This window comes from Rhamphochromis longiceps, linkage group LG2, assembly GCF_057381845.1.
Source record: "Rhamphochromis longiceps isolate RC_006_pf linkage group LG2, R_longiceps_female_GT1.1, whole genome shotgun sequence".
NCBI lineage: Eukaryota > Metazoa > Chordata > Actinopteri > Cichliformes > Cichlidae > Rhamphochromis > Rhamphochromis longiceps.
Window position 1 is genome coordinate 37,754,364 of NC_140558.1, and position 60,948 is coordinate 37,815,311.

At 41.2% G+C, this 60,948-nt stretch overlaps 4 protein-coding genes across 6 annotated transcripts; 1 reads left to right on the forward strand and 3 right to left on the reverse strand.

Moving 5' to 3' along the window:
* Nucleotides 1-24,420: 24,420 nt before the first annotated feature.
* Nucleotides 24,421-28,014, forward strand: prss23 (serine protease 23). Its single transcript, XM_085427135.1, has 2 exons — nucleotides 24,421-24,668; nucleotides 26,367-28,014. Exon 2 carries the CDS (start codon nucleotides 26,384-26,386, stop codon nucleotides 27,485-27,487), a length of 1,104 nt encoding a protein of 367 aa, XP_085283261.1. The 5' UTR covers nucleotides 24,421-24,668; nucleotides 26,367-26,383; the 3' UTR covers nucleotides 27,488-28,014.
* Nucleotides 28,015-30,050: 2,036 nt separating this feature from the next.
* On the reverse strand, nucleotides 30,051-36,867 carry cfl1 (cofilin 1). Its single transcript, XM_085427158.1, has 4 exons — nucleotides 36,709-36,867; nucleotides 32,771-33,081; nucleotides 32,608-32,684; nucleotides 30,051-31,088 (listed from the first exon to the last, which is right to left on the reverse strand). The coding sequence occupies exons 1-4, from the start codon at nucleotides 36,709-36,711 to the stop codon at nucleotides 30,976-30,978; spliced, it is 504 nt and encodes a 167-aa protein (XP_085283284.1). The 5' UTR covers nucleotides 36,712-36,867; the 3' UTR covers nucleotides 30,051-30,975.
* A 4,376-nt stretch (nucleotides 36,868-41,243) lies between these two features.
* LOC146677863 (atlastin-3-like) lies at nucleotides 41,244-53,393 on the reverse strand. The gene is made up of 14 exons (XM_085427145.1): nucleotides 53,242-53,393; nucleotides 50,681-50,904; nucleotides 49,981-50,115; nucleotides 48,666-48,770; nucleotides 48,531-48,581; nucleotides 48,131-48,187; nucleotides 47,956-48,048; nucleotides 47,662-47,800; nucleotides 47,430-47,557; nucleotides 46,443-46,499; nucleotides 46,272-46,343; nucleotides 45,908-46,099; nucleotides 45,535-45,774; nucleotides 41,244-42,075 (listed from the first exon to the last, which is right to left on the reverse strand). The coding sequence occupies exons 2-14, from the start codon at nucleotides 50,882-50,884 to the stop codon at nucleotides 42,013-42,015; spliced, it is 1,536 nt and encodes a 511-aa protein (XP_085283271.1). The 5' UTR covers nucleotides 50,885-50,904; nucleotides 53,242-53,393; the 3' UTR covers nucleotides 41,244-42,012.
* A 1,083-nt stretch (nucleotides 53,394-54,476) lies between these two features.
* Nucleotides 54,477-59,917, reverse strand: LOC146677864 (uncharacterized). 3 transcript variants are annotated; one of them, XM_085382811.1, is made up of 5 exons: nucleotides 59,758-59,917; nucleotides 58,470-59,092; nucleotides 58,182-58,303; nucleotides 57,099-57,154; nucleotides 54,477-56,743 (listed from the first exon to the last, which is right to left on the reverse strand). In XM_085382811.1, exons 2-5 carry the CDS (start codon nucleotides 59,055-59,057, stop codon nucleotides 56,412-56,414), a joined length of 1,098 nt encoding a protein of 365 aa, XP_085238937.1. In that variant the 5' UTR covers nucleotides 59,058-59,092; nucleotides 59,758-59,917; the 3' UTR covers nucleotides 54,477-56,411. The 3 variants fall into 3 exon arrangements, with proteins under 3 accessions (XP_085238937.1, XP_085238921.1, XP_085238929.1); XM_085382795.1 differs by having other exon boundaries at nucleotides 57,075-57,154; XM_085382803.1 differs by lacking the exon at nucleotides 59,758-59,917 and adding an exon at nucleotides 59,189-59,688 and having other exon boundaries at nucleotides 57,075-57,154.
* Nucleotides 59,918-60,948: the final 1,031 nt, after the last annotated feature.

Genomic DNA, 60,948 nt, shown 5'->3' on the forward strand with positions numbered 1-60,948 from the left:
GTGTCTGTCTGCAGTCAGTTTTGTATTTAATAACTGAAAAGCTGCTCTACTAGGCTGGGATCAGGTGACTGACTTGACCATTGAAAAATAAACATTTTATTTGCCTTGAGAAGCTCTTGGGTTGCTTTTGCGGTTTGCTGTGGCTCATTATCCACATGCACTACTAAGTGCTGTTTCTCTCCACGTCCATACTTTTCTCTTCCCATCATTCTGGCTCCAGTTAATTGTGGTTTCATCTGTCCGAAGATCTATTTTTTTCCAGAACTGTGCTCGCTCTTTTAGATATTTCCTGGCAAAGTCCAACCTGTCCTTCCTTTTTTGTTTTCTTGTCTTGTTTGCACCTTGTTGTGTCCAACCCTCTGTTTCCATTCATGAAGGAGTCTCGTGCTTGTAGACCCCGACAATGACATGTTTACCTCCTTGAGTGTGTTCTTGACTTGTTTAGAAGTTTCACCATGGAAATAATTCTGCCATCATGCACTTCTTCTGTGGTCTTTTTGGTGTTGCTTAAGAATGCACCAGATTCTAATTTTTTCTGTCTCTCTGCTGAAGAAGGCCATGAGATGTGATAAGAAGCTATGAAACAGCTGCTGGACCATATTTTCTGCTGATGTTTGATAATATTAAACACTTTGCCAAACTTCAGGGTAATTTTGCAGACTTTTGTGGGCGTGTAACCTCAAATCCATTCATTCATCTTTGCATCTTTGTCGTTTCTTTTTATTTAACAAATTTAGAGGCGGTGGCACAGGGGAGGTTCGTGGATGTAGCAAAGGAGGAGAGTTTCTTTTCGTCCCATGCAGAGGGTCACTGTGACAGATGACGATGCCAGGGACAGGGTGAGATGGAGGCAAAAAGGTCCTTACTGTACTGACCTTGAGGTGAAATTGTTCTTTTACAATTAGAAGCTGTTGCCAAGCTCCAGAGTAAAGTTTTAAGGTTGAAAAGAAAAGAAAACTTTGGTAGTTTTAAGAAATGATCATATTTGCTCATTAATGTCCCTCTCATCTCTGAGTGTAATGCAGGACAACTGAAGAACAGGAAATGCAGCTTCACATGAAGACTGAAAAATAAAAGCTCACTTTAGTTTGTTAGACTCATAACTGTTCAGAACTTCTGCTTTCTGTGAAAATGCACATAGTAGCTGGACTGGATGGAGAGAAAAGAGCTGAATGCCTGAATCCACAGGCGACTCTGATATATGTGTTATTTTCTTTGATGGTATTTTGAGCTCCAAATCCCCCGTTCCCTTCATTGTAACTCATTTTCTAATCTGCCAGTTCCTTCTGTATTAAAACCAGCTGTGACCAGCTGTTAACACACACACACACAAAAGCAAGCACATACCGCAAGCGACTGATACACTAAAGTTAACCGTTTGGAGGCTGAGTTTATGTTTTGACACCTTTCATACTGCATAGTATCATTTTTAGAGTGCAAATTCAGCTACAAAAACATTATTAAAAAATTAGAAACATGCCTAAAATTTGACAAATGTTTTATTGTAATTAGTCAAAATGTTTCAGGGTTATAGAGACTTAATTTCCTCTCTATGCTTTGTTTCCTTTTATATTTAATTTTGCCATTTTTTTAACCAAAATTTCACCTTTTACAGCAAACACGCGCTTATACATATTAACAAGCCACTTTATTAGGTACATGTTGCTTGTTCTGTGTTTGACTGATGGCGTGAATCTTCTGTTCCACCTCATCCAAAAGGTGCTCTATTGGATTGAGACCTGATTATGTGGAGAACATTGGAGTACAGTGAACTCGCAGTCATGTTCAAGAAACCAGTTTGAGATTATTTGAGCTCTGTGACATTGAATCAGACTGTGGTCATAGAAGGGCCGACATGGTCAACAACGATACTCAGGCAGGCTGTGGCGTTGCAGCAACGCTCACTTTGTACAAAGAGCCACAAAGAGTGCCTGGAAAATATTCCCCACAGTGTTAAATCACCAACAGCCTGAACCACTACTAGAAGGCAGGATGGATCCATGTTTTCAGTTTTTATTACGATAAATTATCGCCCTACCATCCAGATATCTTAGCAGAAATCGAGACTCATCACACCAGGCAACATTTTTCAAATGATCTATTGTCCAATGTTAGTGAATCTACGCGAGTTGTAGCCCCCGCTCTTCTGTTCTTTGCTGGCAGCAGTGTACCAGGTGTGGTCTTCTGCTGCTGTAGCCATTCTGGAATCAGAGATGCTCTTCTGCATAGCTTACTTTGGTTCCAACGAGGGGTTATTTGAGTTAATGTTGCCTTCTTATCAGCTCAAAGCAGTCTGGCCATTTTCAATCAGAATCAGAATCAGAATACTTTATTGATCCCTGGGGGAAATTATTTTTTGTTGTTTGTTGTTTTATTTTCTTCTGACCTCTGATATTAACAAGACACCCAGAGAATTTTTGCTCTTTTTCGCACCTTCTCTGTAAATCCTAGAGACAGTTATGATGGAAAATCCCAGTAGATCAGCGGCTGCTGAAATAGTCAGACAGGCCGGTCTGCCACCAACAGCCACGCCAAATTGAAAGCCACGTAAATCAAAGTCAAGCACTTTGTTTTCTTATTCGTCATATTTTTGTCACATGTGAGACGCTGGCAGCTCTACGTGTCCATTATCAACTTTTCCCTGCTTTGAGTCTATTTGTCCACACCAGAGGTCCTCTGATGGCATGAAATGAAAGAGTTCAGTAGGCCAGTGTGAAAACATACACACTCATGCAGGGGTTGAATTAACCCAGCAGGGTGTTAGCAAATGAGCAGCTTTCATGCTGCTTCCAGAAGCTGCTGCTGTCTCTCTTCATCTCCAGCCCTCCTTTCTTCTCCTAATTGGGAAAACGACACTGGTTCCTGGTTTCTGAATGAAGGGAATGTAACCAGTACTCTGAACCAGGTGTGTGTTTTACCTTTGATGTTTCCATAACCGAGCTGCAGCAGAAGCGTGACTGAAGGATGGGTCGGTTTATTAACCGTTTATTTTCCCAGATGGTCCCCAGTTTCTTGTAATGTGCTGCTGTGAGGGAGCCATGGCTTTAGCAGGAAGGTCAACTCTGTGCATGGGAGAGAGAGAAGGAAACCTCCAGGGATCATATACAAGATGGAAATCTAAACACTTCTCTGCAGTACTTTGGTACAGAAACCTCTAAAGGTGCAATAAAAAAGAAAAAAAAAAACAGACTTTTGCTGACTCCTTCAGGAAAAAAATGGCCAAACGTCATGGCTGATATGCTTGTATATAATTTATAGTCTGAAAAATAATTTTATCATTATTCTACAAATAGTCTTTTCTGATTTGTGTGCTTGGGTAAAAGTTCCTTCAGTCCAAAACTGGGGTGAACTTTGACCTCTTTCACATTGTCCACAGGTTGCAAGTTTGCACTCCTTTAATTTTAATGCGGTTAGATCTACATTACTTATTAATGTACGTATTATATGTGTCACGGACCCGGATCTGGAGGACTCGGGGGTCCGTGAGCAGGATGGATTATTATTATTATTATTATTAGTGTTGTTGTTATTTGGGGATGTGTGTTTTTCTGCACTATGCTGTGTTCGGGTTTCCACTCATATGTAGAGGCAGGGTGTGTACATGTGTGGCTGGAGGATGGAGAACAGCCACATGCAGGCCTGATGGGTGTGGCCCTGCAGGAGGACTGGCCACACCTGAAGTTCCTGCCACACACCTGTTGGTGATCAGGGCTCGTCGGGGGAGCTACTTAGGAAAGTGTTGGAGCTCCCACGGTGCGGGATCATTAAGCTAAGACTCCAAGTCAGTGTGTAGCAGTAGGAAGTGTGGATCGTGTGCGCGCGCGGGTTCAGTGTTTAATGGCTGCTTCTGTATTGTCCTGCAGGTGGAACGAGGGACCAGAAGGGCAGCACGCACAGGGTGTGCAGAAACACTACTGCCGGGAGCACGAGCACGGACGTCGGAGGGGAACACACATATGGGAGTCTAGGGAGCAAAGGGGATTTATTGCGCATCTGTTACCTTCACTGTAAATAAAGTGCACTGTTTCCATCGCAGAGTCTGCGTTTTGGGTCCTCATTCCCCCCATAGCCCCACGGTCTGCCAGCCAGACCGTGACAATATGTGGCTCATGTGACAAATAATCCAGAAAATATTTACTGGTATGCTTTAAAGAATTAGAATTTCAAAATAAGAGCATTCTGTTTAGCTTTTTTAAACTTCTTATTGTCAAATATTTTGTCTCTTCAGCTTTTTTTAGCCACACCTGTTGAGTAGCAAACAACAAACTCAGCAGACAACAGTAAAAAGACCTCTGAATTTCTTCCAGGCTGTGTAAAGTCTTTCAGTTTATTAATGGAAGATAAATATGCTTTGAAAAATGCAAAATCTTACAACTTAAGCCTCACCAGACAATGCAAGAAGACAATAACTGGCAACAGCAACAATCATACTGCAATTTTCTCCAGAAGCTGCACAGTCTAATCTTTAAAACTAGCCTAATTTTCAAACATGTTTCCTGGTTTTTATATTTTTAACAAAGTGGGAAAATATCAGATTATAATAATAACGTTTAAAAAGTTTAAAACCTTCAGCACCAGTTATCAAAAGCTTTAAGTGTACAGTATATGTACATATATTTATGTATATTTGAGTCTGTATATATCTGTGTGGATTAGGGAAAAATCAAATAACCAACCAAAAATCCAAGATAAATTAAAACTTGCACCCAATTTTTGTTTTTTTAAAGTCATTAAAGAGGTGTGCTGTACAATCATTCCACCCTGTCAAAACAGACAGTTTAAAGAAATTATTAAAAGCCCCAAATTACCAAAACCTTCATGCCTTTGATGAGTGTAAGTAAACTTCAGGTCTTCACAGTGCAGTTTTCATGCTCTAGTGAACGTTTGCCAAAAAATTCAAAGTTTAGCTGGAGGCTAAAGGTGTCGGTGGCAGTAATAAGGTTTTAGAAACCAGTCGGCTCATTGAAACTTTATTTTATAAGCTGCAATATTACACATCAGAACCCGATAGTAAAACCAGAATTGTAATGGCTCGGATGATTCCAAACACTAGAAATCTTTCCCCCACAGGAACGCTTTTCTGTTCTTCTTGGCTCCAGAAATGGTGTCCTCATTGTTTTGTTAGGACAAGTGGTCACTGGAGGGTCTTGGCTTCTCACCAGAACTTTCTGCCTTTATTTCCCTTCGACTGAAAAGCACAAACTTTGAGGGGAAACATACTAAAGTGATTACACTCAGAGCCGAGGCCAAAATGTGGAAAATGGAGCCCAGAGTAATTCAGGCTTGCTCATTACCCATAATCTCCTGCTGATTACTGCTTTGTTTGTGTACCTGCGACTTGGATACCTGAATTATAGGTCTTCTAATGATCACTGAATTTATACGCGAGCCTTGCTCAGCTCTCCTCAGCACGTGATCGGCCTTTTTTCCCTTTCCCTCCTTTTTTACGTTGAGGATCAGGGTTGCGATTTGTGTTCAGGTGTCTCCGATTTCTTCACCTTCATGCTCCAACACCCGCTCTGATCACTCTCCAGACATCATTAAAGTGAATAAATTTCCTGATCTCCGGATCTAGTCCTTGAATTATTTCTCGTGTTCATATCGTGTGTGATTATTGCTCAGTGACACCAGATGCTGACCCAGAGCTATGTTACCCTTCTGTAGGTCTGAGAAGAATGTAGACAGCCCCCCCCCCCCCCCCCCCCCCCCCCCCCACTCCTCAGATTCTTTAATTTCACTTTAAAGATGATGACTTGTATTAAGACTCATGAAGATGCACTGAACTATAATCTCCACCAGTTTTAAAAACCGCCAAGCTGCATCTGTCCCAACTTCAGCTCTCAAAGTGTTTCTTACTGTTTAACATTTCCTGTCTTCGCTGTGAGCCGTCGCTTGTTTGAAGCGGTTTCTTTGCTGTCTGCAAACTCTGCTGCTCGTTTCAAATTTATAAGTGCGCCTTATTGGACTTGTTGCTGTGTGTGCATGTTGTTCATTAAGACATCAAAATGCTTTACAGTTCATTGCTCTTTTACACTGCCCGCTGGAGCCGGAGCTGTAATTCCAGTTAGTTAGGGATCAGATGGAGGTCACCGCTGGCCTGTTGGGGGGTTTGCAGTGCACCACACGTCCATCAGACCTCTCTGGACTACATTACAGCTTTTATCCTCACTAATGGGATCTCTTGGTGGGGAATCCCAAGGGTGGTGGGGATTAAGATACCTGGCCATGTGGGGCACAGCAAATATGTTGCACATGCTCAGACTTCTTCTCCTGCTGCTGCTCTAACCTAAACATCTTCTGGATACACAAAAGTGGAAGGGGAATTACGTGCTCACACCCAGATTGTTAGGGATCTATCTTACATGCAGCCTCTCCTTGCACATTTGCAGCATTTCTGCCTTTCCACACCTCTGACTCCTTGTGCAAGTCGCTGAGAGAGTATCAGATGATGGAACGCTGGGACACCATCTGAATGTTAATTTTCTACTCTGTTTGACTTGAGTGACATTGTTGTATGTGTTCTGGGGTTTCCCAGCAATCCAGGGAGGGAGGAAGAAAGAGGACAGAGTGAGAAAAACTTAACTTGGAGGACAAATAAAGTGTTGAGGCGAAAAAAGCTGTGAAGGAGGAGACCGGCTGAGAAAATCATCCCTTTTATCGAGATATTGCAACAGAGCAGGAATTGTTCCTCTCAGCTTGTCTCTGTCCTCTTTTGTGTATCTTAAACCTTCATCACGCTCAGTCGCTACAGTCTGTGTGAGTCACGACTTAACGCCCCATCTGTGGTTCACATGGGGTCTGGGCGACTCTTTAAAAGCAACAACACAGCTCAGTAATTCTCCACCTCCTCCTTCAGCGTGTTTGTTTCCATGTTGTTCATCAAATGGTTGATGAGAAGGTTGTGTGTCAATGACAGCAGCCAGTTATAATAAAGCATACTGTAGCACGTAGCTCGCGGTGCTTTCACACACTCCTTGTTTTGTGTTGAAACAGCGCGCTCATGCCCGTAACCCTGCTGGGCTGCACAGATCATCAGACTCACACCACCCTGCAGCAGCAGCAGCAGCAGAGGCGCTCTGGTGCTGAGAGCAACAACAAAGAAAGGTCAGGTGGAGTCCATTGTTACAGAGCAGCAGGTTCACACTATTTGCGGTGCCCTGACTCACCCACTATTTCCATATTTTTGTTTCATATACAGGAAGAGACAGATAAGATACAGACGGGAAACAGCGTGCAGACCCTGCAGAGCGATCGCTGCACAGTCTCACTTTTGAACTTTAATCATAGCAGCTTTAGAGCAGAGCTGGAACTACTATTTACTATCAGTCAATCTGCTGAGGCTGTACTTGAATTGCTGTTAAAGTGTAAACATGCAAAGCATGGAAATGGTGCATGACAGAATACTTGATCCACAGGTTGGCTGTGGATTAGTGAAGTCTAAGTAGCATCTAATAAATGTTTATGCTGCTTATGAATATTATTCAAAAGAGGGGTTAAGAGCTTATTACGCTGCTTTTATAAACATCTTTTTTGAAAGAAAGTGTATTTACATATAAACCGGCCACTTTGTTAGTTACAGCTTGTTAGTATCTAGTTGTCTTCAGAGCTGCTTTAATTGTCCGTGCTGCCATGTAATGATTAAAGATTTGTGTTAACGAGCAGTGGAACAGGCGTGCCTAATGAATGAAGATGTTTCAGATAAAAGCACAAGAACATCTTCTTTGTGTTGAAATCACTGTTGATTACAGTATTATATGCTCTTGTCCCTGAGCTTTTTTTGTTTTTACAGCTCTCTTCTGTTTCATTTCTCTGTTGTATGGAAGTGACACAATGTAAAACAAAAAGAGCGAGAGAGCGAGAGAAATAAAATGAAGCATATAATGCCCATTTATAACTATATTTACCATTCCGTCTGCAAGTTACTTCTTATATTGTCCAATTCAAACCTGAAAAATAATTGGGAAGTTGAAGGAAGAAATTTACACTTTATTCTGCTGAACAACTTTAAAAAAAACAATCTTCGAGTCGCATCTGTGAACGATCCAATTACCGCTATGTTGTATTTACAAGGTAGAAAGACTGGTTTGTGGTTTCAGTGTTGCTGATTCATAGCAGTAGGACAGGGAGTGACACATTGTTCGCTAGAGTCAACCTTAAACTACAAATGCAACAATCAGCTGTGAAACAGGGTGCTAAGAATACCACAAAGTCTAAATAAAGTTTTTATGAGCCGTTTTAAATATAATACTCGTAAAGTGTGCTTTTTTTCACCTAATGTTGGGGACCTAATGACGACACGGTTCAGGTTACATCCTTTGTGCTTTGTATGTGTCCCCGGGGGGAATGACAGGGTTGCTGTGGGTGACTTGGCGGCTGAATGGAGTTGCTTTGGTTTTACAGCAGAGTTGGTGAACTGCTGCTCTTTAAGTTGACAGTCATTCAACACGCTGCCAAGTCACAGACTCATGATTCAGAAACACCTTCTGGCTCCAGAGGCCCTGCATTAGAAGAGAGGGTAACGACAACACAAACCCTGTACCCAGCGCAGAGCGGAGCTTCAGAGAGACGTAATGCAGCCTTTACATAATGAGTAACAAGAAACAAAATATATACACTGATTAAATTAAAGGAGGAACCCAGAGGAACTTTATTGAAACCATAGTTTGTTTATTTATGTGGACTCTGTGTCATGACTTTTTCTGAAGATTAGGTTAGTTTACCCACAAACCCTGAGGCACATTTACACAATACAGGATAATAATGGGAAGCTAGAGAAAGCCAAAAAGCTTTAATCTCTTCTCAAATTTCTGTTTATGGTCAATGTTAAGGTTCAAACCTGCTTTTATAGGCTTTAGCCCTGTTGCACAGTAAATCAGTATCAGAGTGGTTTTTTTTTAATGCAAATGTATACCTGTTATAGGCTACATAACACAGACTGTATATAAAAGATGGTCATAGCTCCTAGGTCTGAAAAGTAAAGCCACCAAGGAAAAGCATGAAACCTGCAATTTTTCTAATGAACAGTAGGGGGCAACTGATCCACATGAGTAACGTAACCTCAGTAGCCATGTTACCAATAAGTTTGTGATCTCAGTTATTACTTTCAAATCCTAATGGATGTAACATGGTATGTATTTTAGTCAAAGAGGAGGGTATCCTTATGGCGTAGCTGTCTTGTGATTGGCAACTCGGCTGGGCGAAAATCCTCCACAGTCTATCTTGAGTTGGCTGCTTTCGCAAAAACTACTAGGGTCAAAATTATTAGCCCACCTGATACTAATAGTCAACTGTGTATCTTATTTCTTGATAACACCCGGAAGTTGTTTGTTGTAGTTTTCAGTAAGTCTCCCAGTGCCTCCTGAGCAATTCCAGTCTGTTCTTTATGGTGGCCCCTAGAGACAAAGCACATACAAACTCCAAAACATGTACAAACCCTGAAGCACGTACAAACTCCAAAACACCACTGAAGTCCTTCAGGACACTAGGGGCAGTGTTGAGCTTGATGTGCAAAATAAACGGCAAGTTTGTTGCAAACACATGGAGTTGGATAAAACACCTGCAAAGATAGAACAACCACGCTTTATAAGAAAGGATAATGTGCAAACTGTTGTTCGTTTAATGTTTTTTAATTACTATGAACGCTTGCTTTATGGTGGAGTGAAATCTGACGTCAGCTAACAGTCAGTGTGCTTTGCTCAGAGAGAAGCTCAACACTGCCCCTAGTGTCCTGGAGCACTTCGGTTGTGTCTTGGAGTTTGCACGTGCTTCAGAGTTTGTACGGTATGTGTTTTGTCTCTAGGGGCCACCGTAGTTCTTCAGTGAATCTCTCAAGCTGAACACATTTCAAATATGCTTCACATTTCTTGAGGTTGTCCTTAGGATACTCCAGTCTGGCTTAAAGGTGTTTCTTCTGCAGAACTGGAGTTTTTCTTGGTCTCTAACCTCGCAGTACGTTACTGTGCACGCTTCCAAAGATTTTCTTCTTTCAGACCACAGTCCCAGACTTGGCTAAGTCATTCACAAGTGTCTTGGCAGTTGTTCCGGGGTCTTTAGTACCATCTCTCAGTAGTTGTCTTCCCAGAATCTTCGTACCTCTGCCAGGCTTGTTCTTTACTGTTTGTCTCTCTTTGAATTTTTTAATGATACTTCTCACTCCAGTTCTTAATACGTGGAAATGCTGTGATAACTTTGGATATCCATCTCCTGCTTTGTAGCATCAACAGTTCTGTTTCTCAAGTCTAAACTGATTTATTTTGGTTTTGGCATGCTTATTTTTTTTGGAGTGACAGCTCAAACCCTTGAAGACCCTGGAAGATAACCCTCAATTCTAACTTGATTTCTACAAGCTTTGAGCATTGCAAGTCAAAGCACATCATTGCACAGCAGTAGTTTGTGCATTTGCTCAATAAAAAACTAAATTTTTGTTTTTTTCTGAAATAATTCTGCTGTTGTGTGTAATTAGAAATAGTTTATGTTTTCTATCTAAATGCTTTGAAAGAAAACACATGGGGAAAAATCTGACAAAAATGTGCATGGTGGTGGCTAATAATTTTGTCCTCATTGCGTGCATCAGCGAGCTGTCATCCTGCATTTCCATTGGTCTTATGAATGTACATCACATTGCACAAGTGCTCCCCAGCCAGTGCACTTACTCAACGCATCAGGAAACCATTATTGTGCGGCACAAACCATAGAAAAAAATTGGTTACAGAGGGCATGCCATTTTTTATGAGAAAGGGCCCTCAGTCAGAAACACTCATCATTCCTGCATCCAGTGCACTGTTCACAGCAACACTTTCACCCGCCAGTGGGTGATTAGGCCTGTGTTTTATAGACGGGCTGTGCACCCAATTCACATCGGTGTTGACCACACTGAACACACAAAGATGAAGAAAACAAAACAACAAATATTTTTTTTATTACTTTTTATTACTAATTTTGTGGCCAAGCAGTGAAGCCCTTCTTCTATCGTTTCTTCTTCCTGCCATTGGAGTCTATAACAGCTCATGAATCCTGATGTAACCATTGAAAGCTTGGCCCACTGACTGTGGATACTCCCTGACTCTTTTCACCGAGTTTCATGTCTGCACCTCTAGCACAAGCGTTTTGAAGTAAAACTATACCAAGTTTGATTCCTTGGATCAACCTGAGATCAGGGTTTTGTTTCTAATTTATGTAATTAAAAAAAAAATCTGAATATTTAGGTCACAAATTTGTTCTAGCATTGGACATCTACAAACCTTATTTTTTTTGCCTGCTAACTGGATGTCCTGAAACATCCTCAGCAGAAAAGTGATGGAGCTGGTTTTGGACGACCTCAGAAGAGGCTTTCCAAGTCATACACCAAGCTTTGGTGTCACTACATGCTGAGATATGACCTAGCTTTCTTCTTCATTTCGCTGTAACAGACAAACGGATTTGAAAATCTGAAATCCTGTTAGCGTTTGTGAGACTCTATGGCCTGTAAAAGTTTATAAAAATGTACTACATTTTATAAAACATTACAGACTTAAAACAAGACCATACAATATAAAGGTCTTTAAATGATAATATTCAGTTATGGGACAGCTGTTGCTTGGTGTCTCTCTTTTTTCCTCTTTTATAATTGCTTTAATATGTGGTATAGTACATTACAGCATCGTCAGCTGTCAGTATGCGTTAGAGTTCAGTATGGATTATGAGACAACGGTCCCCTGGGCACAGTCAGACTCAGCCTACAGAGGAACAAACAGGATGTGTGCATCCTGTAGTTGATCCTACTGGTCTTTTTTGGAGCTTTTTGTGTCTCTGCGGTTATTTTTGCTTCCTTTTACTGTCATTTATTCTTTTTGTTGTTGTGTGCATTGTTTCTGGTCTCATTTGTGTTGTTTTGCATTACTTTCTGTTATAATATCAGGCCCTGTGCCTCCTTGAGCCCAGGGCCTGTGCCAGGTAAAAATCCAGCTGAGTAATGTCTCAGTCTAGTGCATTAGACAGGTCTATTTATCATGCTAACAGTTTACATCTGCATCCTTGTCCGTGTAGTTAATGCAATAATGAAGCCATTTACAAATTGTGAACAGACCCATGCTGCAGACACATCAATAGAAAAATAAAGACCCCAGCTTTGTGTAAATGTATACCACAGTGCATTTAGGTCCAAGTGTCAGTGGGAGCAGGTCTTGGCTGAGTAACAGTGTTACTAATCTGGATCTAAAGGGGAGTTGAACATGAGGACACACAGCTGCAGCCCAGCCTTCTCTTAGCTGAGATCAGGCCTTGGCCACCTTGGCTGCCTCGTGCGTGTGTCTCTTTTTCAGTGCGATTTCAGACTGTTGTCACCCTTCCCACTGCCTGCTCCGTGCCTTCAGACATTCAGGCCTTGCATGCTTTTGGGAAAAACAGGAACAATTAGTGTGAGATGTCAGAGGAGTTTCATCAGTGGGAGTGGGGTGGTGGGAGGTATCAAAGTGATTATCATGGGTTGTAATTTTTCACAGGATTGCACAATAGTCACTTACATAACAATTAGAGAGTGAGATAATTGTGAACAGTGGAAACTAAAATGTTTCATGGGTTCAGAAGAGGAGAATAAAATAGAGGAACAGGTAGACACGACTGCAGGCAGCGCCGATTAACTGCACACACTGGTTTTGGTGATACAGGACATCCCCGCCAACTGGATCTCCGGTGTTTTCTCCAACTTTTCTTTGGCTCGGAGTGTTTTGGATCCCGTCACATTATTATAAACAGACACGGTTTAGGAAAAGCTTTTGTGATCGCCACAAATCAAAGGGCTCTGAGCTGTTTGTTCTTCTAGCTTCGTATAATCTTTAGATAAGTTTACAATTAAACAGTTGTCGCTGGAATGTTTTGCAATTGCACTGATGTCTCTTTGGAGCTGTAAATCTGTTGCACCTCCTGTCTGCTGGATTTATAGACCAGAGTCAGCTTTGGATTAAAAGTTGGTCAAAACCAAAAACAAAGCTCCAGCTGTGCACAAAGGAGAGATGTGCCCATGCTGGAATCTAATTATCAGCTGCATTTTCTTCATGAATCTGTCTGCAGCTGAAAGGAGTACAGGTTTGGGGGACAAAACACTGAGTCAAAGCTTTTGGCTGGTCTGCGCAGAGAGTATTATTCTCAGGAAAATGAGCTCCACTGTGTTCAGAGGTCTGTTACAGACACTTTGTTCATGTGTTTTATGCAGTGTTTAAGGATGAAACTGTGGGTGTGTAGTTGCCCTGAGCACTTGGACAGCTCTGAAGCCCAGTCTGCGGCTTCCCCATTCAAAGCTCACTGGGACAAGTAATGGACGGCCTTGTTATTCCCAGGCAAGCAGGAAAAGGCTCCAGTAAAAAAAAAAAAAATGAAATGCACAGCCAAACCTCAGTGAATTCCTGATGAAGGAAAGAATGCGGCAGAAGAAGCCACGTTCTTGTCCTTCTTAGACTGTTTTTCAGCGTTCTCACTTTTGGCTTGCACAGCTCTGCTCATTCACTTGCACAGCTCTGGCATAGTCATGACCATAAAAATCCTTTGGCGGTGGGAGGAGAGAGGTGAGCGGTGAAAAAAATGCTTTAATTTCAGTGAGAGCAAGCCCAACACATGCACTGGTAATTAAGTTCTTGTTAGGAACTTTAATTTGCTCGGTAGAGACAATGATTGGGGTTTGTCTGGCTCTTGAATCCAGCCCAGTGGGGTTTTTTTTTTCATTCACAGAGAAGTTGTTCAGTATTTTGTCAAGGAAGTGATCTTGACAGCCGTTACCATCATGAATTTGGAGTTGATTAAACAAAGCGAAATAACAGAATTATAGAAGAAACGTACAATAAAAGAACAGCAGCTTTTTCAGTGAAGAGGGGGAAATGCCAAGTGTATTAAAAGGCCAGAGGGCAACTTGCACCAGTGTGATGGAATAAAAATAAAAGATTTTTTAAAAAAAATGCTTGTGTGAATAATGCATGTTGTATAAAGTGCTTTGAGTGCTCAGAGACAATAGAAAAGCACTATGTAAGAACCGTTTACCACTAGCTTTCTGGGACGTTAGTTTATTTAAGTGAAAGAAATGTCTACATGCAGTAGGTACTTTCAGCTGTTCCCTTATTATCAGATGGATCTGCATATTTGATTTTACACCAAATGCCCCCCTACGCCAATGCATCCATCCCTCCCATTTATCTGGGCTTGGAAGCAACACTAGGAGAATCGCTGAGGTCAGGTCTGTGTCTTCTCCTGGAATAGAGCCAGGGCTCTTTCAGGTGTAAGATGAATGTGTTATTCATTATTATCTGCATTACGATAACAATCAGTGTTATCTGAGAGTAACTCCTCTGTGTGGATATAAATGCAGCAGTTATCTGTGTTTAAAACTGACTTGTAACTCAGTTTTAAGTAGATGATTGCTCTTGAATGAGGGATAGACATTCTTTCTAAAATTATTTATGCTTTTCTGAAGTTACTTTAAGATTTTCTGGTATGTGATTTAGTGAAGCAAACTCTGAAACTAGTTTAGCTGGTGACCTTCAGTCCTGACTGTTTTACAAGCATGAACTGCTTTATTTCTAAAAGGTGCTGTTGTGTGTTGTGTTTGGTGGGCTTGAGTAAACACACACACACACACACACACACACACACACACACACACACACACACACACACACACACACACACACACACTCCCTGGATTCCTCTCCTCAGTCAAAACTCCACACAGTGGTCGTTATCAGGGCTTCTTAGTTTCCCAGCAACCGCACAGTTCTCGTGGGTGGGCTCTTTGTGAGTTCTTCAGAGTGGAGAACTGTGGCGATAACATTCCAGAATGTCGCAGAACATTCCATTCAGGACTCAGGTACCCCTCCACCACCACCACCCAGCCTCAGGCTTGACTCAGTGGATGTAACTGTCCACTACATGATGCAAGACTGGAAAACATCACGTTATTGTTTCTGTTTTTTTAAGACATGTTACTGTGTGAGACATGTAAACCTTTTCTCTAGTCTCCAATAAAAGCTTCAGTAAAATAACACTGAATTAAAATTGAATCACAATCAACAGGCACTATGAAAAACACCAAAATTGTTTAGGAATTACAGCCATTTTTATACAGGACCACACTCAGCTACCTTGTTGTTTCGTGACAAATGAAGCAGACATAATATACAAAGTTTATTAATAGTGTTTAATTTCTGTTTTGTAGCTTTTGTAATTTTAAATATGAGGACAAAAGAGATATGAGTGTAAGTGGAGGAGGTCAAAGAGACAGCAAAAGTTTTAGCAAGTCATCAGTCTGGTGCATTCTTAGGAAGAACGAATGCTCTGGCCACCTCAGCTACAACAAAAGGCCCAAAGGACCACAGAAAACAACTAAAGTGCATGATGGCAGAATTATTTCCATGGTTAAGAAAAACAGCTTCACAACATCAAAGGTAAAAACAGTCTAGAGGAAGTTAGGTATCACTGTCAAGGTCTACAATCAAGAGTTGCGTTTACAAATACAAGGTGCAAACCACCGGTTACACTGAAGAACAGAAAAGGGCGGATTAGACTTCACCAGAAAACATCTAGAAGGGCCTGCACACCAAAATCCAATTTTTAGTCAGATGAAACCAAAGTATACTTGCACCAGAATTATGGGAATGATTCAAGACATATCACAAAGTGTACGACATCTTCTGTCAAACATGGTGGATAGAGTGTCATGCCATGGACATGTATGACTGCAGACAGAAGCAGAGGGATGTACTGACACCGATTCACGGTGCAAGTGGATAACGACCCAAAGGAAGCTGCAAAAGCAAGAAAACAAATGAGATATTCTTCAATGGTCAGTCACCTGATCTCAGCTCAACAGAGCAGCTTTTCAGTGAATGCAGAAAGAAGCACCAACAGCAACTAAAAACTGTCTTTTTCCAACAAATTAATGGCCTAACTGTATATGACATTTTCTATATTTACAACACATGCTTGTGTTTTCAAAACAGTCCACCAATTAGCACTGTTAGCATCTAAGAAGCTAAAGAAGTAGCGATGTCCATCTACTACTGGATACGCAAATTAGTTAGTTCTAACACTTTCCCACTGCAAAGCTTAAAAGTTGTTTTTTTTAGCTTGTTTCTATGTCCTTTATCAATCTATGCAGCCTTAATTAACATAATTAATCATGTTAGTGAATCAAAGGAGCCCATGCATGCTTTACTCTTTGTAAACTTACTCATAAACAGTGCATAAAAAAGATTATTTATCTATTATCCATAGGCCTGAAGCTTTTTACCAAGACTGATTATACACAAATTGGTGATACTTGTTAAAGAATATCAAATATAATAAATTAAACTCAAAGGAGCTCATTTGGTGCTCCTGGTTACAAGTTTAGTTTCATGGAAACTTAAGCCGGTTTTCAGGGCAGGTAGGCAGAGATCTGAAGGAATATCACGCTACTCAGAGGGTCAAGTGAGGACATGCAGGTGGATCAGAGGGTATTTTTAGCAGCAAACTCATCAGTGAAACTCTGCTGCGCCTGTGCCTGCACGAGAGATCCACACAGCCAGAGTGTCAGTGGGAATGTTCACCCCGAGCCTGTAAATATTTGAGTGTGTTTACAGAGTGCTTCACACCAGACTTGTTCCTGCGCTCGAATAGCTTGAATGCTTTTTGTCTCCATCACCTCCGCAGAAACAGCTTTAGCTTTAGTGTGATCCATCTTTTGTGGTCAGATGGTCTGCAGTCGCCTGCACTGTGTTCCTGTCACAGACTCTTTTGATGATCTCTGGATATCCAGACTTTATTGGTGCGATGAAAGCTCCGCACTCAGTCGCCCTACTTGAGACACATGTTTGCATTTTGCACAGCATATCCACGCCTGTCTTTTCCTCCAGATACTTTCGCTGTTGTTGACAATTGACAATTCTGCATTAAGTCTGGTCTCACCAAATACCTCCAAAGATTGCCAGCATTCCTTTGTCCTTCTGGTATAAATTACCCAGATATTCAGCTCTTTGGTGCCTGCCACTCTTGAGTTTTATCAAATATTCTAGGAGCGATCTTTTAATTTTGCTTGGAGATAGCTAAGCTGAAAGCACAACTTATTTACTTGTTTTTAGGGTCAGGGTTTGTTCAGGGTTAAGATAAAACAAAAACAAAAAAGTGTTTTCTCGTGACGCAGCAACAACTAATGCAGCAACAATCTGGGAGGCGATTTTATAATGATTAGTGGATTTATTTTCATCATTTTTGCTCCCACCATCACTTGTAACTTGATTAAACAAACAGATGCCCTTCTTCTTTCCATATATCCAGTTCAAAGGCTGTTAAAGGAGGCCTGAAATCGAGAGCCGGCTGTTTGGGATGACTTCCACACTCCCTTCCACACTCTCTGCCCAGAGTGGTTAGAGATATGAGGAGGCACACTTTCCTCGTCTCTCCTGACGGATTTCATCGCAGTCAGTTTGCATTCCTTACTTCTGTTTCTGCTAACTGTGTTTTTCCCCCTTTTTTTCTCCTTTCCTCTTACAGCTCGTGCAGCCAAAAAATGAAATGACATCATGCCGAGGGGAAGTCAGGCTGAATGCGTACCCACAAGGCCCTGCAGGAGAACCAGGGACTAATGGCAGGAAGGGTATCTGCTCAACAGGAGGATGAGGTAGTTATCAAAGAGGAAAATCTTACTTCTGAAAAGGTCATTGGTGGCACAGATGAAGCTTTTAGTGAAGTGGGAAGCGCAAGGACTGAAATATGGAAAATATCTGCTCTGTTTTGAACAGATGATGAGGAGAGACAGATGGGATGAAAAGGGAAGGAGTCAAGACGCAATAAATATATCTGGATGGAAAAAGGGGGCGGGGGGGATAAAACACTGAGGCACAGGCTGGAGGGGAGAAGTGGAGCACTCTTTCCTTTCACAGCCCTGCTCTGTAAACGAGCTGCTCTCTAATAAAGGCTCCAGTTTGTGTGTTTTCAAAGTGACAGGAGGGCCCAGCCGAGATCGTGTCAAGAGCATCAGGACTGTTATGAACAGTTCATTCTAAGGTTTTAAAGCTCGGGTAGTTTGTTTGAATTTGAAGCCAATTATCAGATTAAGGAGTGCAGAGAAAACCCTCTGATCCTGCTAATAAATCCCTCAATCTCTTAGACAGACTGTCGTGGGGCCCCCACAGCATGTCAGCTGAACGGTCACACATATCTTGATCTCTCGGCCCACCGTGCTGGCTCGATAATAGGAAAGGAGACTGCATGCTGGTTTATTTATTTCAGCCTGAAGTGCAGGTGAGGAGACATATGTTAGGAATGAACTCTGTTTGTACAGTATGGCGCTATTACAGGTTTTGACATGTGTTCAGTGCCACAGCACCACTCTCAAGAAAATTTAAAGTATGCATGCACACTGCTGTACTGAGCAATGAACTCTGCAGGCTGAATAAGCTCAGCTCGAACTGGTGGGAGTGACAAGATTTATTAGATAGCCCTATTCAAACACAGAATTATAGATAAAAGGAAAAAAAACTGACACTCATACTTTCATTTTCAGTGTCCTGTATTTGTTTTCTTCTCTTTCCTCTTCAGGCAGTGACAGACTAAGCACTGAATTCCCTTCACAGTGGTCAGGTGCAAAGAGGAGTGTAGAGTCAGGGCCTTTGTTTACTTAAATGAATCATCTTGGAAAGTGTGAGTGTGGGTCAGCGAGAGAGGTAGTTTTGAGAGCTCTGGGGTCAGCTGGGAGCTGAGCAGGGAGGTCACTGACCTTCAGGAGCCAAGCGTTAAAGACACAAACGTGAAGTTGAGGAAAAATACACCAGGAAACTATGTTAAACATCTGAGATATGTAATGTTTTGTGAATTTCCACAACTAGTCAACAAAAAATATTTTTTTTGTACTTTTTCTAAAATTAGCATTTAATGGATGGAGGAGAAAGTGCTCACTCATCTAAAAAGGACTTCATCCACACAGGTGAAATAGGTCTCATTTAAGGCGGACTCATCAATGCAACGGACCAATCAGAAAATAGTCAAGTTTTTCTAAGAAGTGGTTTCTGACTTTTTGAACTTTTTGACCAGTTACATCTTTTGTAATGAGTCCTTGTTTACTTGAGACCAGTTATCACAAGTAAATTAGAGTAAATCTTTCATGCCTGACTGTTTAATCTGAACAGCTTTTGGATGTGGCATTTGCAGTCTCCCAGTGTCTGTGTGGGTGCTCCACCTTCTTCCCACAGTCCACAGACATACATTTTAGGTTAATTTGTGATTGTATGTCTGTCTCTCTGTGTTAACACATCCACTAGACTGGTAATCTGTCCAGGTTGTACACACTCTATGACAGCTGGGCTACTAAATTCAATTTTATTTACATAGTACGAATTCACAACCACACTCACTTCAAGCTGCTTTATATTGTAAGGTAGACCCCAAAGTATTAGAGGGAAAACCCCAACAATCTGACCATTCCCTGTGAACTGCATTTGGTGAGAGTCTGAAGGAAAAATTCCTGTTAAACGGGAAGAAACCTCTGGCTGAACCATTTTCATTGAAGGAGCAGTCATCTGACACAACCGTTGAGGGTGACTCCTGGGGAAAGAGAAGAGCTGAAAAGAGAGCATAGAGAGAGGACAAAATTTAATGATATGTAGTAGTAAAACCTCCTCCCAAGGAGTCTGAGCCTATACCAGCATAACTAAGGGATGCTTCAGGGTTGCTTGATCCAGCCCTAACTATAATCTTTATCAAAAAGGAAAGTTTAAAGTTTGATCTTAAAAGTAGGAATTCAACTTGGGAGTTGGTTCCAATGGAAGGCCCCCCTGCCTTCCATTGGAACCAACTCCCAAGTACTTCTAGAAACAGTAGGAACTTCAAGTAAGCCTGCTGGGATAATATGAAACTATGAGCTCTTTAAGACTTTGTATCTGATGAGGTTTTATTATCAGAGAGACATGAAAGGTACCTACCGCCCTGTGACCCTAAATTGGTTAAGAGGTTAAGAAAATGGATGGGTGGATGGTTGCATGGTATAGTATATATGCTGTGTTGGTCAAATAGCTCTTACATCTGGTCTGTGAAGGACCTGGTGCTTAGACAAAGAATTTCCACTGAAGTGAGGGTCCCACCTGGTGTCCATGTATGACAAGCATAATCTGTAACGTGGCGTTTGAGGTCTGCAATGCAGTGGGAAAAAAATCTGTCTTCTAACAAAGGCAGCAGTGTGTCAGCATCATTTGAGTCTCAGTCCAGGAATTTTCTTTCATGTGGAGCTGACGTGTTTCCCCCAAATAGCAAAAACATGAAACTCGGGCACTTTTACAGTCTAAAATATGCAAACTAGTCTAGAAACGTGTTTATTTTCACTCACCAGCACCCAAAGCTGGCAGCTTGGTTTCCAGGCTTTAGCCCTTTGTGACCTTTGACCAGAATCGGCAGGTACAGCTTAAAGAATTGAACTAATGCTGGCAAGCATAACAAATGGTTTCAGAAAGGAAAGATATATCACCACCATCTGTTTTTTTTTAACAGCTTCTTCCTTTAACTGAATATAGCGGCTGTTCCTTTTCCTAAATACTGAACCATGGACAAACTTTGAAACATGTGCTTAACAACGATCTGCTAATCAACCACATTACCAACAGGAGACAGGTGGGACACTGGGAGGCTTTTTATACACACTGATTTATGCAGGATAACAAACTGAGTAAATTGTACCAGAGAGTTTCAGTCATGTGTAATAAATTTGAATACAGCTGAACAAATACAGGCTATAAAAGCTTTTGGGGGAAATCAGGTTTTCTACTTCCTCTGAAGGGCATATTACTCTACTGTAATTCTACTTTAGCTTTTGCTAACACACCTAGTAGCACACCTTTTTTCTTCAATTGAAGGATTTTTTTTTCATATTTTGAAAGGTAAAATCACACCTTTTATCTTAGTCCACACACAGCACCTCCAAAGTTCACTGCTTGTATCACATTTATTTAATTTGCTTTAAGTGTAGAAGGTGAAAAGTTATCTGTGGAACTTCTAAAGTGGTGTAAAAATACAAACTATGATTGTTATTATTATGCTTTAGCTTTTGCAGAGATTTTGGGTAGCTGTAGAGTCTGTTGGTAGATTTTATCACTTGTGGAAACGATGGCCATAGTGGAGATGATACAACCTACTGACACGACCTTTGACACTGCACTCACACATTGTTTGCACACAAATTACCACCGGCTGCAGCAATCATCAAGGAGAGAAATAAAATCGTTCTTATTGAATTGCAGGAAACTGCAGAGCCAACAGTTTATATTTGATTGTGCATTCAACGTTTCATAAAAAATGCCTGATAATGTTAAATGATTGTGTATTAATTACTGCACTTAATAACAAAATTATGTACAGCTGGGCTGCATAATTACTGGTGGTTTATCTTTCTAATCATGCATGTAAACATTTGGCATGCAACATGTGCAGTGATGGTTGAAAATATAGATTTACAACAATATTATGATGGTATTTACAAGTTTTGATAGTATTTTATAGTACTTGCCTGTAATTTGCATGAAGGCCACCAACTTGTCTGCAAACAGTCACCAGCTACTCACCAAGCAGTAGTTGTGTTATTGTAGGGTCATTGCCTTACAATATAAAGCACCTTGAGGCAGCTGTTGTTATGATTTGGTGCTATATGAATAAAACTGAACTGAAATTGAACGGAAATAGTGGATCTGTAAAAAATGCTATCCGAACTGGAAACTGAGAGCATTAAAACCTGTACTGCAGTGCTACAGCCAACACATTTGAAAAAGTGCAACTTTTACTTTGAAAGAAAATGGTCTCCGTTTCCAGTTTGCATCGCATTTTTCACAGTTTCACAACCACTTGGAGAGTACTTGGGGAATGTTTGCAGAAAAGTGGGTAACTTCCGTTTGCTAGTGCCCAAAGCAATCACAGTGAGGTTTTTAAACCATCTTTGCAACCAATTTCACCTTGAAACTCCCGACAACCACTTGCCAACCAGACTGGGAGTACAGATTTGTGGTTGCCAGGGGATCACTGACTGGTCTCTAGGCCTGTCTGACTGGGGCCTGATCACTTGATAGTGTCACACGTCCAAAACAGCAGTTATAGTTATTGTTGTGTGGTTAGCAGTCATGTGACTGAACAGAAATTACCCCTTTATTCCAGTCTTTGTAGTAAGCTAAGCTAACGGGTTGGTGTCTGGAAATCAGTACTTTGCAGAGGGGTGTTAATCTCCTCATCTCCGCGCTGGCAGGAAAGCAAACAGTATTTTACATAATGTTTCTGGTAACATGTGCATCTTCTGCCCTGTTTAATTTGAGCAGAATGTTTTGTGAGGAACATTGAAAAGAACAGGACGGAAAGAGAGAAATTCCAGAGAGAAACATAAGCCAAGCTGCTTGGTGCCAAACACACACATGCGAACACACAAAACTTCTTGTGCTCGCTGCCTGTAGCACAGAGACAGGCAGTGATACCATCTTGCTTACAGAAATTGCATCAACACTTCTCTAGCTTTTTGCATGCTATCTTTCTTACCATCCTTCATATCTCAGAGGGAATATACCTTACACTCAATCTGTCAGCACCATAGTTCTCCCTGAGCACCAGCTGAATGTCTAATTACAGAGATGAGGAGCGGGTTGGGTAGGTGTTCTTCTCGGGTGACATTTGCTCTGAGGACAGCAGCGACAGACAGACTTCTGTCTTTGGTGGGAGATTCTTTGGCTTCCCTGAAAGCACCGTCTCTGTGACTGGGAGCTCTGTTTTCTGCAACAAGTCGTCGAATAGTGTCACTCCAGGGCTTCCCAAATTCCACAGGTTGACAGATTCGAAAGACCTCTGGAAATCAAGGTCAGAGGACGCGGTGAACTCTGCAGCTAACATGCCCTAACAGTCGTCTGCCTGCCAGCTAGAGTGTCTGAGTGCGCTGAAGTTGGTCTTCAAATTTATCTATCTTTTGGCACGCATGAAAAGTGTGATGCCAGGAACAAGATTTTTCTTGCTATGGTGTAGCTGTGGGCTACAAAGCTCAACACCAGACACTTATTATGATATGAAAATGAACACTTATATTCTGTGACTAAGTCGGTAGAGGAGAAACAGTAATCAGGAATGGTGATTCATGGAAGTGAATGTTAAGTCTTCATGTCACAACAGAGCTACACTAAAGATATTACAGTGGGGAGAGTGTTATGGAAAGAAACAGAAAGAGTTTTTCTAATAAAGGGAATTTCCCATTCCCTCCAAAACGACATATATAAACTATATGTCCAGTGAGACTTATATAATTTCCCCCATGCAACAAACAGAATGCTCACATATTTAATACTAAGTCATATAATTACATGTATAACAAAAACTTAAAAAGTAGGCTGCTTTTATTGGCGATTTATATACAGTTATGCTTGGCAGCTCACGTGCACTCACCATGGGCATGAAGTTTGAAGACCAGACTTTAAAAAAGTGGTGACACATCAGAATAACTGGTACTGACATGTTATTTTTTAAACTGATGATCTTGAAATCTGCAGTTGTTTAGAAATGGCTCAGCGAGACCTTCCAAGCACGTGTAAATCTACAGCTCTCCTTCTTATGTCTTCACTGAGGTCCTTGGACTTTTCCATTGTTCTGAGTTTTGGTTGATACAATGAGTGCTGTCAAACAAATCCTTTTTCATGCTGGCAAAGAGAAGCTATCAGTTGTTTTCAATCATGATCACCAATGAGACTCTAACAGGACAAGTTTAGAGATATTGTAGAACCTTCTGCACCACTTAAAAGATTTAAATTATTGTATGTATGTGACCCTGTGTGAATGAGACACAATCTAAAATAAACGTAAACTTATGCACACATTGTTTTTTAGAGTCATTAAAGATGCATGCTGTAAAAAGCCCCAAATTACCATGACATTCACGCCCACAATGAGTGCATGCAAATGTCTGACCAGAACTGAAAGCCTTAGGAGATTTACAATATGTACTGTCGCCAATATACTGCTTGCTCAAAGGGAGTTGTTTGATTTTTGGGGTTTTTGCTCTATTATTGTATTACAATATGAAGCACCTTGAGGCAACTGTTGTTGTGATTTGGTGTTATTTAGCTAAAATTGAATGAAATTGAATTGAACGGAAACTTTCTTGCTTTAAATTGAAATTTGTGGGCAGCCTGAGGAACATTCAGTAGAAAGATGATTTGTGATTTGACATTTATCATGTAAAACTTTTCATGTATTTTTTAAAAGAAGGAAAACTTTATAAACCGTTTAAAACCAGTACCATTCAGCACCATTCAGTCAAAAAGTCCGTTTAACTTTGTCTTATGATTAAACCTGTAAAACTACAGCGCGTGCTGCCCCTCGGCACCCTGGCAGGCGGGAAGTTGAGGGGCACTAGGACCGCGAGGCCGGCCGGTGCATGAAGAGAAAACACTTGTTTTCAGGCTCGAGGTTTTATTTGTGGCGCTCAGGCTGAGCAGAGCAGGTTTCACGGCACGCCCCGAGACTCGCTCCACACCTGGAGCTGCATGTGCACGCGCTGTAAAAGAGCCTATGAGATTTACCTGTCGGAGGTGGGAGAAAGTAGCTAACCTGTCAGCGCAGAGGTGGAGGACAACCTGGGGAAATGATCCCGAAGGAGTCGTCTGATGGGGAGGAGAACTTGACTGGGATGTAAACACGGACTATCGATCTGTAATCAGGAGGTAATAATGGGAGGCTTGGCTGAGAACTGCTGCTGTGTCTCTACTGGGACACATAAAGCGCTAAACTCGAGTTACATTCACATTTACGAATTATTTTTGTACGTGAACAATTTCCTGAATGAGGTGGTTGAAAGATTTTCTAAGAAGTTTTTTAAGCAAACTTTGAGCTACGGTCCATCTCACTGCAGCATATGATCTATATGGACTAGATCAGATGCTGATCGGGAAGTTTTCTGCAGGGTTTTAGATACTTGCCTTGGATGATTGTAGATATTTAAACTGTTCTAAATGACTTGTTGACCTATAATCAGCTAAACAAGTCTCTCACGAATGATAACCAGACATTTCAGGAACAAGGTAAAAGCTGAAATCAGTTTTTGGCAAGGTGATTTTTATATATGCTTTAAAAAATCTCATTGAGATTAAAAATCTTCTTTTCTGGAAAGACCTGGGGTCAGCAGAAAGGGCAACAAATATGATATAACAGCTCTATAAATATATTTTAAGTGTAAAAAAAGGAAATGGATTGTTTGTAATGTAGGACACAGCCATTTCTTTATCTTATCCTAACTGCTTACCAAAATAAGTAAAAACAAATCCAAACATCAGGACTCACTTCCTGTAAGGGCTAGACTTTGATATGCGATACAAAAACTGTTTGCACTTGGTCTGCTCAAAGACACACCATGATCTCAGGTTACTGCAGTGGCCACAAAGCCACACCTTTCCCACCATCTTTCCTCCAGATTAATGTGTCTTTTCCCGTGTTTTCATCTTTATTTATTTTCTATCAAAATAGTTCTCTAAAACATTCAACATTAAACAAAAGGCTGTGAAAAGACAACTATTTCATTTATTTTACACCCTAAAACGTGGATTACACGTCTTCCCAGGCTGTTACCACTTTGAATGTCCTCACAGCTGCCATGGAAGGATATTTGTACTTTCCCAGCTTACAGGATCCCTTTGCTGCAGCTCTACCTCCGTTACAGTGCTTTATGGGGCAGCTCATAGGTGTGTGGACAGGCCCCACCCTGTCTTTAGTTAGGAGTAATGCTCTGTTCTGCTGCCCTGCCTGGACTTGTAGCCTTTTCACTTTTTTTACACACCTGCTCTCTTCGTGCCATGAGTGCCTGGGGATCCACAGTCTTTAAAGGGGATCAAGTGTCTGCTTATCCCTGCTAATCTGCCCTGAAAGCCCGAAAGCCTTGTGTACGCTGTAACATAGTTAATGTTTAATGAAAAATACCTCCTTACATCCGAGTGCCTTTAAAAACTCTCAAGTTTGTTAAAGAAGTTTAACAAACGTGAGTTTTTTAGAGCTTTTTTTTCTGACTCTTTCACTGACTTTTCTTTGTAATTTGTCATACATTAAACCACGTCTCTGCTTCCACTGGGCTGAAATCCCATTTTCCTGGTAATCTATATTGAAGGAACAAGAGGTTCATTGTTGCCTCTCCACACCACATGAAGTTCAGGCCTGCGTTGCAACATAAAACTTTCTAAGCTGACCTCACTTGTGGTGTGATTTACAATCAATAATCATCTGAAAACAAGTGCAGATTTATGAAGGGATTAGAGCTTGTGTATTTCTGGGGCATCTTGTTTGGGAATGTTTTCCACATTTGTCGTTCCTGTCAAACGTGCAGGAATCCATGCGATCTCAGAGATGCCTGATCATTTTCTGTGTCCTTTCAGTGTTTTCCATCACCACGATGACGCCGTCTGGGAGCTCCCTCCTGACTCACCTGTTTCTTCAGCTCCCCCTCACCTTCTCTCTCCTCCACCCTCCTCCAGCCCACGTCCCCACGCTGGTCCCTCACGCTCCGACGCCTCTCGCCCGCTCCCGCTTCAGTGCTTACGCTCAGCTGGATTTCACCACTCATTGCAACGCAAGTTGCTTCCACAGAGGAGAGCAGGAAGAGCAGCTCATGGAGAAACTGGCATTCGAGACCCTGTACGCCGACGGCTCGCGCACTCTCACCACGGTAGATGTGGAGGATGACGCAGAGTCAGGAGGAGCTCACCCTTCGCCCTGGAGAGTGAAGCCCAGGCGTGTGAGACGGCAGATCTATGGAGCGGATGGCCGCTTTAACATACAAGGTGACAACTTCCTGTTGGATTACCCCTTTTCCACAGCTGTGCGGATCTCCACCGGCTGCACCGGCGTTCTCGTGTCTCAGCGGCACGTCCTTACAGCTGCACACTGTGTGCATGATGGGAAGGATTATGTCAATGGGGCGCGAAGGCTCAGGGTGGGCTTCCTGATCCCTCCATCTATCAACGGCACAAAAACACACTTCACTTCTGCCAAGAAGCCTCTGGTCCACTGGGTGCGGGTGAGACGCACCCGTGTGCCAAAGGGCTGGATCCAGGGTCCTCAGGAGGTTAGCATGGAGTTCGATTATGCCCTGCTGGAGCTGCGTTGGCCTCACCGTCGTCCCTTCATGCGTCTCTCTGTGGCTCCGTCCTCTGACGATCTGGCAGGCCATCGTATCCACTTCTCCGGTTTCGACAGCGACAGGCCCGGGCAGCTCGTGTACAGGTTTTGTCCCGTGGAAGAAGAGTCCAATGACCTGATATATCAGCACTGCGATGCCCGACCTGGAGCCAGTGGCTCTGGAGTATACGGCCGAGTGTGGGACAACAACTTAGAGCGCTGGGAAAGGAAGGTCATCGGCATCTTCTCTGGACACCAGTGGCTGGAGATAGATGGCGAGAACCGGGATTACAATGTGGCCGTGCGCATCACTCCTTTAAAGTTCGCTCAGATCTGTTACTGGGTTCATGGAAACCGGCTAGACTGTGTCCAGGACTGAGAAAGACCAAAGGCAGGAGGTTTAAAGCAGAGCATGAAAAACACAATAAAGCTCAAAATGACTTTAAAAAAACACACACAGGGTCAAATATCTGATCCATTTCAACACTGAGTTATTTCTCTCCTGTCTTTAATTTGCTCCCTGTAACCTCTGGGCCTATTAAATAAACCAGCCTGTGAGATCATCAGAACGGCATCTTTTAATATGTTTTCACTCGCAGTCAGATTAATAAGTCAGTGTTTCCACAGCATTAACAGAAGCCACTTTTAACAAGAGGGGGAAAAAACACTGTAACTCATGTGTGTGTCAGTAGCTGCACATTATTTTCCTACTGTGGACAAATGTAATCCACCAAGGCTGTATTTGCATCTTTCCTGCTCTGGCTTTGGGGACTTGGTTTTTGGTATCTTGAGAGCAGAGACCGTTTGCTGTTCTTGGTCCGGACTGGAAACACAGAGTTTTGACTTTATTTTATTTTTAAAAAAATGCTTGGTATATTTTAATAAACAGAGATTTATAACTGTGTGTGTCCATAGTCTTGACTCTGGTTCAGGAGTGGTGCTGTGCTGCCCTCCTGTGGTCATAACACCTGCTGCCGCTGTGGAGGAGTGATGATCCAGTTAGAGGAGTCTGCAGAACTGCAGAACAGAAGAGGCCGTGCCTCAAGCGGAGGCTCAAACCTGTCTGACGGGCTTTGCAAAATGAAGGCGGTGTGCATTTTGGACGGTTCTCATACCAAAGCACTCTATACTACAAACCACATTCACTCACACATTTATTTGTTTTAGTCTATGCTTTTAAGCACTTTCTAACTATCATTCTTTTGCACTGGGTTCAGTTTCTTACCCAAAGCTGGAGATCGAGAAACTCAACATGTGATCGGTAGGGGACCGACTCTACTCCACTCTACAATGAACCATTAAAGACAGAAAATTGTGGTTTTTAAAGTCAATAATCCATAAAAAGTTGCTGTTTTTCTTTTTTTTTAATTGTGGGGCAGAGTTTAGGTAATGAGCTGCCAGTTATTATGGCAGCATTTCTTTGTAATGTGCAAAAACTGAGACGTCTTACTCTTATTAAGATATCTCAGGCTAGGTGGGTGTCAGTAGTTCACATTTAGATGTTCAGATGTGAACATTTTCAAAATCTACTTAAAATTTGTTACGCTTAAATAAAGACAAGCAATTTTTTTCATTTGTTTTTTTTTTTTAAGGGTTATTAAGAGATAGTTTCGCAGACTGATCCTGATTAAGACAATTTCGGCTATACGTGGCCCAGGAACTAAAAAAAGATCGGCACTCCTTGTTTTAGGCTGAGGAATCCAACACAGGAGTGTCAACATGTGACCTGGATGGCTATGCAAACTAAAGACATTAGTGTTAAATTACATGATTTCATTGTATTTATTTTATGATCCGGCTCATTTTAAGGTAAACTGAGCTGTCTACCTGGCTCAGAAACTGCAGTCCAAATTCCAGGTTAGGACACTGTAAAATGCAAATAAAAACAGAACGGTTAACAAATCTCATAAAGCCATATTTTATTTACAATAAAAAGGCTGGGCTAAATTGTGAAGATTTTTGAATATTTCATTATCTACAGTACATATTATCATCCACAGATTAAGAGAATCTGAAGATATCTGTGCGCACAAGGAACAAGGCTGAAAATGAATATTGCATGCCTGTGATGTTCGGGGACTGAGGCAGCGCTGCTTTAAAAACACCCACGATTCTGTCATGGAAATCACTGCACAGGCTCAGGAGCACTTCCAGAAATTATTGTTTGTTAAAAAAGTTCACTGTTTAGTCCACAAATTTAGCTTAAAGCTCCATCATGCAAAGATGAAGCAATGGAAGCATACATTGCTTCATCTTTGCATGATGGAGCTTCATTGAAAGCTTGCATATTTCAGCAAGACATTGCTAAATCACATACTGCTTCTATTACAACAGTATGGCTTCACAGCTGTAGAGTCCGGGTGCTGAACTGACCTGCAGCCCAGACTTGGGAGTGGCTGAAGCTCAGGAGGTAGAGCAGATCATCTGTTAATTGGCAGGTTGCCATTTTGATACCTGCTTTGAGTAGAAACGTGCTATGCAAGAACCAGTCATTCTACCGCCAACGGGAAACATTTGGAGACTCCATGAGACAAAATAAATGAGAGGCTGATGATCAGCTGGAATCTTTCCTGTGTTCTTTTGTGAATAAATTTTGTGTTTAGGATTTGGATCATTGCATTATGTGTTTGTTTTTTCATTTTGATTTTACAGCATGCCCTCAGTGGGTTTATTTTGGTATTCACCGACTGTCGTTTGCTGGCAATATGTCAGTAAAGATTTTCAACATGAATATTTCATCAAGAAATATTGTTCAGTACATTAACTGAACATAGGACACTTTCATGCAAAATGATATAGATTTTCTTGGACTGGACATGCAGGTTGTGCTTTAAATACTGGTCCCCCATGACCATGTAGCTACTAAAAATAATTCTGTGTCACACATCATCAAAAAGCCAAAACACTGTTGAGAGTAAACAAACTCAAGAGCAGCACGTGTCAGTAGTTTAGTGCTTTTTATTAGAGATAAGGAGACGATACAAAACATCCACCATTCAGTATTCAGTCTAAACTCTGACCACTGGTCTTTCATATACACATCGCTCCCCATCAGACCTTCATAACACCAAAGTTTTTAAGTTGAGGAAATCCTGGTTTTAACGAGTACAAGGAATGTCTGTTCACTACATCAAATGTCATGTTTTTTTCTCACCCGGAACTGGAAATATAAAGGAATTGCTCAAGTTTTGGAACCTTTCAAAAACAAAAAAAAGAACAATGGAATAACAAAACAAAGAAAAAAAATTATATATATTTAACCGTGTTCCCCCAGAGTGTTTTTATACAGCTCCTGCAATCAAATGAATTAGTTCATTACTACACCTACTCAACTATACACACTTACAAAACTTAACTAGAAGTTTGGCAAAAAAAACAAAAACAAAACAAAAAAAAAAAAAAAAAAAAAAAAAACGTAGTTGGAACAATTATCTGTCAGGATTCAGTGGTTGGGAAACTAGAAGGTTTGCTGACCGTCTCTTTCTCTGCAGTCAGTCAAATGGAACCTGGAAAGAATGAAACCCTGTCCTTAAACACGAACTGTGTGTATTTAAGTTTTAATCATCGTCATCATTTTCCTTCTTCAGTTGTATCTTAATGTTTTCCTTTGTGTTTTGTTCATAATCTTTACGTTGCATGAACTGGAATGACAGTCTGATTCGTTGTTGTTTTATTTTTGTTGTTGTCGTTTTTTAAAACTGTCACTTGACCCCAAAAACCCACCCATGATATCCCTCCCCGAGAGTCCCACGAATTGATGCTGGTTCTGCTTTTGCCCTTCTCCACACCACACTGGAATGAACAGCTAAACCCGACAGATGTGTCTGAAAGGCTTTAATCGAAGCCGGAGAAGAGGGGGAGGGATATTTATAAAGGAGCTCCTTCCAGACTGACTACCGATGAGCCACCGAGCTTTTCTGCCAGAGTGTGCCGGTCTTTAAGATCTTCAAAACCGTTCACCTGCCATTCGTGCTTAATACCTGCAAAATAGACAGGCAGAGTTATGCATCAAGGGGGGAAAAAACTCAGCAGGTGAGCTCATTTGATGAATGTACACTGACAAACAAGTTTAACAGGAGAAAATATTCACTCATCCTACAAACAATGCCTGACATTTGGAAGCGTTTCAAATCCACTTCATTTTAATACAAAATTACTTAAATAACAAACAAACAAACAAACAAAAACCTAAGGTGGACAGACACACAAAGTCCCAAATGAGCTCTTAAAGAACTCATGGTATCATATTATCCCAATACAGCAGTCCCCTCTCAGACTGCAGCCTTACTTGTGGTTCCTGAGTTTCTAAAAAGTAAAATGGGAGCCAGATTCTTCAGCTATTAGACTCCTCTCTCAGTTGGGTTCAGGGGACAAACACTCCTCTCTGCTCACAAGATCAAGCATTAAACTTTCCTTTTGATGGTTAGAGCTGTATCAGCGGACCCTGAACCACTCTCACTTACACTGCTATAGACTCAGACTGCTGATGAACTTCCCATGATGCACTGAGCCCTATTAGATGCCACTACAGCATGCCATTAATTCTTGTCTTTTCTCTCTCCTGTAGCTTGGCCCTGTTAGTTTCTCGTGTTTTCTGCTCCTCTTTTCATTTTCTTCTTTCGTCTTCATGTCAACCATCACCAAGCATTTGCTCATAGGGCAGTGGTTCTTAAACATTTTATGGCTTGCAAAAAAACAACAAACAAAGCTCCTTCTTGTGTCACAAATCTTGTTTTTAACCTTAATAAAATACTGGGACCATGATGAGTTTAAAATCATATAAAAGCTGGGTGCGACACCATCAGCAAACTTATTGATCAAAAGAAACACTTCAAGTCATGTTTCACTTTATGATCGTCTCTGGCTGACTGCAGCCCGGCAGGGGGTACCTCTTTATGGAAGTGCACTGTGAAAATGACCCTCTGTTCCCTCAATCTGAGACCTCAGTAAACACATCCCAGATGACTTTACAGACTTGACCACTAATTTCATATGTTAATTAATAAAACATGCAACTTGTGATCATTATTAGAATCAGAAAGCTCGTTGGCTAATAAAATGACAATCATAAGTCTTGTGCAGTGCTGGGTTTCACAGTTATATCCACCCTCACTAAACACCACAATTGCAACAGCGTCTCTACTCACCAAAAATCTTATTTTCATCTTTAAGCTCACATGTGGCCACATTTAAAGGATCCACCCATCGCATCTATGAGCAACAACATCCAATACATAATTTCCCTATGGATCAATAAAGTATTGTGATACTGGGGACTGAGGGCTCGTCACTTATAATACTGACATTATTAAAACAATATTAAAACAATTAACTCAAAGATGCATTCATCCTTTGTGAGCTGAGGGCGACAGCAGAGTCAGGTGATACCCTCTGTTGTGTTGTCTCGAGAGCGTTTACATAATTCAGGTTTGAGTGTGGTTCAAGATCAAGTGTGAATACTTGTTTCTGATGATTCTCTGATCACAACCAGACACTCACCTTCAAATTTCCTCTTGATGGCATCTTTTGAGCTGGCATAGATCATCTTACTCTTCAAGGGAGCGCTATCTGGAGCCCTGTGACGTAAGGAAAACAATTTAACTCTAATGTCAATTTAATGAAGCTCAAAAACTTTTAAATGTGTAATAACGGTTGCTTTCACCAGAAGATAAAGACGAGGTCCTCCTTCTTTGTTTCTTTGGTCTCGTAGGTGGCGTCATACAGAGCATAGCGGCAATCGTTTGGGGGCAGCATCTTCACAAAGTGCTGGTATGGGTCCTGCACGGTGGTTCCCAAGTCGCCCACGAGGATCTCTTTGCCGTCGTCCAGAACAATGTTCTTCAGGTCCTTGCTCAGGCAGAACAGGATGGCCTTCTTCCTCTTCTTCTTCTCGTCCTCATTTGGCTGAGCCTTACGCACCTTCATGTCATTGAAGACCGTGATGACTTCATCTGTGACTTTCACACCGGAGGCCTAAGGATCGAACCATGTGTTAATACAGAGTCTCATATATCAAAATCACGACAGCTGCCCTAAAACAACTCTTGAAAATTCAAGTAATTCCCTAACATGCCTGAATAGCTTCAGTACAGTATATAACTCATAATTCACAAAATACGGAGAACAATACAAAATTAAGAACAAAATGTTATTAATGTGAACTGACTAATGCTTCTACTCATCAACAAGTCTGCAAAAAATGCCTTTAACTTTTCAAATGTGAGTATTATCCACATAATAAAAGATCGATGCAGCCACTGATGTCATCCACTAGTTTATGAAGGCTTGTTATGAAGCCTTGAACTAAGAGTCTCTGCCATCACCATCTTTTGAAACCAGATGCGAAAAGCAAGAGGCGGATCTGACAGAGAAACAGGTTATCCAGGATATTACCTCATTAGGAAAGTTGTGATAACAATGTTTTACCAAACTAACTAATACTAAAAACTAAAAAGCCATTTCCTCTAAATTTGTTTTTCATTTTGTTTAGTGTTCCAAGTTCATATACATCACTTGAGGTAGCTTTAATGTTTTTTTAAAGTATACTTTTTATTTCAATTGTTTACAATGAATTAAAAAACTTTTTGATTATTCAGAACATAAACCAAACACTAGATAGTTTACACAAATATGTTATTCAGACTGGAAAAACATCCAACAGAGAAAGTTCAAAAAAGGTTCCGAAACCTGTTTCCTCGCCCATCACTGGAATAATTATTAATTTGTTTGTCTGACTCTGCACGAGTTTCTTCAAAAAACAATGCCATGAACATTTTGGCATGTAAAACACCCACGTTCATTTTTATTATAATTGTGTCCTCCCTGATACAAACCAAGCAGAAATGGCTTCAGGTCTGCTGGAATTTCTTTTCTTCAAAAAAAAACCCTGGAATTTTTCAGCACCTCTGCATTTACTATAAAAGGTGATGGTATATTTTTACAGTAACTGTTTAACTTGGCAGGAGATGCACAGGAACTGAATGTATTTTAAGCTTGAGTCAAACAAAAGGGTGGGTTTTTGTCATTTTCTATAGTCACTGCTTCGTCAACGCGAGGCTGTGGTCTTCAACAGGCCGCACGTGACAACTACAGTAAATACAGACATCGTTAGGCTGAAGAATGGCCTGAGAGGGTGGCATGTGACCATCACACAGAGAGAGAGAGCAGGAACACTCCCAGTGACTGATGAAAAGGCTTGAACGCACAAAAGATGTGGTGATTACCAGATGTGGGCTGGATAAAACAAAACTGAATATTTTCACGAGTTTCAATTAAATAAACACTGATGATTTTGTCATAAAAACACAATTTCCTCAATAATATATAACAAGGGAATAGTGAAAACAAAACGGCAAACTGTGGCCAGTCTAGACTGTCCAAAGTCCACACTGAACATAAAAAAACCCTGTAAGTTCAGCTAACAGGTGTGTCTACACTTCTGTGACTATGACTGGACGAGCAGTTATAAAACATTACCCAGCTTCGGCCTTTCTCCACGCAACAGGCATCTCTGCTATAAAGATGACCACGTGGGTGAGGGTGTGGTCAGGATTTGAGCATTTCAGCGTCGCCCTTAGTCATGAACAATGAAGCTTCTGTTGAAATGTATAATACAGGCTACCCAAGTTCACTGTCACAATCATGTCTTCTGACTCTGTTTAAGGCCCCTTACAGGAAAGGAAAAAAAAAAAAAAACAGATCCCCCAAGCAATGGGGGAGAAAAAAAAGACAATGAAAAGGAAATAATGGGGCAGGAAACATGGAAAACTGGGGGAGCAGCCCGGGGCAGACATTGTATGTTTGCTCAGGGCGTTAAAGGCCTGTAAGATAATGAGAATTCCAGAGTAATAATTAACCAGTGAGCAGCCCTACTTAATAAAGTAAGACTGGTACTGCACCATTTCTCCGTGCCTTTGCAGTTTGGTCAAGTTCACACACTATTTTGCACATGAGAAAGCACAGTCATCTCACTGCATTCTTCCTCGAAGGAAGGGATAAGGACTACAACCACCAAACATGGCCTGCAACTGTTAAATAATAATAAAAAGAGATGGTACTAGTTTTTTTTTTTTTGTGGAACCGTTATGACTGCGCTCAGACCCAGCTCTAATCTTATCTAATGATAATCACTGACGCCAAGGTTCAACTGAATCAGTACAAAGGAGTCACAGTCCAAGTCTTCCTTATCAGGATTACAGGCCTCTCACCTTTATGCTGCAGGACAATTTCACTGGAAGACCACGGCAGGCTTATGTCTAGACTCTCGGGGTGATTTAGTGCACGTCTGTGAGGATAGCGAGGAAAATGGCGATAGTACTTAGATAAACATTATTTTTCCCTTTGGGGGCGGTGGGGGAAAACTATCCCTGCTTCTCTAGTGTTTCACATATGAATGAATGAATGAATAGACATCTATTTATTTTCCCCCCGACCCGCGTGAGTAAACAGCTGTATGAATTAGATGCGCAGCGCAAAATAAAAGATGCGCAGCGCCGAACGTGAAGACACAGCGGCCCCGCTAGCTTCTAGTAAGCGGCCCCTAACGCTGCCAAATTGGTGTTTCATAACGGTAATAATCCGGTCAAAGATGCGGTTCCTCCCTGAAGAAACGGAGTAAAGCTACGGGGGGGCAGTTGCGATAGGTCCAATCTAATCGCTGAGACATAAAAAATAAAAAAAAATACAGCCCCAAACAAAATGGTCTTTGCACCAAATTCAGGGTGGGGCCATGAATGCAGCACACGCACATGTGAACGCTAGCTTGCTATATAAGGCAAAACTGCTCTAAAAGGGACCGGTCGTCTGTCAAATCGCACATTTATTCTCACGGCGTCCCTCCACCACAATCATGCGGTTTGTGCTTTTGCCCTCACTGTGGGATAATATAATAATAATGCTTTACGAATGCACCTGCACTTAAAACAACAGCGTCAGTATGGGAGCCGTGTACAGACAAAGAAGAAAATTTCAGCTAGCGCCATAATGGGTGTCATTTCTGGCTGCACTGTAACGCAGCTACTCCGGCTAACAATACAGCTAGCCGGGCAGCCCCGGAGGCACGGGTGCTGCTGCACCTGCCAGCGCCGCAGCCCTGTGATGCGGGAACACGGGCGAGCACAGGTGAAATAACTGAAACATGATGCAGTGGAAACACCGGAGCAGTGTCATGGCAACGGTGCGGACGTTAACTCAGACAGGGGCCCCTCGATAAAGCGGCTTTTTGTCGGCGAAACACTTGGGAGATGAACGAAATGGCGCCAGTGGCTTTTACTTAAAAAAAAAAATCGTTAGTGATTAACCTAGTCTGTTATCTCCATCGTGTGAAAATTGCCGCTCGGAAAGTTCACTGAATGCGAACACTGAAAGACTACACTGCGTTACGGCATTATTAGCCATCCAGTTTCCTAGTCAGCTCCCCAGCCTAGCCAAGCGCTAGCACAGGCTCCTGCGGCATACAGCCGGCTCGAGTGACGCTAAAACACTTACAAATTAAACCCAGTTAAAATTCCCCGCGGGCTTAAACTGAGTCATTATTAGGCAGAAAAGCCATCGAGAATGCATAAAAAACACAAAAGTACGAAAAGGCTGTGTTAAACCTACCATAGCTGTAGCTCTGGATTCGTCTGCGTCTCGTAGAAATTGAAAAGGCGATTGAATCGTCGCTCTTGCTCACAAACACTGGATGCGAAGCGTGAACGCGCCCTTAAGCGCGGCCCCGGTTAGACCAAAGTGCACGAGCGGGAGTGAATGTCTGTTAACCGCGGTAGTCCGGCTGTTGTGCCTACTGGTCAATAACAAACATGACGATAACACAGAGAGGGCCTCGAATCTAATCCACGCAAAATGAAACCAGGCACTAAGTGGCGCCTGGTTTAATTGTCAACTCATTTTTAAATATATAATATTTTTAAATATATAATATGTATCGTTTCACAATTTCCCCATTGCCATCTGATATATGTATATTTCATTAGGGTGGTGGCGGCAAGTGTACGTGAACAAATCAAACATACCAAACCGATAACAGAGTGCATTATGGGAATATGTGTTTTTCTTAAAATGTGAAAAAACCTACAAATCTCGGCAAGTGAGACCTATTTAACCTTCAGTGGTACTTAATGATGAGTAAAATTAGCACGACTGCAGCGTTTATTCCAGTTGCCATTTTTAACTGCCCTTTAAAAGCCGTAATAATTATTACATAAACCGCGTGAGGGGTGTTTGATAGTTGAGACCAGTCTGTCACTGTTTAATGACCGACATTCATCTCCCAGCCGGACGCGGAGCGGGTTTCCAGAGTGGGAGGAAAATCTTCATCATCCATCCTCTCTCCTCTCCTCTCCCCTGCCCTCCCCTCCTTGCGGTTTTTGTCGAACTCACTTCCAAATATGGAAGCGAACGGTGAGCGGCGGCGGCGGTTAGTGCACGCGCCTCGCTCACAGTTTCAGGGAGGGGCCAGGCTGCGACGCTCATCACCATATAAGGAAACAAGGAACCCGAAATTCGCTGTAGCGGAGTTTTTGTACGGACGGCGTCGGCACGCAGTCAGGGAGAGAGGAAAGGACGAGGGGCGGATGTTCAGGCAGAACGAAGCCAGCGTGGAAAATGAATGACGAGAATGACACGTGAGGCGGATAGCAGAGTCCGTGCATGTATACAGGGTGTGAAATGAGGCAAAAATTTCAGTTCGTGCACGCAGACTTATGCGGAATATGGGTCGAGTTACGGCGATGCTATGTAAACACGCTGCTTGCAAACTGACCTACATTCATTACGCGGAATAAAAACAAAGATGGTGTCATGGCCTTTCATTCATTGTTTAAAAAAAGAACAACACTATATATACATTAAAGACTACAAGAGAGGGCAGCAAAGAGGTGGACAGTGTTTCCTTTATCGCTGTGGATCTAAGTCATTAAAATGAAACACATGTCAACAAAGCTGTCCTTTCTTATGGCTTGTATACATCCCGAGTTCCCTCACTGGTGGGTTAATGCTTTCTATGAACATATAAAAGGAGAAGTAAGGCTTTCACTTATTCAAAAGGATTATATTGCCTATAATTTTAGGCATCTCTTTTACTGCCAGCTGGGAATGGCTCCAGGAGGAGAATTTGATATATTTTAAATACAACATAATTATTCTCATGTGATGTTAAAGTGCTACAGAAATGAGTGGCCATTAGTGGAATATCTTTCTCTTTATGTGGGGAGTAAAACTCTTGAAAGGATTAAGAATTTTTATCTTATCTGCAAGTAAAACTTACTATAAAATCCCTGCTTTCTAAGGGCCTAGACCGGGGATGTCAAACTTTTACATTATGGGCCATATTTCAAGTGGGCCAGACCATCTAAACTCCCCTTTCTGTCAGTGTAAAGAATTTTAACTACACATTAGAGTACTGTTTTTAGTAGTAAGTTCAAATTAATGAAATAAATCTGTCAGTGGGACTCTTTGGACTTAATTTGTAAGAAATAAATGTGTAAAATTACAAACAAACAAACTGTTGCCTCATTGCCTAGACTGTCCTGTAATAAACAAATTCGGGTACAAGTTAATCTTGGTTTTATCTGCCCATGCGTTTCCTGGTACATTGTTCCAAAACCTCTGCATTTCCATTCATGAAGGTGTGGCTTGAATTTAGACCTTGACAATGATACACTTACCTGCTTGAGAGCGTTCCTGACTTGGTTTGATGGTATGAAGGTGTTTTTCTGAAGCATGGAAACAATTCTGTCATCATGCACTTAAATTTTCTTGTGTGGTCTTTCCAGCCTCCTTCACCTGTACTGACATCTCCTTGGTCCCCATATTTAAAATTAAAGCCAAAGCTGTAAAATATAAATTTCACACACTGAATCAGGTTCACACAATGTTTGTTTCATTTGTGATGAAATAAGAGGGACCAGGTTTAACCTGGCCATGAAAATAATTGTCAGTCAACTGTCCAATTAATTGTTATCCTCAAATTTGGGAAAACGGGGGACTGTGTATAAAAAAGTATTGTAATTTCTAACCAGTTAATGCAACACTTCAGATAAATATCTTGAATTAAAGTCTAAAATCCAATCCCATATTGATTGATTTAAAATCCACCGTGGTGGGGTACAGAGGGGAAACTATAAAAAATACAGTTAGTTTGTTGGACAAAGATGCAACACATATTAATGGAGACAGCTACAATAACTCATACAGTAGCCTACAATTTATTATTGTTCATATTGTAGCTACATACCTACCACATAGTACCCACTTTGTATTACTAGTACATATACTTTACACACTACATGACATACTGTATTGACTCATTGTTTATGTGCATTACTCGTTCATTGGACTGAATATTACATAATGTAAACTGCTTGATTATTTGTACTGTAAACACACATGTATCCTGTACTATTACACTTTCTCTTTATCAGTGTTTTGCTCATTTGTGCAATAATCCGTGTTTAGAAGACCTACATTCACTTGAGTACTGCTTGCACTATGTAGTTTTATGAACAGCATTTTGCTAGGCTCTCGCTGCACGATGACAACAGAGTTTAATGTGATTTAATCTAATCCAATATCATTCAAAAGCAATCTGTGGCAATCAATTCTTTGGCTGCGCAGTTACATCAAATGCAATGGCGATGTAAGAGCTTTGCATAAGTAGTATTTTTGTAACTGTGCTGATTTGCTTATTCACAGAGGCAAGCCTGCTGGTGGAAAGGGCAGAGAAATGAACAGACCAGAAACGCTGGATCAACAGTTTGAGGCTCCTGTTTATTCTTTATAAAACAGCACTTCTCAAGTTAAAGCCACCATGCACCTGCAAGAGATGACTGCATTAGCTGGGACTACTTGCATGCATTTGCTCGCCTTTGGAACAAGCTGTGTACAAAAAGCACCAAAGAAGAGGGGAAGTGCAATAATAACTGCTTTTTTAAAAACAATTTAAACAGTTCCCTCCTCTTGTGGAAAGAGACAGAAATGGAAAGTGCAAAATGATGGTCAAAAATCACAAATATTCAATATCATATTCAATTTGGAAATTTTTGGCCCTTTACTATGTGGATTTGTATCATTAAGAGTAATATGGTATCACTGTGAGAATAAAGCATCACTGTACAGCTTTTTGGAGATTTTTTTTTTTTGGAATAGTTATTAAAGTGCATACTGCTGCATAGTTACAGGAGCCATCTTCATGTTATCATGCACGTTATCATATTTAGAGATGTAGGGCATAGCTACAAATAATCATCGTCCTTTAATCCACTACCTGATTTACTCTGAGCTGGCTGGAGCAGCCCCTGCTTGGCCCCACAAAGACAAACTAAAATATAATAAATCCACTGAGTGGTCCAGCTTTTTATTTCTCAGTACAACTTGCTGATTTGCTAAAGATTAAATGTTTAACTTGCTGCATGCAAACAAGAATGTAAGAATCAAGCCCATATTGATTATTTTTCTTTCGCAGTAAAAGTCAGTCATATGAAATGGTAGTTTTGAGCTGAACTGGGAGCCAGGTAAATCCAAGTTTTACCTCACACAGCTTAACAAATATTTAAACAGTCTTTTTATAGAACAAATTAATGTGAAGCAGTTTAAACATTAATTTAACTTACAGCTATTTTACCAGTGGGGATTTTGAATAGGGTGGGGTGTCACAATGTTATTTCTCTGCTGACAGTATAGACCATTACCCGTCACTTAAAACATCACAAGATCATTTGAGGGGAAAGCATGACTAACAATATCATATGTTACATGATAATAATCCGTCTAAGTGTTGCAGCCCTCGGAAAAATGAAACACTTGTACAAAAATTCAGGATGACAGCTGTGCTACAGTTTTCTGCTCATTTCTCCTGCTTTTTTGTTCTATTCATACATTTTGCTTGCCATTAGTTTCACGTATGTCTCCAATTAAATTACTAGCATGTTTAAATGTCTTTAAAGAGACAGAATTATCTTGTTTATGCTGTGGACTGTATTATCGCTTAAACTCACAGATTTTTGACATGATTAAAATTTTACATTAGCGCTCACAACATAATGAAAGCAGTTTATTTGGTCAATCAACAGTTATCAGCATTCTAATACTGTCTTTCGTTTGGAATTTTTTATGGAGTGTGTGTGTGTGTGTGTGTGTGTGTGTGTGTGTGTGTGTGTGTGTGTGTGTGTGTGTGTGTATATATATATATATATATATATATTTTTTTTTTTTTTTTTTTTTTTTTTTTTTTTTCATATTCCATGTGGTCTATTATTTAGTACTCAGATCAACAAAGTATAGCATATTTCCATAAAAGAACAAACAAGTGAATCTCCCATTACATACAGCCTCCATGCTGTGCTGTGTAGAGCAAAAAACTGTTTACTCTCCCCTCAAAGCCTCCCAAGAAATGCTAGTTCATGTTAAAATATGAAGCCAATCTACAAACAAGCTGGAATGTTTTAAAGTCAATGAGTGAAAACAAAGAAAACCTCACAGGAACCTGAATAAATGTATACGCTTTAAAGCTAGCATTTTAGGAAACTATTTCAAGATACACTGCAGAAACCCTGTCTTAGCAACATACGGCCAACGAAGATGCATTAAGCTTGAAGTAGAAAATAAAAGTGTTTTTAGGTTTAAGGTAAACTTTGACTTGTCTATTAAGACCAATTGTAAACTTGTAAAGTGATGGCAGTGTCAATTTAAGACATAAAATACAGTTTACGTCCCTGCCTTAGAGAATAACAGAACCGTTAACAGGCAGAATATTGTGCATAATAGAGATGCTGGTGAAGTGGCATCATCTCGCTACCCCGTGTCAGTGTTGTTGAGTTTGGGTGGCATGATAAGGCTTTGGGTGCTGACTGTGTGTTTGCTGTGGGCGCCGTTTGCTTTGCATTATGAAGAGAGTGTGGAGGTCTTTTAACGGTTTTTCTTGTGCTCCACCATGCTTGTCCCTCTCGACTTGTTCAGCATCACAGTGGCCTGAAAGGAGAAAGAACAGGAGAGAGAGAGCTGATGTGAGTGCTTGCAGTGTTCACTGACTTCAGTTCTGGTTGCTGTATCCATCACCGTTTTTAAACTCTGCCAGCGATGGCACGGTCGAGGAACTTGTAAGGAAAGTGAACTCAAGATTCAAGAATGGACTTCAGACAGCCTCTGAGGGCTGGAACACTTTCATTTTCTGTTTCAGTCCTTTTTCATGTTGGATACATACATCATACATTTTTATTTCTATCTGTTCTTAATAATCACCATTGTTCAACAAAAAATATTTGTGAAAGCATTACAATAATCCACAAAGAGCACCATCAAACTGGCCTTCAGTAGTTCATTGTTGAGGCTTCGTGGGTCAGACATTTATTGCATGGTCATGGTTCAGTCTCACCTCTCTTATCAGCTCAGTTACAAGAAGTAACAGTCGAGCCACTTTCAGAAAACAAGCCCTGATAAGTCTGCTGTATGTAGGCCATCAAGCTCCAACACAGTCTGCAAATAACTGGTAAAAACTGGCATGTGTTATACAGTTGGACCACAATGTGATAACAAATATACTCCTTCAGCTTCAGCTGCTCGTCAGATGGCTCAGCAGCTTCAGACATGTCCGCCCCACACAGCAGCTCAGTGTTGGACTGCTCCAAGATGAGCTCTATAGACTCTAGCAGCTCAGGCCCAGCCACACCCAAACACACAGACAAATTAACCGTGTACACTTATATAAACAAACATGCAGGCCAATCATTCACACACGCACGCACACGCACGCACGCACACACACACACGCATCCCCCCTCTAGAGTGCGGGTGAACGGATGCACCCTCTGAAACAACATCCCACCCCTACACCGGGTAGGGTGCAGGAAACAGGGGTGTAGCACCCCGTCCACTCCCCTCCCACATTGGTGTCCCCAGTGTTAGACTTTCTGACATTCATGTCCACGTCATGCTGGTCTGCTGTGGTAAAGGCGTGAACGCAGCGCTGTCCATAGACTAGTAGATCTAACTCACCTATGGCCATGAGGGTAGGGACGGAAAGAATGAGATCACAGATATGAGCAGCGGAAATTAGCTTCCTCTGGAGCAGGGGTATCAACATAAGGCCTGGGGGCCAGAACTGGGCAGGCAAAGTCTCATGTCTAGCCCGCTGATGGCTTTGAAACAACTAAAGGATAGCATTAATTTTCATAAATTTCGCAGCTTTTCCAACTGATAAGGGACCTTCCCCACTGCCATGTCTTGGCAGAGAGCTACTAGAACTTTTGTAATTTTACAGATTACATGTGTACATATAGTTACACACGTAATCTGTAAATATACATTTTTATTTATTCATACTGACAGATTACTTTCATTTACTGCAGCAGCAATTTCGGGTATCTGACTAGGATGCACCCCAGGTGAGGTATTCTGAAAGGAGACCATGTAGCTGACCTAGGATGACCTATAAAAAAAATTGGCTCGAGGTCCCTCAGAAGAGCCACAGGCGAGAGTCCAGTGGGCTGGATATCCACTTCATGCTGCCACCAGCCAGGTGAATGAAGGCAAGAAAATGGGAAGGGTTTAAACTTCTCCTCTCACAATTCCTGCCTGGTGAACAACCAAAGCCAACGATGTTAATGTCTTCGTGGAGAAACCAGAAAACACATGCAGCTATCTCCATAGGTCAGTCACATTTGTGTGCAGTTTGTATCAACTACAAACAATTTTGCTTTCTCACGTGGTTAAAAATAAGAAATAGTAATTTTTTTCTAATTTATCAGCCCTAAGTTAAGAAATGTGACCACAGGAGAAGTTTAGAGGGCAAGGAAAAAAAATTCACAGCTTTTTGGTGATTATCAAGTAATGAATCAGAGTCGTTTAAACACAGTTTAACAACTTGAGGCGGTCAGCTTTCTAGCAGCCCACATAATTAACCTGTGTGGTCCCATATTCTTTTTGAAGGAATTTATAATTTTTGCACAAAAAATGATGCCTGATGTTTCTGATTCTGTCATTTTTAAAATGCATTGAATGTTTTTCCTTTCTTCACCACCTCCTTATCAATTTTCTGATTAAAATCAATTCTCGCTTGAATAACATGATATCGATTTATTAAAATCCAACTTTTAAATATAAATTTATTTTGCCAGAAACACCAGAATCTCAGGTTAAACCTCACAAAATCTCAACAACCACCAAACAACTTAAACAGTAAAAGAGAGCAGGTACAAGGATTCTGCACAAAGACGTAAACACAAAGCGCGGACCCACCGATGCATCAGAATCAGTGAGATGTGGCTTTCTCACGCCGCTGAGGCTGAAAGCCGACTGCTCACGGATTCTGATGCGTTGGCGGGTCCGCACTTTGTGTTTACCATTTTTTCGCGCTAGATTCTGAAGCTGCAGGTTGTCTCAAAACCAGCAGCAAAAGAAGACCTAAACTAAGCTTCACATTTCGCTTTACATAAACATCGTCATGAATTCCCTCTTACTTTTGCTTCCACCATGATAAAAATCACACTTCCTGCACAGCTCTCTCTCTCTCTCAGTGTTCTTCAGGAACAGTTTCCCATCTAAAAATCTGTTTTCTGCATTATTCACTTGCTTATTACGCACCAGTCTACTGTTGTTTACAGCACTGTCGCTGTTTGTTTGTTTGTTTTAATTTAAATGATTTCCAACAAGAAAGCCTAATTTTTTAAAGTTATGCGAAATTGCAAAATGCTTAGCTGAGCCTCTAATTAAACCTCTGCAAACCTTTGCTCTGCTTCACTTCAGCAGCATCAGGTAATGTTTGTGTGTTGATTCATGGTTTTCTTCCGTTTTTTGTTCTACTGCCGAATATTTTTACGGTGGTAAAAAGCCAGGCAAGGAAAATCCCCTTTGGGGTTGTGTCAGGAAGGGTCTCCAGCATAAAAACCTGACAAATCAAACATGCAGCGCTACCCGTACAGACCCCCTTGTTAATAAGCAAACAGCTGAAAGTAACTTCTACTTTTACAGGCATTTCAAACTTTCAGACTTCACGTTACCAACACTTTCCAAGATCAGCTTAGTGAGGGAGCTCCACTTAGTGTCCTCGTTGCTAAAGTTTTTCAAGTTTACTCTGAAAAGGTTTGAACGCACTTTATTCAGGCTCAGGAAAACTCCTCGGGCACAACCGCTTTAACTAGTTTGTGAACTTTCCCCAGATCCCTGAAGCATTTAAGCTTAACATAGGACAAAGCTATCTGCTCAGACACTTAAACCTCTAAACTAGCACTAAAGTGGAAATTCACACTATTCAAATGTGTTGTATAAGCCGTTTTTATTTAGAGAACCAGACTTTTTATTTTTAATCCTGGTGGTTTTGTTGCTCTCTACAACAAGCACTCCCTCTAGTGGCTGTAACTGGTGCATTACACTAAAACAGAATCCAGCAATGAAAGCTTTGAGACACAAATGCCTCTCTCCCTTTATTCTCACCTGCTCCAGAACGACGCCGGCAGCCTGGTCGATGGCTCCTCCCACATTTCGGTACCGACCCGAGTAGCGGATAAAGGCCCACGTCAGCATGGCCACCATGACCGCACCAAGAGTGCAGTCGCAAAACATGGCGAAGGTGGACAGGCCGATAAAAAGAAGCAAACCAGAGAGCACGTAGAGGAGGCACACCAGGACAAAGAGCACAGCAGGAGTCCGGAAGGCGCTGAAGAGGTTTTTGGACTTTGAATACAAAGAGAAAGAGCAAGTGATCAGGAACAAAACTGAAATTAAATCATGTTTGACCACGTTTTACCTTCATTAATTGATTTTTATACTTAGATAATAAAAGAGGGTAAAACAAACCACTCTTTACCTCGTTGTGCTTCAGGTATGACTCCCACATTTCCAATAGCTCCTTTTCCAGTTTCACCTGGTAACGGTTACAAAACTCCTGCCCGCCCATCTTCTTGGTGGATGCAAAGACGTGAAGAGCCTCCCGGAAGAAAAACTGATGTTTCTCTTCCAGGGAATCTGGAGAAACATAAGGCAGGTCTCCTCCACACACCTTAGTAAAAGCACAGAATCATAAAGAGGGAGGGTGTTTCAAATTCAACATTACAGATGATATATGTAACCCCCTTTACTCTGTAGATTACTGAGGCAACAAGCACTTTAAAGTAGTGACTAATGGGAATGATAATAATCAGGGATCACCACAGAGATTAACATGAACTCACCTTCTCCATGTTCCTGTAATACTGGTCTTTGGCTGACGCCACAGCTGCCAAGTTATTGGCCTCTGCTGTGGCCTGGTGAGACAGACACACACATGGTAAAGATGATAAAGAGTGACCTACTCAAGAGCAACACTAAGTGCCTGGTCAAACTGGCGTAAACAGTATACGTACCATGAGCATAGTCTTTGGCTGCGGTAGGTCTTCTCCCTGATAAATCTTGATATAAACCTGGTGACACAAAACAGAAAGGACTGTTCAGACACAGATATGGAGAACCCTGAGTAGAGAAATCCATGACAGCAGCTGTCTAGAGAGACAATCATCTACTTTGTAAGAGCTTACCCAGGAACCATATAATCCACTCACACACACATCTGTTCCACAGATACCGGCAAGATGGAGGTACACTTTTTCTTCTTCTTAGCATAATATAACCATAACTTGAAATAGATTAGACCTTCTTTTGTGCCTGTGAGATAAGCCACAGATGCTGACCGTGTTGGTGTAAATGTAACATACAAGGAAAAAGTTTAATAAAACTTAATTTGAGCTTTTTTAAATATCCTGGTGGCTCTTGAAATCACAATTATGGTTTTCTCCCCCCAGTGGGGACAGGCTCCAGCACCCTCGCAACCCTGAACTGGGTAACTGGAATAAGATGGGTGGGTGGACTTCCTTACTACTTACTTCCTTACATACTTGATCTTGGTAGCTTGAAACCTGTCCAGAGCCATTGTTGAGATTCCTGCTAACTGGCAAGACATGTTTCTATTTCTACAACTGCAAAGCAGAAGGAAAGTTTCTAGAAGTAGACGAGCTGTTTGAACCGTAAAATCATAGACTAATATTTAGTTACAAAAAACATGAGGATTTTGTGCCTTTTCACTGTGATCTATAAACAGTAATAGACACAGGATGGCAGTAGACTCAAAACATCTGGCAAATTTTAAAGGAAGTGGGCTAAAACATGTTTTCCATTCCCCCCATTGTTTCTTTTTTAAACCCTGTCTCTAGCTCAGGTGAACAGCTTCAAAATGAGCTTCTTTATACTCAGAGAAAAAGAAAACTTCAGAGCAGGTAAAGTAAAGGAAATATTTAACATTTCTAGCCAATGAACTAAAAAAAAGGGGGCCTGTAAATATCTGATTGTGATCTCACCTTGAAAAACTCGAGCAGGCCGCTGCATGTGACTTTGTTTCCATTTATTTCTTTCTCCACCAGACGGTCTGGATGCAGCAGTTTGGGAATCAAAATCTTCAGCTGGTCTCTGAACTCAGGACCAACATCTGACAATAAATAACAATAAATTAAGAACAAAAATCTAAACTCAGGAGTGCACTCTGCTGAAGGCCATCCAACTAAAAATATCACAAAAACCCGAAGACCTTACCGCAGAGCTGTCCCTTAAAGGCAGGACTGGTGGCAACTTTTAAACCAGGGTGAGGTAAGAGGAAGCAGGATATGCTGGTGAAGCATGAACGAATGTGCTCCCTGACTGTTTGCAGCTCCTCGTGTTGAGCCTCCTTAACCTAAAAAAAAAAAAACAACCAACCAAGCAAACAAAGAAATAAAAAACAAACAAACAAGCACTGCTGAAACTCATCATTTCAGATCAGTTACATAAAAATTCACAGCCACAGTGCATTCATGATACTCTGCCAAATCATCAACACGTGGCTGGTACCTGTAACCGTTTATCCAGGAATTGATTCCCGCCTTTGAACCCGTAGCTGTACTCGTAGGGAAAGCTCCAGTCCCTGATCAGAAACATCAAAGACTGCAGGAGGAGAGAGAACGTGTTAGAGAACAAGAGAACAAAAAAACCCCCACAGATCACTGAATGTCGTTGTTTCTCATACCTGAAAGGGCTTCTGAAAGATCTCATCCATGGCGAGACGACCATACTCTGTGAACAGCTACAAGGAGAAAGAGGAGGAGGCGATGCCCATAATGGAAAATTAACAGTGAAATTAAAAAATGTGGCACGTGACTTATGTTAGGCAGTGAAATTACTTCCATTAGATGCAGAAAAACTTCAAGTATGAAATAAAACGCATGAGCATAACAGAGTACACCAAACAAAACTGTTTAAAAGTCGATTCCTTAAAGTAGCTGCTGTGAATGAATGAATACAATATCAGAGCCAGCACCACGAGGAAAGTATTATGTGTGAGAGTCTAAGTCTAAATAGTAACTAGATTTAATCGTTTGGAGCTTAAAATCTTTGGTGGGATTTTCCAAACACCAATCCAAACTGACCTGCAACTGCTGCAGGTCGTCCTCCTGGATGTTCTGTGAGAGATTGTAGAGCTAAACAAGACAAAAACATGTTGGCACACTTTACAACAGTATCAAGAAAATACTGATTTAGTGATGCTCGGAGCAGATCGTCACCTGTATGGAGCTGGTCATAGTGCTGAGGGCAAAGATGGTGGCACAGTCCTTCACAGTGGACTGGTCATCAAACGCTCCCTGAGTGTCCATCAACACCACAGCCACCTGCAGCAGCAGAGAGGGAGAAGATGGGGTAAATGTAGGAATCACGTGCTATGACATGTGCTCAGATTTCAGATTTTAGACTGGCTCCAGTTTCGCTCTGAAACCTCAACAAGCTCAGTGCAGTGGCATATGAAGCAGTTCTCCACCAGCTGCTGGTACAGCTTGCAGCGGTTCAGAGAGCAGAACTACCATCGCAGTTCAAGACAGTGGCGTTAGAGGGCATCTGACTGCAAGATAAGAGACTCTGCATGATATTGAGGACCTGGGCAGTGAGCCAGACAGGAGTGAAACATAGAATGAAAAGGTTTTGGACAAGCTAGTTAGCAGTAATAATAATTTACAAATAATATTGAGGGGATCTTTCACAGTAACCTGACCAAATATGGCGATGGATGAGAAATTAGACATAAAAAAAATTTCTAAAACAGGTTTGACAAATATACTTTAACATTCCTTAGTGGACCTAGGCAGCTTGGCAAAGTTAACTCTATGTGAGCGAAACACTAAATACAAGGAGGCACAATACTCCAAACAGTAATGTGTATTAATGAGTCACTGCATCTGAACCACTGCCCAACCTTGCTTTCATTCATTCAACTTTTATACTGATCTGAGGTGTGGCAGAGAAACTGAAATATGCAGAACATGCATGCAGAAATGAGGAATGCAAGGAATTTAGAAACAAAACATGATTATAGACTCTATAATGATTATAGACATATAGAGCTTACAGATGGCTGACCTCTAACCTTGAGGTCAAGGTCATCAAGGTTGTGATTGGGTATAAAAAGTCCATCTTAGCTGCTTTCAGAAAAAGCAGCTAAAGACGCCTGTAGGCAGATGAACCGCTTGGTCTAAATTTAGAAGATTGCTTTTAAACTTTGCTGGAGGCTGACAGAAACCAGCTCATCTCTTTGTAGCAGTGACATTTGCAGCATGCAGGGATCTGTCCACTGCACTTATAAACCTTTGTTATATAAAATACAAACCTACAAAATGTGCTTTATTCTTATACAGCTAGAGTAATAAAGTCATAAGCACAGACTAAAGGTTAGAGGAAAGGCTGAGACCAGAAATTACTGTGGCACTGAAAATCTAAAACAATGAATGAACATCAACTCAATATTTCAATATGAATTCCATTAGTAAATCTGAGTGCTTACATGTTTACTCTCTTAAAACAAATAATCACATATAAATGTTCAAGTACCTCTTCACCATCGCTCTTTTGGACAAGGAAAACTTCGCTCCACAGCTGGATGCCTGATGTTTCCGGTTCTGACCCTCCTCTCCAAGAAAACCCGGTCAGAGGCTCGTCATCGTTACCCATCCATTTCTCCTCGTCCTGATACAGAAATGCAAACTTCACTTTTAAACCCCCATCACAGCAAAGCCGAGGCCTTCAGGTAAAGCTTCGGTGCTATTCACTCAGCCATAACCTAAATTATGAATGGAGATCCCAATTGTTTTGAATAATTTACATAACAAATAAGTACCCAGTGGAGTGTAAAGTGTTCAGTGACTGAAAGATGTCATAATAGTCATGTTGTGAGGCCAGACAGTGGCACTATGGTAAAAGTAATGAATAAAAGTAATAAAGTTAAGAGAGGGCATTCACAGACTCTAGTCCTTAGTGGTCATGGCAAAATTCTCATTTACTCCTAGTCAGTAAACTAGTTAGTTCACATGTTAGTTAGTCCTCATGCAATCCACACACCAGGACTAATTCTGCAGGTTATCACACCTTGAGGACAAAAATCAGTCTCTAGCATCCTGCTCTGAAGCTTAGTGAGAGTCCAGCATCTGATACTGTAAGTGCACTTCAGCTGATCTCTGAAGTGAACTTCAGCTGATCTTACAGAGATATGGTGATGAGACACGCTGAAGGATCAGGTTACAGCACAACTCACCTGTCTGTGCATGTATCGAAGCATGAAGTCGAGCACAAAGCTCTTCCCCTTCCTGAAGGCTCCGGCCACTGACACCACCACAACACGTTTGTCTCGGACCTTGGGGTTCAGCAGGATCTGACTCAAAGCATTGATCTCCAAGGTGAAAGAGTGATCGTCCTTACAGACATTGACAATCTGAACTGGGCCTGGTTCGCTCCCCATTATTCTTGATGTTCTGGTCCCTGTGCGAGATCACAAACAAAGAAACACCAAAATAAAATCAACACTAATTATTAATTTTTTTATAATTGAATGTTTTTCTTTTTTTCTTGAAAAAAAGAAAAAACAAGTTTATACTATGCCATTCTCGAACAGTAAATCAGAGAAAAACTCATGAAGCAACAGATGAAATTCACCTGTGACACTGCCACATGCAATATGACACGATATACTCCAACATATTGGGCAATAGATTGGTGCATCTTAGCTGAACATTATTATATAGCAACAATCATACTACTTGGAACATTAAATTGTTCTTGGTATTTCAGAAACTGCTGATCTACTGGGATTTTCCCACATAACCATCTGTAGGGTTTGCAGAAGATGATATGAAGGATCTTCAGGAAAAAGAGAAACTATTCAGTAAGCAGCAATGTGCTTGGTGAGGCTGGAGCAGAAAAACAAGACTGTCTGGAGATGACAGGAAGACATTAGTAATAGGCATTTGTTACGACAAAGGTATGCAGAGGAGCATCTATAAATTTATCTTGTCATCCTGCCATCACCCCAACCGGTTGCGGCAGATAAATAGGAAACAGGGGCTACAATTCACAGAGGCTCAAGAATCTTGCCGGGGCTGATGACGAGTCTCGATTTCTGCAGCAAAATTTGGATTGAAGGATCAGAATTTGGCATAAACACCAATAAAGCACAGATCCATTAACAGTTCCAGCTAGTGGCAGTGATGTAATGTTGTGGGGGATATCTTCTTGGCATAGCTGAGCACTGTTTAAATGCCACAGCCTTCCTGAGTGTTGTTGCTGACTATGTCCCTCCCTTTATGACCACAGTGCAGTGCATCGTCTGATGGCCACCTCCAGCAGGATAATGCAGCATGTCACAATGCTCAAATAATCTCAAAGAAGTTTTCTGAACATGACAATGAGTCCATATTTGGCATCTACACCATATTGAAGCCAACAGAGCACCTTTAGGATGAAACAGGAGATTCGCATTATGGATGTGCAGCCAACAAATCTGCAGTAACCGTGTGATGCCATCATGTCAACATGGACCAAAATCTCTGAGGAATGTTTCGAGTACCTTGATATGCCACAAAGATTTAAGACAGCTCTGAGACCAAAAAGTAGGTCCAACTCAGTAATAAAATGGTCAGTGAGGGTAGTAATAAACTGATTTTTAAATTCTGGGCCTCTGTATGTTTTTTGTTTTATTTTTAAATCTTCTCCTTTTTGACAGGAAAGTGGTTCAATTGTCTTTACAAATAAATAATACCTCAACTGTATTAAAGCCTTTCAGTTCTTTGTTGCACTCGTCTTGTAGAGTTTGCCCACAAAAACCTGATATACCGAGTTACAAAATCAGCCAACATATTTGTGCAATACTGATACAATCCTATGACATTTGTGCTAACAAACTAGAGAAGCTAACGAGAAAATATCTCCTATGTCTGCCTATCACCAGAAAAGAAATCATTCAAAAATGTGTTCAAGTTGGTCATGAGAAAACTATTAGGAAAGCTTCATTTATCATTAGTTAGAATTATGATGACAACAGACTTCTCCAGCTTCACTAAGACTTTACTTATGCTTCCTGGGCTTGCTGACAGAAATCAGGCATGCACTGGTCCCTCCATCAGGGACAATATCAGGCTCTGTGTGAAGCTGACGGAGGGCTCCTCTTATGGGTGTCACGTTGCTTTGCCTGAAGCATGCTTTCCCTGCTACTCTGATGGTTTCAATACACTCCACTGTCGCTGATTTTGCGGGGTGGATGTCTTCTCCCGCGATGAGTAAGACAGGGAGGTGTCTGGATACAAGTTCATAATGCCCAGAAAGCAGGCTGCTTTCGGTTAAAGCTCACTACCTCAAAGGTGTGGCGGTGAGGAGCAGCATACCAACCATTTCTCAGCAGTGACTTTGTTCATACGCCTCGATGCTAACAAGCAGAAAAAAATATGCAGTTCAGACAAAATCTGCTTGCACTTTGCAATCTAAACACGAGATAAACTAAGTTTACGAGACTGATCTATGACGAAGCTACATGATATTAGCGCTAAACTGACAACACTGCGAAGAGCACAGCTAAGCCGAACTGTACTGACATCGACGTGAACTTCACCGAAAAGCTAAATAACAAACTACAGCTCACAACCACTGAGCTAACATACAAGTTAACGGATGCAGCTAAATTCTTGTGTGGCTACAAGCTTTCAAACACCAGCAAAACGATGACATACGTTACCGTTGTTAGCTAAAAAAGTGGTAAAACATCTGAAACTAGCTTTTAAAAACGCTTCTGCGTTCCTTAGCTCCTGTTTAGTGATTTAATGTTACCTTTGGTGTCTCCAAACAGCTTCAGCACAGTCTTCTGAGAGTCGCCAAACCAGAGAAACGTAACTTTTTACACTGGCATGAAAATAACCATGAGAACTTTTTTCCATCAACAAACTTCCACACACTTCCTGCCTCCAGCCTGCGAAACGCCACACGGGAAATGTAGTTTTAAAACAAGTTTCCCTGCCGGCGCTCCAGTGTCTCTGTGAACTACACGTCCCAATCAGCCAAATATCCAACAGCTCTGGGAAATGTAGTTTTTACCTTCAAGTTACGAATACGGAACTACCAGACAGGTAATGTAAAACAGTGCCGGGTGTTTTGCGTTTATACAAATGATAGCCTAAGGATTTGCGCAGAGGAAACCGAACATACATAGCAGGTTTCCAAAGGGGTTTGTTTTGTTTTGTTTGCGTTGTTTTTCATTGTCATATATGTGTGTCTGCGTTAAGTAAGCCGTGGCTTTTGCGCCCTCTCACGGTGCAGCCGATCACTGTTTCTAAAGCCACCAGATAAAGCTCATCACACAGAGACACCGAAACTTATCCAGCAGCATTTTAAAGCAAACCTGAAGCCGATAGACTCAGAAAATTAACATTTAGAGCTAACAAGATTATTATTTTTAAACAAACAGTCAAACTAACTAGAAAAGAAACAAAAACCAACCACAACGACATACAGAGGGAATCGTTCCTTCCTCATACCTGTAGTTACTTTGTTTTTTACTTGCTAAGCTGCCTACTGATTTATAATCACATTTGTATTCACTGGGCTCTTTTATTTTAATTCTCCTGTTTATTCTATTTATGGATTTTTCTAGCTATTAACCCATAGCCCATTTGGGCTTTAAAATATGGACTACTGGACCCTTTATGTTATAATTTTCAGTTAAAAACAAATATTGAACTTTTAAAAAATTCGATTTGTACAGTTCAGGCATCAAAAGTGTTTCAGTCGTGGATCCTTGGTGCATCTCACCAATACCCGAAGTAGACAATTTAATAAATGATAGCATACTTCATTACTAAATACTTATTCAGTTTCCGATAAAACGTAATTTATATCAATTTAAGAAAATTTTGAAATCTAACTTTTCAAGAGTCGCACGTTTTCGTCAGTAATTTCTGTATTTATTTTAAAATCTTTGCTCAAATACAATCTTTTATATAATAATTCAAGCTATTACAAAGGCAATGGTGGTAGTATTAGTGTTTTCTCAGAAAAAAAAACAGATGGCATGTAATGGACTGAAAGTCAAGGATAAACGTAGTTTTTAAAAATAAAGGAACCTTTCATTTGTCCTCTTCTGGTAAATTGGGTAACATGGTTGCATTAGTTACAATGACACATTCAATCTAATCAGAAAAGTCAAGAAAAATGCAAAAATGTCAAAGAGAAGTGACCTTTGGTCTACCCATGATGTTCATGCCACTTCCTCTTTGCCATGCCGGCTCACTGTTTTATCTCTTCCCCTTCCAGGCTACATAAGTTCCGGTCACAGGGTGGGACATAACTTGCAGTTCATAATTACTGATCTTTAAAATATGTTGATCTTAAAGAAATCAGCAAAATAATTATAAGTGTAAACAAAATATTGAAACAATTATATACGAAAAGTAATTTGGTTATCAAGAAGTTGGGCCAAAAGATAAATGTCCTTTTTTGAGGTGCTGAAATAATATTTTGGAACCACTTTTTCAACAACTGGGTCTGCATTTTGTCTCAGGTGCACACAACAAATGTATGTTTAGTATTTTGTGCATGGACTATTTTCAAATTCATGGCTGGAAAAGAAAATGTCCCATAATTGTAGAATAGCTCTTAAGCTGTTTTGGGGCAAGTGCCTCATGTTTAGGCGTTAGCCCACAGAGCTACATGCCCACCACTCACATGTAGGGGTCCAGTGCGGTACACAGAGGCACTGGTGCACATATTAAAACTGTGAATACACTGGCTGCACAAAATGTTTTATTTGTCCTGTACAAATCTATTCTGAATTTCTTGAATCATAACTTTGACATTATCATTAATACTAAAGACTTATTTTAACCAAGTCAAACTAAACCAAACCAAGCAAACTCACTGAAGCGGAAAACAAACATTAAAAATAAAAATAAAAACAAAACTATAACAACCAATGCACAGCTCAGAAGAAGGGCATCACATATTTTATTTATTAGATTATAAAACCCAAAGATGTTGTAAATACATACAATTTATGAAGAGAATTTCAGTGTAACCGACATGTAAAGTGGTTAAAATGGCAGTGAGTCAATCAAACCTTTCCTGATTGAAGACATTGTGCAAATAAAATAAACTCAAGCAAAGATAATCTTGAAAATAATGGACATTAAAAAACATTAGAAATAAAATTCGAAGTACTTATTATAACGGAGGGGTGAGGTGGGGGCACTCATAAAAAGCCAGGCTATTGCCGGGTTGCCAAGGTAATGTATCTATGAAGCGCCTTGAGGCGACTTTTGTTGTGATTTGGGGCTATATAAATAAAATTGAATTAAATTGAATTGAATTGAATAGAAGTGCTTCCCTGTACTTCTTAAGTACAATCTAAAATCACAGCTACATTATAAATTATTTTTATCTATTGTCTTCAACTATCAAAGCAACAGTGTTGCTGAAAACAACAAAGACTGTCAACTACAGTTTACTTTGAATGTCCTACAGAAACTTTCTTAGAAAGAAAAGATGGTCACTGCTTAGAACAACTGAAAGAGGGTAACACATACTCATATTTTACTGGTAACGATGTGGAAGTGAGTCAATGTGCTGTTCGCTGTACATTAAACGTGAAGATTTCAACAGCGTGTTAGTCACACCTGAACTTGGGAAACCTCTCAGTCGAGAAGCAGCACTCTGTATTGAGCTCGAAGCACTCCTTCCACCCCTGAGAACGATGTTAACATGTTAAAAAAATCACTGTGGAATCACTTCATTTTTAATACTTTTGTCTCAGTTCTACACCCTGAAGGCTCTGTTCAGGCTGGATGGGATGCTATGGTGATATATTCAGCTTGTGTACTGGAAGCCTGAAATTATGTGGAACGATACTCCATCAGTTAATTCGATCTATACTGTAATATCACTACAGGGCAGTAAACAGGCTATAGGGCAGTGTTGTCATCCCAGGACGGTTTCTTTGAGGATCTGAACTAATATCCACCGCCTGCGAGGTCCAGCAGTGACCCGGCGGCCTCCTGGGCCTCGGCATCAAGCTGCAGGATCTCCACAGTCTCCAGGTCGAGCTCAGTGTCGTCCGGCAGCACAAGGTACTGGTACTGCTGAGACTCGTAATAGTGCAGCTCGATGTAGCCGCTGTCAGACAGGGGGTCCTTCTCCATGTCTTCGCACACCTCCTCCTGCTGGTATTCCACAGACTCCATGGTGACGAGCTCCTCGTGATCCGGGGTCAGAAGGCACAGCGGGTTTTCGGCTAAAATCGGACTGTCGGCGGTAGACAGGAGGAGGGAGTGAGAAAGAGGATCTGCATGAGAAAGACAACGTTAACATTAATAACCCATCGTCCTGCAGCTTGGCCGAACAACCACTTGCGGGATTCTTTAGCGAGGACGTGGGCCCGTATGGCAAAGAGGCTCGGAAATAAAACGGAGGGGTGGGGTGGGGGCACTCATAAAAAGCCAGGCTATTGCTGGGTTGCCAAGGTAATGGAAGGCAGTTTCCATGAGAACAGAACACAAACACAGGAACAATGATGCATGCTGGGAAAGCTGCAAAGCTACAGACAAGCTGCAGGTGATAAAAGTGTCACACAGGGCTGTTACTCTGCAGATAAAACGACTGAAACAATTTCATACCGGGTCCAGTATGTAGGTCCTGACCTGATATTTCCATCGAATCACACGCAGCAGGCATCTTGTAGCTTTCTCCCTCCAACCTGCGCACAACACACATCACAGCAAGAGAGCCATTAAAATGTAAAATTATTTAGAAACACTCCTCCACTAGACGCATATTAGATTTTACTGATGTGGTGGTTAAGGAGAGAAATATACTGTGTTAAAAGAAAAATAGCATGTACGACGACAGCTGTAGATGATATTTCATCTTACTTCTGCAATATATCAGTTAATATGTTTGCCAATTTTTTAAAAAAAGGCAAAAGATAGTGAAGGAATACCCAAATATTTAGTTTAATAAAGTCAGCGTTTTGCATCACCTTCAGTTCCAGTCAGAGGAGACTCCAGTGCAATGATTCATTTACAGGTGCAAAAAGACTGCATCAGCAATGACATGGAGACCAGAGGAGTTGAGAAAGGTTTAACCTGGGACCATTGTCACTCGAAGTCACTGAATGTCATGACTTCTCTGAAAACCACATTGCTGCGAGTCACTTCCTGTGTGGAAGCCCCTTAATGTTTCACCAGCACCGTGTTAAAAACTCATTAGAAAGGCAGCAAATCCTTAAGAGAGGTCGATGCCTGTAAATGTTTGCATATTTTTCTTTTTAAAATTAAAGATCCTTTACACATCAACTACCGTATCATGCAAAAATATTGAGCCACCCTCAAATTGTTATTTTGCTTCCATGTAGCCGAATTTACTTTAATTTTTAAAATTAGTCTTGTCCAATAGTTCTCGCAGCTCTCTGAACGTCTTTCAAAGTTTTTCTTTGGACACTGGCTGCCTTTTCAGTCACTCACACTCCAGGTTTTGTACCTGACCATTTTCAGAAGAATTTTTACGTTGACCTATGAATCATTCAAGCCTTAAAAAGTACCCATATTTCCATGTATGTCTGCACATATTTCAATATATCTCTGTCTGTATTTCCCCATTTTCAGAGTAAAATATAAAGAAAAGAAATGTGACTCATTTCTTGTTGAACACTTTGGATTTTCTGGCCGTTCCTCAGTATGGGGCACTAAAGCTAATTTTTACAAATCCATATTGCAGATACTCACAGTGCAGGCTTGTGTAACAGGTTGCTGTTATTGCTGTGATAACTGTGGGTCTTCCTGAGCACTTCTAGGAGCGCTGGCCGGTACTCTGGACACACACACCACAGTGATCCCTTCCCCACTGACTGCAACAAAGAAACAAATCCATGTAACAGATGTTAGTCTTCAAAAACCCTGCACGAGTCATTTTTGGGAGTTGTAACCAATGTTTTGAATTCAGACCATCTGGATTCAATGAAGAGTTCACTTAGATCAATGAGTTTGGCGCTGCTCTGTTATTTAAGCACTCACCTGGCTCTTGTCCCTCTGAATGCGTCTGAAGCTCTTGCTCAGAGACAGATTGTGTCTGACAGAGTTCCTCCAGCCACCCGTTGCCGTCCTGTAGTAGGGGAAATTGTTCACAATCCATTCGTAGATGTCCTTCACTGGAAGCCTCTTTTGTGGCGAATCTTCTATTGCCATGAAAATCAGACTGCTAAAGGAGTACGGCGGCTTGGACGAAGCAGCGGGAAGAAGCTGGGAAGCCACGGAGGGCTCCTGCTGAGGCAGCAGTGTCATTTTGGTGAGGGGCTGCAGTGGCAGCAGATCCCCTCTTTGATGAAGCCAGTTGAGACAGGTGAGGTCATCTTGGTCAGCTAGGCTTTGTCCTTCGAGGCAATGAGACACTGTAAAGTGTGAAAGAGGGGAGCAGGAGTGAACAGACTCTGCTGTTGCTGGGGAAAATGAGGCTGGGGATGGCGGGAAAGAGATAGGCGAAAGTGGCAGTGAAATGCGACCATTTGAGGAGGTATGCTGGGGTGAGGAGGACAACGGCAGAGGCCCTCTGATAGTGGCGGGAGAGGGGCACGAGAGTGGCAGTGTATGAGAGCTGTTTTCCATCTCACTCTCAGGGCGAAGCTTCCAGGGTCATGCAGCTGAAAGATGAGGTTGAAATGAATCAGAGAGAGGAGAGATGAAGTCATCAAGATACAAATTGCTTCCAGGACAGGCAGGAACAGCAAGGACTGTACCTGTATTTATGAGTTGTTGTTTATTCTTTTCAGGTATAATATACCTGACTTTAACTGCTACCTCTTCATAGATGAAAATAAAAGCCAAACATACTAGATCACCACACACACAAACAAAAATATTGAAAATGCTGGAAAATAAGAGCTCCATAGCAGGTAAATGTTTGCCACCCGTTCCCCTCTGATGAGCATCCACTAAACGTCCAAAGTCCACTCCTACTGCTCCAGTTTAATAAAGGCAAACGAAGTCAGAGAACAAGTGCAGGTCCCAGAGAAAGTTACTGCTCATCGTAATCTACTGACCATGACCAGGATTATTAAACATTTAAAAAAACAAAACAAAACGAAGGCCAATAATACACGTATAGCATGTCTAATCTACTCTTATAAGGCTCCGGAGGTTTCTGTGTGAAGCCACATGGTTCTACAAAGCAGTTCAGCGGGGAAATGGCGGAACAATATAAAGTTTCATTTAGCTATTGTAGAAAGCCGCCTTTCCCCCCTCACAGGTGACCCGCTCGGCGCTGTTAGCTAGTCTTTCAAACGTATAATATAAACTGGTTACTCACCAAATCACCAAAGCAGGGACTATGGTGGGAATTGCCTCCTCTTAAATGTCGATGTCGTTAAAAAAAAAGTTAAAGGTGAAATCCTGATGTTCAGAAGTAGACTTTCATTCGGACACCTTTCACTCCGCTCTCTGTGGCGGTCCGTGGTTTCCATGGACACCATAAGGACGCTGTGCAGGGTGCGCGTATCCGGGCGCGTTCCCACAACATTTGGTCTGCTTGACACCAGCCACAGGCGGCAGACAAGGGATATTAAACATACGGTCCTGGGGCTAGAAACGGCTCGCCAAAGTGTTCAGTCCGGCCCACAGGATGGCTTTGAAACACGTGAAAATTACAGAGCAGAAGGACATACATTTTAAACTCCTGACTGTATTTTGCGGCTACAGATGAGTCATATAATAAGAGTCTGAACATCAGGAGCCAAGAGTCTGAAAAGTGGTTGTTTTACAGGTCTCTTACTGACAAAACCATCCCTTATAGCCTACCATACTACACCAATATATAACACATTAAACAGGAAATCCATCCATCCATTCGCTTCCGCTTATCAGGGTCCCAGGGGGCGCTGGAGCCCATCCCAGCTGTCTTAGGGTGAGAGGCGGGGTACACTGGTTCTTTTTTATTATTCATTTGTAGAAATCATTCTAGCTTTATGTTTTATTGACTGGTATTTTTCATTTTTCATAGTTAATAATTACAAACTCAATAAGATTGTAAACACGGGCTGTAAGATTGGATGTTAGCAACTTTGGGAGTCATGAGTACTGAAAAACAGATGAGACATCCTCAGAGATCCATCACAGCCTGTTCATGGTGGATTCACTTTACTACCATTAGCATGGAAGTACACGGTCCAACCTCTGCCAACATCTTGTGGCCAGGGGACTTGTAGTATAACTGTAAAACAAATCCAGGTGAGAGTATATGATGTAGTGTGATATGGGTGTCACTTACACATCGTCGTTTGCTTTTTGGTGATGTTACAGCAGAACTTTCTTGCCATTTATGTCTTTATTGTTGGTAACTGTGAGGTCTCTACTGTTGTGATTACATTTGATAAAAGGCACAAATGGAATTTCCAAAAGGACAAATAAATCTGAATCTAATGCCAACAATTACATTATATTACACTACTTGTCTCCATGTTCTGCACGGGCAGAATAACAGTGCTCTGGAATTTTAACATAC

Bases quoted from the DNA above. Each gene is read 5' to 3' on its own strand.
- prss23 (XM_085427135.1), top strand. From the start codon at position 26,384: ATGACGCCGTCTGGGAGCTCCCTCCTGACTCACCTGTTTCTTCAGCTC.
- cfl1 (XM_085427158.1), bottom strand. The intron at 32,685-32,770 runs GTGAAAGCAACC...CTTACGTCACAG, and splicing joins GACCTCGTCTTTATCTTCTG to GGCTCCAGATAGCGCTCCCT. The intron at 31,089-32,607 runs GTGAGTGTCTGG...TCTATTTTGCAG, and splicing joins CATCAAGAGGAAATTTGAAG to GTATTAAGCACGAATGGCAG.
- LOC146677864 (XM_085382795.1), bottom strand. From the start codon at position 59,057: ATGGAAAACAGCTCTCATACACTGCCACTCTCGTGCCCCTCTCCCGCC. The intron at 58,304-58,469 runs GTGAGTGCTTAA...TCTTTGTTGCAG, and splicing joins TTCAGAGGGACAAGAGCCAG to TCAGTGGGGAAGGGATCACT. The intron at 56,744-57,074 runs GTATGAAATTGT...TTTCTCATGCAG, and splicing joins GGACCTACATACTGGACCCG to ATCCTCTTTCTCACTCCCTC.
- LOC146677863 (XM_085427145.1), bottom strand. From the start codon at position 50,884: ATGGGGAGCGAACCAGGCCCAGTTCAGATTGTCAATGTCTGTAAGGAC. The intron at 46,344-46,442 runs GTACGTATACTG...CTGTCTCACCAG, and splicing joins AGCCAAAGACTATGCTCATG to GCCACAGCAGAGGCCAATAA. The intron at 42,076-45,534 runs GTGAGAATAAAG...TTCTCCTTTCAG, and splicing joins CCGGCGTCGTTCTGGAGCAG to GCCACTGTGATGCTGAACAA.